The sequence below is a fragment of the Oncorhynchus nerka genome, linkage group LG9b (genome assembly GCF_034236695.1).
Source record: "Oncorhynchus nerka isolate Pitt River linkage group LG9b, Oner_Uvic_2.0, whole genome shotgun sequence".
NCBI lineage: Eukaryota > Metazoa > Chordata > Actinopteri > Salmoniformes > Salmonidae > Oncorhynchus > Oncorhynchus nerka.
In genome coordinates, this window is record NC_088424.1 from 41,773,435 (window position 1) to 41,845,523 (window position 72,089).

A 72,089-nucleotide genomic window follows, 5' to 3' on the forward strand; every position below is an offset into this window, starting at 1 on the left:
GTGTTTGTGAACAGAGCCCCAGGACCAGCTTGCTTAGGGACTCTTCTCCAGGTTCATCTCTCTGTAGGTGATGGCTTTGTTATGGAAGGTTTGTGAATCGCTTCCTTTTAGGTGGTTGTAGAATTTAACGGCTCTTTTCTGGATTTTGATAATTAGTGGGTATCGGCCTAATTCTGCTCTGCATGCATTATTTGGTGTTTTACGTTGTACACGGAGGATATTTTTGCAGAATTCTGCGTGCAGAGTCTCAATTTGGTGTTTGTCCCATTTTGTGAAGTCTTGGTTGGTGAGCGGACCCCAGACCTCACAACCATAAAGGGCAATGGGCTCTATGACTGATTCAAGTATTTTTAGCCAAATCCTAATTGGTATGTTGAAATTTATGTTTCTTTTGATGGCATAGAATGCCCTTCTTGCCTTGTCTCTCAGATCGTTCACAGCTTTGTGGAAGTTACCTGTGGCGCTGATGTTTAGGCCAAGGTATGTATAGTTTTTTTGTGTGCTCTAGGGCAACAGTGTCTAGATGGAATTTGTATTTGTGGTCCTGGTGACTGGACCTTTTTTTGGAACACCATTATTTTGGTCTTACTGAGATTTACTGTCAGGGCCCAGGTCTGACAGAATCTGTGCATAAGATCTAGGTGCTGCTGTAGGCCCTCCTTGGTTGGTGACAGAAGCACCAGATCATCAGCAAACAGCAGACATTTGACTTCGGATTCTAGCAGGGGGAGACCGGGTGCTGCAGACTGTTCTAGTGCCTGCGCCAATTCGTTGATATATATGTGGAAGAGGGTGGGGCTTAAGCTGCATCCCTGTCTAACCCCACGACCCTGTGTGAAGAAATGTGTGTGTTTTTTGCCAATTTTAACCGCACACTTGTTGTTTGTGTACATGGATTTTATAATGTCGTATGTTTTACCCCCAACACCACTTTCCATCAGTTTGTATAGCAGACCCTCATGCCAGATTGAGTCGAAGGCTTTTTTGAAATCAACAAAGCATGAGAAGACTTTGCCTTTGTTTTGGTTTGTTTGGTTGTCAATTAGGGTGTGCAGGGTGAATACATGGTCTGTTGTACAGTAATTTGGTCTTTCTCTCCCCCTGTCTCTCCCCCTGCCTCTCTCTGTCTCTCTCTCCCTCTGTCTCTCTCTCTCCCTCTGTCTCTCTCTCTCTCCCTCTGTATTTTCCTCTGCCTCTCTCTCTGCCTCTGCCTCTGCCTCTCTCTCTGCCTCTGCCTCTCCCTCTGCCTCTGCCACTCCCTCTGCCTCTGTCTCTCCTTCTACCTCTCTCTCTGGCCTCTGTCTCTCTCTGGCCTCTCTCTCTCCCTCTGTCTCTCTCTCCCTCTGTCTTTTCCTCTGCCTCTCTCTCTGCCTCTGCCTCTCCCTCTGCCTCTCCCTCTGCCTCTGTCTCTCCTTCGACCTCTCTCTCTGGCCTCTGTCTCTCTCTCCCTCTGGCCTCTGTTTCCCTCCCTCCCTCCCTCCATCTTTCCTCATGACCAGAAAGTATTGTTTGTGCACTTTTGACCTTGACCCATCGGGAAAAGCCAGTGTGCCATTTGGGACAAAGCCTCGGCCTCCCGCCACCTCCCACCAGCCCTAAAGACGCTAACCAGATCCCTCTAACCATCCGACCCGGCCAGTCCAAGACATTCCACTGGTGCCCTTCTACCAACATGCCTGGTAATTATCCCACTGTCTGGCTCTGTTAAACCCAGACACTGTAGACAACTGGCTCTGTTACACCCAGACACTGTAGACAACTGGCTCTGTTACACCCAGACACTGTAGACAACTGGCTCTGTTACACCCAGACACTGTAGACAACTGGCTCTGTTACACCCAGACACTGTAGACAACTGGCTCTGTTACACCCAGACACTGTAGACAACTGGCTCTGTTACACCCAGACACTGTAGACAACTGGCTTTGTTAAACCCAGACACTGTAGACAACTGGCTCTGTTACACCCAGACACTGTAGACAACTGGCTCTGTTAAACCCAGACACTGTAGAGAACTGGCTCTGTTCAACCCAGACACTGTAGACAACTGGCCTGTTTCACCCAGACAAAGCCTCGGCCTCCCGTTCAACCTAGACACTGTAGACAGATGGTCTGTTATACCCAGACACTGTAGACAGCTGGTCTGTTATACCCAGACACTGTAGATAGCTGGTCTGTTATACCCAGACACTGTAGACAGCTGGCTCTGTTACACCCAGACACTGTAGACAGCTGGTCTGTTATACCCAGACACTGTAGACAGCTGGCTCTGTTACACTCAGACACTGTAGACAGCTGGCTCTGTTACACTCAGACACTGTAGACAGCTGGTCTGTTACACCTAAATGTAACTCCCAAATGGCACCCTGTTCCCTGTTTTCTCTGGTCAAAAGCAGTGCAATATAGAGGGAATATGGTGCAATTTGGGATATAGCCTGAGATTACTCCTTACCTCTTCTCTGTGTGTTGTTGATGGTCTTGCCTTACCACATGAGTGTTTTATCACTGCCTGCTGTGAGGTTTCTCTCTCTCTCCTCTCTCTCCTCTCTCTCTCTCTCTCTCTCTCTCTCTCTCTCTCGCTCTCTCTCTCTCTTGCTCTCTCGCTCTCTCGCTCTCGCTCTCGCTCTCTCATTTCAATTGAAGGGCTTTATTGGCATGGGAAAAACATATGTTCAGATTGCCAAAGCAAGTGAAATAGATGATCAACAAACGTGAAATATGAAATAAACAATAAAAAATGAACAGTAAACATTACACTTACAAAAGTTCAAAAAGAATAAAGACATTTCACATGTCATGTTATGTCTAAATACAGTGTTGTAACGATGTGCAAATAATTAAAGTACAAAAGGGAAAATAAATAAACATAAATATATGTTGTATTTGCAATGTTTGTTCTTCACTGGTTGCCCTTTTCTTGTGGCAACAGGTCACAAATCTTGCTGCTGTGATGGCACACTGTGGAATTTCACCCAGTAGATATGGGAGTTTATCAAAATTGGATTTGTTTTCGAATTCTTTGTGGATCTGTGTAATCTGAGGGAAATATGTGTCTCTAATATGTTCATACATTGGGCAGGAGGTTAGGAAGTGCAGCTCAGTTTCCACCTAATTTTGTGGGTAGTGTGCACATAGCCTGTATTCTCTTGAGAGCCAGGTCTGCCTACGGCGGCCTTTCTCAATAGCAAGGCTGTGCTCACTGAGTCTGTACATAGTCAAAGCTTTCCTCAAGTTTGGGTCAGTCACAGTGGACAGGTATTCTGCCAGTGTGTACTCTCTGTTTAGGGTCAGTCACAGTGGACAGGTATTCTGCCAGTGTGTACTCTCTGTTTAGGGTCAGTCACAGTGGACAGGTATTCTGCCAGAGTGTACTCTCTGTTTAGGGTCAGTCACAGTGGACAGGTATTCTGCCAGAGTGTACTCTCTGTTTAGGGTCAGTCACAGTGGACAGGTATTCTGCCAGAGTGTACTCTCTGTTTAGGGACAGTCACAGTGGACAGGTATTCTGCCAGAGTGTACTCTCTGTTTAGGGACAGTCACAGTGGACAGGTATTCTGCCAGAGTGTACTCTCTGTTTAGGGTCAGTCACAGTGGACAGGTATTCTGCCACTGTGTACTCTCTGTTTAGGGACAGTCACAGTGGACAGGTATTCTGCCACTGTGTACTCTCTGTTTAGGGACAGTCACAGTGGACAGGTATTCTGCCACTGTGTACTCTCTGTTTAGGGTCAGTCACAGTGGACAGGTATTCTGCCAGAGTGTACTCTCTGTTTAGGGTCAGTCACAGTGGACAGGTATTCTGCCAGAGTGTACTCTCTGTTTAGGGACAGTCACAGTGGACAGGTATTCTGCCAGAGTACTCTCTGTTTAGGGTCAGTCACAGTGGACAGGTATTCTGCCAGAGTGTACTCTCTGTTTAGGGACAGTCACAGTGGACAGGTATTCTGCCAGTGTGTACTCTCTGTTTAGGGTCAGTCACAGTGGACAGGTATTCTGCCAGAGTGTACTCTCTGTTTAGGGACAGTCACAGTGGACAGGTATTCTGCCAGAGTACTCTCTGTTTAGGGTCAGTCACAGTGGACAGGTATTCTGCCAGAGTGTACTCTCTGTTTAGGGTCAGTCACAGTGGACAGGTATTCTGCCAGTGTGTACTCTCTGTTTAGGGTCAGTCACAGTGGACAGGTATTCTGCCAGAGTGTACTCTCTGTTTAGGGACAGTCACAGTGGACAGGTATTCTGCCAGAGTACTCTCTGTTTAGGGTCAGTCACAGTGGACAGGTATTCAGCCAGAGTGTACTCTCTGTTTAGGGTCAGTCACAGTGGACAGGTATTCTGCCAGTGTGTACTCTCTGTTTAGGGTCAGTCACAGTGGACAGGTATTCTGCCAGAGTGTACTCTCTGTTTAGGGACAGTCACAGTGGACAGGTATTCTGCCACTGTGTATTCTCTGTTTAGGGCCAAATAGCATTACAGTTTGTTCTGTTTTTTGGTCAATTCTTTCCAATGTGTCAAGTAATTATCTTTTTGTTTTCTCATGATTTGGTTGAGTCTAATTCTGTTGCTGTCTTGTGAGGTCTGTTTGTGTTTGTGAACAGAGCCTCAGGACCAGCTTGCTTAGGGGACTCTTCCCCAATTTCATCTCTCTGTAGGTGATGGCTTTGTTAAGGAAGGTTTGGGAATCTCTTCCTTTTAGGTGGTTGTAGAATTTAACGTCTCTTTTCTGGATTTTGATAATCAGCGGGTATCGGCCTAATTCTGCTCTGCATCCTTTTATTTGGTGTTTTACATTGTACACAGAGGATCATTTTGGAGAATTCTGCATGCAGAGTCTCAATTTGGTGTTTGTCCCATTTTGTGAATTCTTGCCCAGCTAGCAATGAGGAATCGGCCCAGAAGCGGCCCTCATCTGGGGGGCCGGAACTAATGGGCCTGGAATCGGGTGTCGGACTCTGGCCCGCAATCAAAATGAACGACTCCAGAATCGGCCGTTACCGTCTACCGGAATTCAGCCGACCTTGACGGCATCTTACCTGAAACCCCCAGAAGAGGCCTGATGCAAATTTAAATAAATTGATTCACAATTACCCGATTTAGTCATTTTAAATATTACTATTTACATTTTATACATAAAAATTATACCCATCCACGAAGAAAAAAAACGATGTTGGAGGAAACACCAGATAACTCACACCGGAATCGGCCCGAGCTCAATCCCCACATCCTTGACATAAGTAATACTGCGGAAGGCGGCCCAGACTCGGGCCACATGACATCGGCCGAGTCTGACTCTCAGCCGTGTGCCCCGACTCTCAGCCGGAATCGGCCCAGATCCACTGTGCTAGCTGGGTGGATGGTGAGCGGACCCCAGACCTCACAACCATAAAGGGCAATGGGTTCTATAACTAATTAATGTACGTATGTTTAGCCAGCTCCTAATTGGTATGTCGAATATTATGTTCCTTTTGATGGAATAGAAGGCCCTTCTTGCCTTGTCTCTCAGATCGTTCACAGCTTTGTGGAAGTTACCTGTGGTGCTGAAGTTTAGGGCAAGGTATGTATAGTTTTTTGTGTGCTCTAGGGCAACAGTGTCTAGATGCAATTTTTATTTGTGGTCCTGGCAACTAGACCTTTTTTGGAACACCATTATTTTTGTCTTACTGAGATTTACTGTCAGGGCCCTGGTCTGGCAGAGTCTGTGCATAAGATCTAGGTGCTGCTGTAGGCCCTCCTTGGTTGGTGACAGAAGCACCAGATCATCAGCAAAGAGTAGACATTTGACTTATAGTAGGGTGAGGCTGGGTGCTGCAGACTGTTCTAGTGCCCTAGACCTCACAGCCATAAAGGTCTCTCTCTCTCTCTCTCGCTCTCTCGCTCTCTTGGTCTCTCTGTCTCTCTCGCTCTCTCTCTCTGTCTCTCTCTCTCTCTTGGTCTCTCTCTCTCTGTCTCTCTCTCTCTCTCTGTCTCTCTCTCTCTGTCTCTCTCTCTGTCTCTCTCTCTTTATCTCTCTGTCTCTCTCTCTCTTTCTCTTACTCTCTCTCTCTCTGTCTCTCTCTCTTTATCTCTCTGTCTCTCTCTCTTGTCTCTCTCTCTCTTTCTCTTACTCTCTCTCTAATACAGTAGTTTGCCATGGCAATCTCCATTCTGCCACTGCAGAAAACTTTGGAAGTTTGCCACACGTTCCTTTCAGTGGACAGATGTATAAAATATTTCCTGTTTCCTCTGCTTTATGGCAAAGCCTTAATCATTTAGAACACACACTGAGCCAGATCTCTGCCAACAGGTTTAGTGAAGTGATCCGTCGGTATGTTGTTGAAACGGAACCCTGCTCCTTACATAGTACACTACTTTTGACAAGACCCATCTATCCTCTGGCCCACTAGTTGTTCTCCCTATGGGCTATGGCTGAAAGAAGTGCACTATATAGGGAATAGGGTGCCATTTGGGATGCAACCCTGGTCTAATGGGATGCAACCCTGATCTAATGGGAAGCCACATGCCATGTTCTGATAGGGAGAGGAGAGCGACCTAATGGTGGGTCAGCGGATAGCAGGAGTGTAATGTTAAACAATAGTCTCCGCATAGATTCAATCCACCCACCGTAGATGTCACCGCCGGCTAAACTAATTTATATTTACGTCATATGACAGGTTGATGGATTGTGCATCCTCCTGGAGTGGATGGCTCTCGTACTTATAAAGAAAACCTTTCTCTACGTCTTTCCCACTCTCTCTATCTGCATTTGCTCTCATGTCTGTGTGTCCCAGTGTCCTCATGTCAACCCATCTAGATCTAGGTCTCTCCCCACTCACTCTCTCTCTCTCTCTTTCCTATGTCCTGCTAAGTCTTGTGCGAATTCTCTCTCTCTCTCTCTCTCTCTCTCGCTCTCTGTTTTACAGGAATAAGCTAAGTGGGAGCTCTGCAGAGGGAGGCAGGAGGAGAATACAATGCTTTGTGTGGATGGAGAGAGAGAGAGAGAGGTTGGAGAGGAAGAAGGCTCCATTGAAAGACAGGCCAGTCTCCCCCTGTGCCCCTCTCTCCCTCCATTGTCAGCAAACAGGCAGGAATTCAGAGAGAGAGAGAGAGAGAGAGAGAGACAGAGAGAGAGAGAGAGAGAGAGAGAGAGAGAGAGAGAGAGAGAAAAAAAAAGAAAAGACTTGGGACCTTTGTTTTCCATTCCTCTCTCCACATCTCGGTGAAAGTGCAGGGAGAGGAAAAACCGGGGGATGATGGACAGGGTTACACTGACCTCGTTAGAGACAGGCCCCCCCCCACCTTCTAATCAAGGACTGATTTAGACCTGGGACACCAGGTGGGTGCAATTAACTATCAGGTAGAACAGAAAACCTTAAGTACCCGGGACCTCCAGACTCGAATTTGAATACCCCTGTCCTGTTCTATCACACACAGGAAATTACATCATTCTGGGACATTACATGATGTGGTAAAGAGTGACGGTGTACATTGTAGTACATCTGAGGTGTAGGTGGAGAGAGGGAGAGAGGGAGGAATGGGCCGGGCCGTGGAGAGAGAGAGGGGTGTGGTTGGCTATAAACCCTGGGACAGTAGGGTTCTGTTGTTATCCTCAGTCCTGGCACCCTGCATCACTCTGTCCTATCTCTCCATCCTTCTCCATCGCTACATAGTGGGACTCCTCCATCTGCAACATCCCTTTAGGAACCCAAAGAGTCAGGAACCATGCTGACCATTTTGGCGCTAGCATCGGTCATACTGCTTGGAATAGGTAAAAATTGTATTTGATTTGTCTTTATATATCCTTAATCTCAGCCCTAACTCTAATTATTTTCACAATTATAAGGCCACTGTAATGTGAAGTGTAACTGCGCTCAATTTCTTTGATTTATGGTTAAAAAAAAGAAGTTACTTCTAGTATGTTAATTCTATGACTAAACCTTCTAATTTGATTTGTGAATTGTGCTGCCAGACCTTTATCAACATCTGGGTTAAAGGTCAAAGAGCACATAGGGTCAGTTACACAATTTGAATAAATAACAGATATGATGAATGATCTCCTATGCTTTACACAGGCTTGGTATTTCATTATCAGCTTTATGTTGAATTAATCCCGTCGGTCGCTGACTCTGGGTGGCTCTGGGTGGCTCTGGGTGGCTCTGGGTGACTCTGGGTGGCTCTGGGTGACTCTGGGTGGCTCTGGGTGGCTCTGGGTGGCTCTGGGTGACTCTGGGTGGCTCTGGGTGACTCTGGGTGGCTCTGGGTGACTCTGGGTGACTCTGGGTGGCTCTGGGTGACTCTGGGTGGCTCTGGGTGACTCTGGGTGGCTCTGGTGACTCTGGGTGAGTGATATTGGTAGATATTAATTAAAGGGAAGGCAAGTAAAGGAAACCTGTCAGATGATTGGTTGGTCTTGTAATACATTGTTATGCGGATGTTATATTGTTGTGACGGAATTCCATAAGGCTCACAAAGTTAGAGTGAGGGTATCAATATTGGGACTCTATCTGAGACAGTGTGTTGACAGCATTTTTACACTTGAGCAGAGATCCTTTTTCTTCCCCCTGATTTTTACAGCTTTGTCAAAATCTTTATTAAAAACGTCAAGTCTTATTCCATTGACATGTTCTCTGCTGGCTGACATTAGTTATTCAAGGACGCTGGAGTTGTGATCTGCTGAGAGTTTCAGCCTGTGAACATTTTGAATGTGCATTTTTTATATATCCACTACCGTTCAAAAGTTTGGGGTCACTTAGACATGTCCTTGTTTTTGAAACAAATGCAAAAAAAATTGTCCATTAAAACAACATCAAATTGATCAGAAATACATTGTAGACATTGTGAATGTTGTTAATGACTATTGTAGCTGGAAACAGAAGATTTTTAATGGAATATCTACATGGGCGTACAGAGGCCCATTATCAGCAACCATCACTCCTGTGTTCCAATGGCACACTGTGTTAGTAATCCGAGTTTATCATTTAATATTTTTTTTTGATCATTAGAAAACACTTTTGCAATTATGTTAGCACAGCTAAAAACTGTTGTCCTGATTAAAGAAGCAATAAAACTGGTCTTCTTCAGACTAGTTGAATATCTGGGGCGGCAGGGTAGGCTAGTGGTTAGAGCGTAGAGGTTGCAAGTTCGAATCCCCGAGCTGACAAGGTACAAATCTGTCGTTCTGCCCCTGAACAGGCAGTTAACCCACTGTTCCTAGGCCGTCATTGAAAATAAGAATTTGTTCTTGCAACTGACTTGCCTAGTAAAATAAAGTAAAATAAAAAATCTGGAGCATCAGCATTTGTGGGTTCGATTACAGGCTCAAAATGGCCAGAAACAAATAACTTTCTTCTTGTTCTGAGATATTAAGATTATTCCGTGCCAAGAAACTGAAGATCTTGTACAACGCTGTGTACTACTCCCTTCACAGAACAGCGCAAACTGGCTCTAACCAGAATAGAAAGAGGAGTGGGAGGCCCCGGTGCACAAATAAGCAAGAGGACAAGTACATTACAGTGTCTAGTTTGAGAAACAGATGCCTCATAAGTCCTCAACTGGCAGCTTCATTAAATAGTACCCGCAAAACACCAGTCTCAACGTCAACAGTGAAGAGGCGACTCCGGGACGCTGGCCTTCTAGTTAGAGTTGCAAAAAAAAAGCCATATCTCAGACTGGTCAATAAAAAGAAAAGATTAAGATGGGCAAAAGAACACAGACACTGAACAGAAGAACTCTGCCTAGAAGGCCAGCATCCCGGAGTCGCCTCTTCACTGTTGATGTTGAGACTGGTGTTTTGCGGGTACTATTTAAGGAAGCTGCCAGTTGAGGACTTATGTCTGTTTCTCAAACTAGACACTGTAATGTACTCCCACTTCTCTTTTCTAATGATCAATTAGCCATTTAAAATGATAAACTTGGATTAGCTAACACAATGTGCCATTGGAACACAGGGGTGATGGTTGCTGATAATGGGCCTCTGTACACCCATGTAGATATTTCATTAAAAATCAACTGTTTCCAGCCACAATAGTCATTTACAACATTAACAATGTCTACACTGTATTTCTGATCAATTTAATGTTATTTTTAATGGACAGAAAATGTGCTTTTCTTTCAAAAACAAGAACATTTGTAAGTGACCCCAAACTTTTGAACGGTAGTGTATATTGTATAGTGTCTCACATGATTTGTGTGCGAGTCAGTATCTTGAATCAAAAGAAATTCCTAATACCCCAAAATACTAGGGATAATAATTGATGATAGCAATGTTTGTAAATGTCATTACATTGGTGGTGGTTAATGTACTGTGGCATGTATTGCATTTACTATATTATTTTTATATAGATTTTTATTGCAAATACAGAATTTACATTCATATTTCAAGGACACAACATAGAAAAATAACCTGGATATTTATATTCTGTGGATACTTTTTGTTATGCTGTGCTTTTTAGTTAGTATCAATCAACTCCAATCCTTGTTGCCTGCCATCATAACTCATGTTCATAACTCATGTTCATAACTCATGTTCATAACTCATGTTCATAACTCATGTTCATAACTCATGTTCATAACTCATGTTCATAGGGCATTGTGCCCTTGGATAAACATTGTGTCCTTGGATAAACATTGTGCCCTTGGATAAACATTGTGCCCTTGGATAAACATTGTGCCCTTGGATAAACATTGTGCCCTTGGATAAACATTGTGCCCTTGGATAAACATTGTGCCCTTGGATAAACATTGTGCCCTTGGATAAACATTGTGCCCTTGGATAAACATTGTGTCCTTGGATAAACATTGTGCCCTTGGATAAACATTGTGCCCTTGGATAAACATTGTGTCCTTGGATAAACATTGTGCCCTTGGATAAACATTGTGCCCTTGGATAAACATTGTGTCCTTGGATAAACATTGTGTCCTTGGATAAACATTGTGCCCTTGGATAAACATTGTGTCCTTGGATAAACATTGTGCCCTTGGATAAACATTGTGTCCTTGGATAAACATTGTGTCCTTGGATAAACATTGTGTCCTTGGATAAACATTGTGCCCTTGGATAAACATTGTGTCCTTGGATAAACATTGTGCCCTTGGATAAACATTGTGCCCTTGGATAAACATTGTGTCCTTGGATAAACATTGTGTCCTTGGATAAACATTGTGCCCTTGGATAAACATTGTGTCCTTGGATAAACATTGTGCCCTTGGATAAACATTGTGTCCTTGGATAAACATTGTGCCCTTGGATAAACATTGTGCCCTTGGATAAACATTGTGCCCTTGGATAAACATTGTGTCCTTGGATAAACATTGTGTCCTTGGATAAACATTGTGCCCTTGGATAAACATTGTGCCCTTGGATAAACATTGTGTCCTTGGATAAACATTGTGTCCTTGGATAAACATTGTGTCCTTGGATAAACATTGTGCCCTTGGATAAACATTGTGCCCTTGGATAAACATTGTGTCCTTGGATAAACATTGTGCCCTTGGATAAACATTGTGCCCTTGGATAAACATTGTGCCCTTGGATAAACATTGTGTCCTTGGATAAACATTGTGCCCTTGGATAAACATTGTGCCCTTGGATAAACATTGTGTCCTTGGATAAACATTGTGCCCTTGGATAAACATTGTGTCCTTGGATAAACATTGTGCCCTTGGATAAACATTGTGTCCTTGGATAAACATTGTGCCCTTGGATAAACATTGTGTCCTTGGATAAACATTGTGTCCTTGGATAAACATTGTGCCCTTGGATAAACAGTGGTTGTGTGTGTATGGATTTTGAAGTGTTTATAAATGGTTTTGAAACCGAAGAAAAATGTTGAAAATAACATGTCTATTCCACTAGGTCTACTTGTCTGTCTTTTCAAAGTCAATTAAATGGTCCATCCACACCACACTAGTTTTGAAGGTTGTGTTGGTTTATTGATGTGAATACAAGGGGTTTGGAACGATAGACTCGACAATAGTCTGGAAGAATAGTCTTGAAAAAAAACAAACACCTTGCAACTCAAAAACATTCTCTACTCCACTCAATCCCGTTGTCTTATTACCCAGGGACAAAGTTGTGGCATGTGCAGCTAAGATTTTTCTGATTTAATTAACCCTGCGTGCCCCAGTACTCTTTATCCTCTTGTCTGTTTTTACAGTATTGTCCTTTTAAATCCCCAGAAAAATAGTTTTGAACCGTGCAGCGCTGATATTTCATGTTTTATATATTTTTTTATTGAAAGCGCCATAAATGTGAACAATGGTGAAACATACACACATAGATGGAATGCTACAATGGTGAAACATACACACATAGATGGAATGCTACAATGGTGAAACATACACACATAGATGGAATGCTACAATGGTGAAACATACACACATAGATGGAATGCTACAATAGTGAAACATACACACATAGATGGAATGCTACAATGGTGAAACATACACACATAGATGGAATGCTACAATGGTGAAACATACACACATAGATGGAATGATACAATGGTGAAACATACACGCATAGATGGAATGCTACAATGGTGAAACATACACACATAGATGGAATGCTACAATGGTGAAACATACACACATAGATGGAATGCTACAATGGTGAAACATACATACATAGATGGAATGCTACAATGGTGAAACATATGCACATAGATGGAATGCTACAATGGTGAAACATACACACATAGATGGAATGCTACAATGGTGAAACATACATACATAGATGGAATGCTACAATGGTGAAACATACACACATAGATGGAATACTACAATGGTGAAACATACACACATAGATGGAATGCTACAATGGTGAAACATACACGCATAGATGGAATGCTACAATGGTGAAACATACACACATAGATGGAATGCTACAATGGTGAAACATACACGCATAGATGGAATGCTACAATGGTGAAACATACACACATAGATGGAATGCTACAATGGTGAAACATACATACATAGATGGAATGCTACAATGGTGAAACATATGCACATAGATGGAATGCTACAATGGTGAAACATACACACATAGATGGAATGCTACAATGGTGAAACATACATACATAGATGGAATGCTACAATGGTGAAACATACACGCATAGATGGAATGCTACAATGGTGAAACATACACACATAGATGGAATGCTACAATGGTGAAACATACACACATAGATGGAATGCTACAATGGTGAAACATACATACATAGATGGAATGCTACAATGGTGAAACATATGCACATAGATGGAATGCTACAATGGTGAAACATACACACATAGATGGAATGCTACAATGGTGAAACATACATACATAGATGGAATGCTACAATGGTGAAACATACACGCATAGATGGAATGCTACAATGGTGAAACATACACACATAGATGGAATGCTACAATGGTGAAACATACACGCATAGATGGAATGCTACAATGGTGAAACATACACACATAGATGGAATGCTACAATGGTGAAACATACATACATAGATGGAATGCTACAATGGTGAAACATATGCACATAGATGGAATGCTACAATGGTGAAACATACACACATAGATGGAATGCTACAATGGTGAAACATACATACATAGATGGAATGCTACAATGGTGAAACATACACACATAGATGGAATGCTACAATGGTGAAACATACACACACATAGATGGAATGCTACAATGGTGAAACATACATACATAGATGGAATGCTACAATGGTGAAACATATACACATAGATGGAATGCTACAATGGTGAAACATACACACATAGATGGAATGCTACAATGGTGAAACATATACACATAGATGGAATGCTACAATGGTGAAACATACATACATAGATGGAATGCTACAATGGTGAAACATACATACATAGATGGAATGCTACAATGGTGAAACATACACACATAGATGGAATGCTACAATGGTGAAACATACACACATAGATGGAATGCTACAATGGTGAAACATACACACATAGATGGAATGCTACAATGGTTAAACATACACACATAGATGGAATGCTACAATGGTGAAACATACACACATAGATGGAATGCTACAATGGTGAAACATACACGCATAGATGGAATGCTACAATGGTGAAACATACACACATAGATGGAATGGTGATGGGGTAAAAAAGGAAGTGTGACAAGAGGTTATTATGAACCACAAGTGTGTTCATCTTTCTCATTTAACCCCGTCTTTAACCCCTATAGTGCCCCAACAGTCGGAGGCCATCGTCATCTACACGGGCTGGGAGCGTCACGCCCTGGTGGGGTCAGACATCCGTCTGTCATGTTCATTCTTCTCCTGGCGCTGGACTTCCGATGACGTCACCTTCTCCTGGAGCTACCGTGCCGACGGAGCCAGGGACAGCATCTCTGTATATAACCACCTCTTCTCTATCACTCCATCCTCTATCACTCCATTATCCTCCTCTATCCTTCTCTATCACTCCATCCTCTATCACTCCATTATCCTCCTCTATCCTTCTCTATCACTCCATTATCCTCCTCTATCCTTCTCTATCACTCCATCCTCTATCACTCCATTATCCTCCTCTATCCTTCTCCATCACTCCATCCTCTATCACTCTATTATCCTCATCTATCCTTCTCTATCACTCCATCCTCTATCACTCCATTATCCTCCTCTATCCTTCTCTATCACTCCATCCTATATCACTCCATTATCCTCCTCTATCACTCCATTATCCTCCTCTATCCTTCTCTATCACTCCATCCTCTATCACTCCATTATCCTCCTCTATCCTTCTCCATCACTCCATCCTCTATCACTCTATTATCCTCATCTATCCTTCTCTATCACTCCATCCTCTATCACTCCATTATCCTCCTCTATCCTTCTCTATCACTCCATTATCCTCCTCTATCCGTCTCTATCACTCCATTATCCTCCTATATCCTTATCTATCACTCCATTATCCTCCTCTATCCTTCTATATCACTCCATTATCCTCCTCTATCCTTCTCTATCACTCCATCCTCTATCACCCGATTATCCTCCTCTATCCTCCTCTATCACTCCATCCTCTATCACTCCATTATCCTCCTCTATCCTTCTCTATCACTCCATCCTCTATCACTCCATTATCCTCCTCTATCCTTCTCTATCACTCCATCCTCTATCACTCCATTATCCTCCTCTATCCTTCTCTATCACTCCATCCTCTATCACTCCATTATCCTCCTCTATCCTCCTCTATCACTCCATTATCCTCCTCTATCCTTCTATATCACTCCATCCTCTATCACTCCATTATCCTCCTCTATCCTTCTCTATCACTCCATCCTCTATCACTCCATTATCCTCCTCTATCCTTCTCTATCACTCCATCCTCTATCACTCCATTATCCTCCTCTATCCTTCTCTATCACTCCATTATCCTCCTCTATCCTTCTCTATCACTCCACCCTCTATCACTCCATTATCCTCCTCTATCCTTCTCTATCACTCCACCCTCTATCACTCCATTATCCTCATCTATCCTTATCTATCACTCCATTATCCTCCTCTATCCTTCTCTATCACTCCATTATCCTCCTCTATCCTTCTCTATCACTCCATCCTCTACCACTCCATTATCCTCCTCTATCCTCCTCTATCACTCCATTATCCTCCTCTATCCTTCTCTATCGCTCCATTATCCTCATCTATCCTTCTCTATCACTCCATCCTCTATCACTCCATTATCCTCCTTTATCTTTCTCTATCACTCAGTCCTCATCTCCTTCTCATTGTACTCATCTCCTCATCTCACCCTGACTAGAGCCCTGGTCAAAAGTAGTACACTAAATAGGGAATAGGGTGCTATTTAGGATGCAGACTTTCACTCGGTTCTCATCTCCTCCTCATTCCCGTCCTCTCACCTGGTGCCAGCTCTTTCATTTCAGTCTCTCTCACCTAATCTGACTGTTTCCATCGTATTATGTCTCTCTACTCGTCGTGACTTGCCCTCCATGGCTCCCAATCTCCCCCTTCTATCCCCCCGTCTCTCTCTCTCTCCTACTCTCATTATCTATCTCCTTCTCTCCTCCGCTTTCATCTACCTCTTGCCTCCCTCTGAAATGATATCACTTCCTTCCTTCTTACTCCTCTCCAAAAACAGTTAATGAACTTTACTTTACAAGCCTCTTCTTTTGACACATTTCATCTCACACTACTATATGGGCTGGTCTAAAATGGCACCTTAGTATTCCCTAATTTTAACCTTTACCAATACAAAAGTAGTTCACTACATAGGGAATAGGGTGCCATTTTGGATTCAACCTTAGCCTAGATGTAAAACCACACAAGAAAGAAACTGAATGTCTTCCCTGTTCCAGGTCTTCCACTACGCTGGTGGATCTCCCTATGTGGACAACAAGGGACCGTTCAGAGACAGGCTGGAGTTTGTGGGGAACCCTGGTCGCCGGGACGGATCCATCCTACTCAAGAACCTGGACTACGGAGACAACGGCACCTTCACCTGTGATGCCAAGAACCCGCCTGACATAGTGGGACGCGCCTCCAGTGTCAGACTGCTGGTCTTTGAAAAAGGTGAGAGCATAGAATTACTAGCCTGAGGATCAGTCTGTTTGTCACACTCCTTGCTTTGGTATGACAAGTAGTGGCAAAGGAGCGGCATAATGGCACAAACAGATCTGGGACCGGGTTTTAGAATTACATAGATACAGTTCCTAGAATAGATACTGGCATCCTAGTAACATGCCTAATAAATCCATCTGCCATCTTGGTCAGGAAAACTTCAATTCTACAAACGGATCAAATTCTATCTAGGTTTATACAGACAGGTCTATTTCATCCACCACTGTAGTGAATTAAAGGGTCCGTCGTCACAATCAGAAGCAGCACTGTGCCACAATCATCCAGAATCATGATCAGAATTCTAAATCAGACTGCACACTTAATCAAGCCCTTATTTGTGCTAATATGTTGTTTAATGGCAGTGTTTTCTTGTCTCTTTCACATTTCTCTCCATCCCTCCCCCTCTCTTTTCATCCTCATTTCTCTCCATCCCTCCCCCTCTCTTTTCATCCTCATTTCTCTCCATCCCTCCCCCTCTCTTTTCATCCTCATTTCTCTCCATCCCTCCCCCTCTCTTTTCATCCTCATTTCTCTCCATCCCTCCCCCTCTCTTTTCATCCTCATTTCTCTCCATCCCTCCCCCTCTCTTTTCATCCTCATTTCTCTCCATCCCTCCCCCTCTCTTTTCATCCTCATTTCTCTCCATCCCTCCCCCTCTCTTTTCATCCTCATTTCTCTCCATCCCTCCCTCTCTTTTCATCCTCATTTCTCTCCATCCCTCCCCCTCTTTTCATCCTCATTTCTCTCCATCCCTCCCCCTCTCTTTTCATCCTCATTTCTCTCCATCCCTCCCCCTCTCTTTTCATCCTCATTTCTCTCCATCCCTCCCCCTCTCTTTTCATCCTCATTTCTCTCCATCCCTCCCCTCTCTTTTCATCCTCATTTCTCTCCATCCCTCCCCCTCTCTTTTCATCCTCATTTCTCTCCATCCCTCCCCCTCTCTTTTCATCCTCATTTCTCTCCATCCCTCCCCCTCTCTTTTCATCCTCATTTCGCTTGCTCTATTTTACAATTTCTTTCTTTCTTTTTTTTTTCTCCCTCTCTCTTTTTCTCCACCCCCTTCCCTTCACTCTCTCAGTTCCCATCCAGGCCGGAGTGATCACAGGGGCCATCATCGGTGCGGTGCTGGGTCTGTTGGTGCTCGTCGTGGTCATCTACTATCTCATGAGGTTCCTGGTGGCCCGCAGAGTCTTCAACCTCAGTGTCAGGTCAGTGTCCCTATGCCTGGGTCTGGGGCCCAACCTTGAGCTCGTTCTGTATGGCTTAGCTGTCACTAGGTGGTATTTTTCTGAATTGATTGAACAGATAGAGAGAGATAATGAAAGTGCAGAAAGTTAGGGACAGGTTGAATCAAAGCTAGCCATGTGTGTCAGATAGAGAGAGATAATGAAAGTGCAGAAAGTTAGGGACAGGTTGAATCAAAGCTAGCCATGTGTGTCAAATAGAGAGAGATAATGAAAGTGTAGAAAGTTAGGGACAGGTTGTGTCAAAGCTAGCCATGTGTGTCAGAGGCTGAGGCATTACCCATAAACCAGCCCTCTGCACAGGAAAGAAGTTGACCTGTATTGACACTTTACAGTCTATATATGTTGCTGTGTCTCATAACCTAGCTGGAGAAACAGTGCTGTGTTCTTACATTTTACATTTACATTTAAGTCATTTAGCAGACGCTCTTATCCAGAGCGACTTACAAATTTTGCAATAGCTATAAGACAGGCAGTACTATACTGGCACAGGAGCAGTACATCCCTTTGACCACCGGAGGCAGAGGTTCTACGTCCTAACTTGGTTCTCTTTGTTTCCTCCAGCAAACATGGAAAGAAAGGGAAGGGTAAAGAGGGATCACAGCAGAGACAGGCAAGTCCTCTCAGCGTCTTCTCACTCACAACGACTACACAACGTTAGCATCTCACTCACAACGACTACACAACGTTAGCATCTCACTCACAACGACTACACAACGTTAGCATCTCACTCACAGCGACTACACAACGTTAGCATCTCACTCACAACGACTACACAACGTTAGCATCTCACTCACAACGACTACACAACGTTAGCATCTCACTCACAACGACTACACAACGTTAGCATCTCACTCACAACGACTACACAACGTTAGCATCTCACTTACAACGACTACACAACGTTAGCATCTCACTCACAACGACTACACAACGTTAGCATCTCACTTACAACGACTACACAACGTTAGCATCTCACTCACAACGACTACACAACGTTAGCATCTCACTCACAACGACTACACAACGTTAGCATCTCACTCACAACGACTACACAACGTTAGCATCTCACTCACAACGAATACACAACGTTAGCATCTCACTCACAACGACTACACAACGTTAGCATCTCACTCACAACGACTACACAACGTTAGCATCTCACTCACAACGACTACACAACGTTAGCATCTCACTCACAACGACTACACAACGACAGTACCTCACTCACAACAACTACACAACGACAGTACCTCACTCACAACTACACAACGACAGTACCTCACTCACAACTACACAACGTTAGCATCTCACTCACAATGACTACACAACGTTAGCATCTCACTCACAACGACTACACAACGACAGTACCTCACTCACAACAACTACACAACGACAGTACCTCACTCACAACAACTACACAACGACAGTACCTCACTCACAACAACTACACATCGACAGTACCTCACTCACAACAACTACACAACGACAGTACCTCACTCACAACAACTACACAACGACAGTACCTCACTCACAACAACTACACATCGACAGTACCTCACTCACCATAACTACACATCGACAGTACCTCACTCACAACAACTACACAACGACAGTACCTCACTCACAACAACTACACATCGACAGTACCTCACTCACAACAACTACACAACGACAGTACCTCACTCACCATAACTACACATCGACAGTACCTCACTCACAACAACTACACAACGACAGTACCTCACTCACCATAACTACACATCGACAGTACCTCACTCACAGCAACAACAGCTCACAACTACAGCACAGTACAACACAAGTCATGTCAGAGTACAGCACCTATATAACAGCTCATACTATAACAACATGGTTACACACAGTACCAGAACAACACAGTACCAGAACCGCACAGTCCCAGAACCACACAGTCCCCCACCCCCACACCCCCCTTAATTTTAAACCTCCTCAAAGGCAAGACAAACACAATGGGTAAATAGCTTTAAGGCATAATGATAATAACACAAGAAGAGCAGCACTGTGAAATGGCTGAAGCAAGGTTCTGTTGTACAGTAATTCAATTCCCTGTGAATGGAACTGATTTGCTCTCAGTGGGAGAGAAAGGAGAATACGAGGGAGACCTGCTGATTCCACCTCCTTTGAGCCAAATGTAAATCACTGGCCCATTATTGGCTCACAGTTATCCCAAATTACACAGAGTCACACTGCGGATAAGTGCAGGGCTTGGGGATGGATAGCTCTTAGGCTGCGTCACCAAAATGGCACCCTGTTCCCTATACACTGCACTACTTTTGACCAGAATAGTGCACTATATAGGGAATAGGGTGCCATTTTGGGACATGACCTTAGTATTGGATTAATAAAACACTCATTATTTCTTGTGTGCTTTTGGGATTACCAGCAGTTCCTCCAGGGCGAATCAGGTTTTATTATTTTGTGGGAAAGATTTCTTGTTAAATAGATGATGATGTATGACATGCTGTTAAACTACAAACACCTAAAGACCTATTATTATTATCGATCAATTCAGCTCAATCTAAAAACTGAAATGAACTAAGACATCTTAACGGAGGTAGTCAAGGGAATAGGTTTGCAAAATTCGGGTAACTTGAAAAAAAAATATCCAGTCCAATATCACTATGGCTGCTCTCTTTTAAACCTACAGTATGTAAACAGGTTAAACCTACAGTATGTAAAGACGTTTACAGGTTAAACCTACAGTATGTTAACACGTTTACAGGTTAAACCTACAGTATGTAAACACATTTACAGGTTAAACCTACAGTATGTTAACACGTTTACAGGTTAAACCTACAGTATGTAAACAGGTTAAACCTACAGTATGTTAACAGGTTAAACCTACAGTATGTTAACACGTTTACAGGTTAAACCTACAGTATGTTAACACGTTTACAGGTTAAACCTACATTATGTTAACGCGTTTACAGGTTAAACCTACAGTATGTAAACAGGTTAAACCTACAGTATGTTAACGCGTTTACAGGTTAAACCTACAGTATGTAAACAGGTTAAACCTACAGTATGTTAACACGTTTACAGGTTAAACCTACAGTATGTTAACGCGTTTACAGGTTAAACCTACAGTATGTTAACGCGTTTACAGGTTAAACCTACAGTATGTTAACGCGTTTACAGGTTAAACCTACAGTATGTTAACGCGTTTACAGGTTAAACCTACAGTATGTAAACAGGTTAAATCTACAGTATGTTAACGCGTTTACAGGTTAAACCTACAGTATGTAAACAGGTTAAACCTACAGTATGTTAACACGTTTACAAACACGTTTACAGGTTAAACCTACAGTATGTTAACACGTTTACAGGTTAAACCTACAGTATGTTAACGCGTTTACAGGTTAAACCTGCAGTATGTTAACGCGTTTACAGGTTAAACGTACAGTATGTAAACAGGTTAAATCTACAGTATGTTAACGCGTTTACAGGTTAAACCTACAGTATGTAAACAGGTTAAACCTACAGTATGTTAACACGTTTACAGGTTAAACCTACAGTATGTTAACACGTTTACAGGTTAAACCTACAGTATGTTAACGCGTTTACAGGTTAAACCTACAGTATGTTAACACGTTTACAGGTTAAACCTACAGTATGTTAACGCGTTTACAGGTTAAACCTACAGTATGTTAACGCGTTTACAGGTTAAACCTACAGTATGTTAACGCGTTTACAGGTTAAACCTACAGTATGTTAACGCGTTTACAGGTTAAACCTACAGTATGTTAACACGTTTACAGGTTAAACCTACAGTATGTTAACACGTTTACAGGTTAAACCTACAGTATGTAAACACGTTTACAGGTTAAACCTACAGTATGTTAACACGTTTATAGGTTAAACCTACAGTATGTTAACACATTTACAGGTTAAACCTACAGTATGTTTACAGGTTAAACCTACAGTATGTAAACACGTTCTACAGTATGTAAACACGTTTACAGGTTAAACCTACAGTATGTAAACGCATTTACAGGTTAAACCTACAGTATGTTAACAGGTTAAACCTACAGTATGTAAACACGTTTACAGGTTAAACCTACAGTATGTAAACACGTTTATAGGTTAAACCTACAGTATGTAAACGCATTTACAGGTTAAACCTACAGTATGTTAACACGTTTACAGGTTAAACCTACAGTATGTAAACACGTTTACAGGTTAAACCTACAGTATGTTAACGCGTTTACAGGTTAAACCTACAGTATGTTAACATGTTTATAGGTTAAACCTACTGTCAGGACCCGGTTACGAACCCGGGTCTCCGGAGTGAGAAACAGTCACTTAACCAACTGAGCCACGAATAGTTGGCAGAACCCAGAAGATGAGGCAGACACAGCAGTACTTGAGACGATGTATTTAATGAAGTAAAAAATGAAGTTCTTCAGGAAAACATGTAACTCCACAACTTCAAAAGGAATTCCACAAGAACAAAGGTAATCCTCCAAGACAAAAAGGTAAATCCACAAGGTGGAAGGTATAGCACAAAAAGCCTAAAAAAATACTCAAAAACAAACAAACAAGAACAAAAAACAGAATTCCACAAGAGTCCACCGGGATCAACAAGAGTACTAGAGCTGGGTGCTAACATACAAACACAGAGCAAAGGACTGAGGAAAACAAAGGGTTTAAATACAATCAGGGGAAACGAGGCACAGGTGCAAATAATAATGGGGATCAAGGGAAAACAAAAGGTCAAAAGGCACAATGGGGGCATCTAGTGACCAAAAACCGGAACAACCCTGGCCAAATCCTGACACCTACAGTATGTTAACACGTTTACAGGTTAAACCTACAGTATGTTAACACGTTTACAGGTTAAACCTACAGTATGTTAACACGTTTACAGGTTAAACCTACAGTATGTTAACGCGTTTACAGGTTAAACCTACAGTATGTAAACACGTTTACAGGTTAAACCTACAGTATGTTAACGCGTTTACAGGTTAAACCTACAGTATGTTAACGCGTTTACAGGTTAAACCTACAGTATGTTAACGCGTTTACAGGTTAAACCTACAGTATGTAAACAGCTTAAATCTACAGTATGTTAACGCGTTTACAGGTTAAACCTACAGTATGTAAACAGGTTAAACCTACAGTATGTTAACACGTTTACAAACACGTTTACAGGTTAAACCTACAGTATGTTAACGCGTTTACAGGTTAAACCTACAGTATGTAAACACATTTACAGGTTAAACCTACAGTATGTTAACACGTTTACAGGTTAAACCTACAGTATGTTAACGCGTTTACAGCTTAAACCTACAGTATGTTAACGCGTTTACAGGTTAAACCTACAGTATGTTAACGCGTTTACAGGTTAAACCTACAGTATGTTAACGCGTTTACAGGTTAAACCTACAGTATGTTAACACGTTTACAGGTTAAACCTACAGTATGTTAACGCGTTTACAGGTTAAACCTACAGTATGTTAACACGTTTACAGGTTAAACCTACAGTATGTTAACACGTTTACAGGTTAAACCTACAGTATGTTTTCAGGTTAAACCTACAGTATGTAAACACATTTACAGGTTAAACCTACAGTATGTTTACAGGTTAAACCTACAGTATGTAAACATGTTCTACAGTATGTAAACACGTTTACAGGTTAAACCTACAGTATGTAAACGCATTTACAGGTTAAACCTACAGTATGTTTACAGGTTAAACCTACAGTATGTTAACACGTTTACAGGTTAAACCTACAGTATGTTAACGCGTTTACAGGTTAAACCTACAGTATGTTAACACATTTACAGGTTAAACCTACAGTATGTTAACACGTTTACAGGTTAAACCTACAGTATGTTTACAGGTTAAACCTACAGTATGTTAACGCGTTTACAGGTTAAACCTACAGTATGTTAACGCGTTTACAGGTTAAACCTACAGTATGTTAACGCGTTTACAGGTTAAACCTACAGTATGTTAACGCGTTTACAGGTTAAACCTACAGTATGTTAACGCGTTTACAGGTTAAACCTACAGTATGTAAACAGGTTAAACCTACAGTATGTTTACAGGTTAAACCTACAGTATGTTAACTCGTTTACAGGTTAAACCTACAGTATGTTTACAGGTTAAACCTACAGTATGTTTACAGGTTAAACCTACAGTATGTTAACACGTTTACAGGTTAAACCTACAGTATGTTAACGCGTTTACAGGTTAAACCTACAGTATGTTAACGCGTTTATAGGTTAAACCTACAGTATGTTAACGCGTTTACAGGTTAAACCTACAGTATGTAAACACGTTTATAGGTTAAACCTACAGTATGTTCATTCGTTTACAGGTTAAACCTACAGTATGTTAACACGTTTACAGGTTAAACCTACAGTATGTTAATGCGTTTACAGGGTAAACCTACAGTATGTTAACACGTTTACAGGTTAAACCTACAGTATGTTAACGCGTTTACAGGTTAAACCTACAGTATGTTAACACATTTACAGGTTAAACCTACAGTATATAAACAGGTTAAACCTACAGTATGTTAACGCGTTTATAGGTTAAACCTACAGTATGTAAACAGGTTAAACCTACAGTATGTTAACGCGTTTACAGGTTAAACCTACAGTATGTTAACGCGTTTACAGTTTAAACCTACAGTATGTTAACGCGTTTACAGGTTAAACCTACAGTATGTTAACACATTTACAGGTTAAACCTACAGTATATAAACAGGTTAAACCTACAGTATGTTAACGCGTTTATAGGTTAAACCTACAGTATGTAAACAGGTTAAACCTACAGTATGTTAACGCGTTTACAGGTTAAACCTACAGTATGTTAACGCGTTTACAGTTTAAACCTACAGTATGTTAACGCGTTTACAGGTTAAACCTACAGTATGTAAACAGGTTAAACCTACAGTATGTTTACAGGTTAAACCTACAGTATGTTAACGCGTTTACAGGTTAAACCTACAGTATGTTTACAGGTTAAACCTACAGTATGTTTACAGGTTAAACCTACAGTATGTTAAAACGTTTACAGGTTAAACCTACAGTATGTTAACGCGTTTACAGGTTAAACCTACAGTATGCTTACAGGTTAAACCTACAGTATGTTTACAGGTTAAACCTACAGTATGTTAACACGTTTACAGGTTAAACCTACAGTATGTTTACAGGTTAAACCTACAGTATGTTTACAGGTTAAACCTACAGTATGTTTACAGGTTAAACCTACAGTATGTTAACACGTTTATAGGTTAAACCTACAGTATGCTTACAGGTTAAACCTACAGTATGTTTACAGGTTAAACCTACAGTATGTTAACACGTTTACAGGTTAAACCTACAGTATGTTAACGCGTTTACAGGTTAAACCTACAGTATGCTTACAGGTTAAACCTACAGTATGTTTACAGGTTAAACCTACAGTATGTTAACACGTTTACAGGTTAAACCTACAGTATGTAAACACGTTAACAGGTTAAACCTACAGTATGTAAACAGGTTAACAGGTTAAACCTACAGTATGTTAACGCGTTTATAGGTTAAACCTACAGTATGTAAACAGGTTAAACCTACAGTATGTTTACAGGTTAAACCTACAGTATGTTTACAGGTTAAACCTACAGTATGTTTACAGGTTAAACCTACAGTATGTTTACAGGTTAAACCTACAGTATGTTAACACGTTTATAGGTTAAACCTACAGTATGTTAACGCGTTTACAGGTTAAACCTACAGTATGTTAACACGTTTATAGGTTAAACCTACAGTATGTTAACAGGTTAAACCTACAGTATGTTAACACGTTTATAGGTTAAACCTACAGTATGTTAACGCGTTTACAGGTTAAACCTACAGTATGTTAACACGTTTATAGGTTAAACCTACAGTATGTTAACAGGTTAAACCTACAGTATGTTAACACGTTTATAGGTTAAACCTACAGTATGTTAACACGTTTATAGGTTAAACCTACAGTATGTTAACACTTTTACAGGTTAAACCTACAGTATGTTAACACGTTTACAGGTTAAACCTACAGTATGTTAACGCGTTTATAGGTTAAACCTACAGTATGTAAACACGTTAACACGGTTTTATATGTAGGGTTTACTTACACTCTAAAACAGGCCTTAACTACGTCCCAAAAATCATCCTATCCTACTTTTTTACCAGAGCCCTTTGGGCCCCTAGACAAAATTAGTGCACTATACAGTATAGGGAATAGGGTGCCATTTGGGACACACATAAGGCTTTCATATATAGGGTATAGTTACAGTTGTAAAACGTCCCGTTTGATCAAAACGGCCTTATTTAGTGCTACGCTGACTCACCTCAATGTTTATCCGCCACTGTATCTTCATTATTTCTGTTTGCTGGGCTTGCACAATGATACCTGCGTCCAAAATGGCACCCTATTCCCTATATAGTGCACTACTTTTGACCAGGGCCCTTTGGGGTGTATTTTAGTTATTTTTATTTGACCTTTATTTTAGGAGGGAGTCAACGTTATAGGGTACCATTCAAAAGTAGTGCACTATTATATAGGCAATAGGGTGCCATTTGGGATGCAGATATCGTGTGGCTTCTTCATTCACCATTACTAAGGGAGGGAGGGAGGTTGGGAGGGAGGGAGGATGGGAGGGAGGGATGATGGGAGGGAGGGATGATGGGAGAGAGGGAGGATGGGAGGGAGGGATGATGGGAGGGAGGGATGATGGGAGGGAGGGAGGGATGATGGGAGGGAGGGATGATGGGAGGGAGGGAGGGAGGATGGGAGGGAGGGAGGGAGGATGGGAGGGAGGGATGATGGGAGGGAGGGAGGGAGGGAGGGAGGATGGGAGGGAGGGATGATGGGAGGGAGGGAGGTTGAACAGCTAGTAGCTGACTGCCCTGGAGGCTGAAGCAACAGCATCACACAATCAGGCTGTACTGGAATACAGTGCATGTAATATTAATCCCAGCTAACGCACCATCCCCAACCATTCTCTTCCTCCATCCCTACACTCCTTCCTCTCTCTCACTGACTCATTCACATTCTCTTCCTCCATCCCTACACTCCTTCCTCTCTCTCACTGACTCATTCACATTCTCTTCCCCATCCCTACACTCCTTCCTCTCTCTCACTGACTCATTCACATTCTCTTCCCCATCCCTACACTCTTTCCTCTCTCTCACTGACTCACTCACATTCTCTTCCCCATCCCTACACTACTTCCTCTCTCTCACTGACTCATTCACATTCTCTTCCTCCATCCCTACACTCCTTCCTCTCTCTCACTGACTCATTCACATTCTCTTTATCCAGGTGCTGTCTCCTCCTTTCTTTCAGTCACACCTCCCTCCTTCTCCTGTCTGTCTATCCTTCGTATTTTCTCTCCAGATGGCCGTGAGAAGCCCCTGTCTTTCTTTCTTTCTCTTGCTCTGTCTCTTTCTCCACAGGTGACCGGTTAGTCGTTAGCATTTGGATCAGTTTATGTTTAACTGATCCATCCTCTAATCAATCTCTACCTCTCTATCTGTCTCTACCTCTCTCTACCTCTCTATCTCTCTCTACCTCTCTACCTCTCTCTCTACCTCTCTATCTGTCTCTACCTCTCTCTACCTCTCTATCTGTCTCTACCTCTCTACCTCTCTACCTCTCTACCTGTCTCTACCTCTCTCTATCTGTCTCTATCTGTCTCTACCTCTCTATCTGTCTCTACCTCTCTCTACCTCTCTATATGTCTCTATCTGTCTCTACCTCTCTACCTCTCTACCTGTCTCTACCTCTCTACCTCTCTACCTCTCTCTCTACCTCTCTATCTGTCTCTACCTCTCTCTACCTCTCTATCTCTCTCTACCTCTCTACCTCTCTACCTGTCTCTACCTCTCTACCTCTCTACCTCACTACCTCTCTCTCTACCTCTCTACCTCACTACCTCTCTCTCTACCTCTCTACCTCTCTACCTCTCTATCTGTCTCTACCTCTCTCTACCTCTCTACCTGTCTCTACCTCTCTACCTGTCTCTACCTCTCTCTCTACCTCTCTATCTGTCTCTACCTCTCTCTCTACCTCTCTATCTGTCTCTACCTCTCTCTCCACCTCTCTGTCTCTACCTCTCTCTCTACCTGTCTCTACCTCTCTCTCTACCTCTTTACCTCTTTCTCTACCTCTCTACCTGTCTCTACCTCTCTCTCTACCTCTCTACCTCTCTACCTGTCCCTACCTTTCTACCTGTCCCTACCTTTCTACCTGTCTCTACCTTTCTACCTGTCTCTACCTCTCTACCTGTCTCTACCTCTCTCTTTACCTCTCTACCTGTCTCTACCTCTCTACCTGTCTCTACCTCTCTCTCTACCTCTCTACCTGTCTCTACCTCTCTCTCTACCTCTCTATCTGTCTCTACCTCTCTACCTCTCTCTCTACCTCTCTCTCTACCTCTCTACCTCTCTACCTCTCTACCTGTCTCTACCTCTCTATCTGTCTCCACCTCTCTCTACCTCTCTACCTCTCTACCTGTCTCTACCTCTCTACCTCTCTACCTCTCTCTACCTCTCTATCTGTCTCTACCTCTCTATCTGTCTCTACCTCTCTCTCTACCTCTCTACCTCTCTTTCTACCTCTCTATCTATCTCTACCTCTCTCTCTACCTGTCTATCTGTCTCTACCTCTCTCTCTACCTCTCTACCTGTCTCTACCTCTCTCTCTACCTCTCTACCTCTCTCTCTACCTGTCTCTACCTCTCTCTCTACCTCTCTACCTGTCTCTACCTCTCTCTCTACCTCTCTATCTGTCTCTACCTCTCTACCTCTCTTTCTACCTCTCTCTCTACCTCTCTCTCTACCTCTCTACCTCTCTACCTCTCTACCTGTCTCTACCTCTCTATCTGTCTCCACCTCTCTCTACCTCTCTACCTCTCTACCTGTCTCTACCTCTCTACCTCTCTACCTCTCTCTACCTCTCTATCTGTCTCTACCTCTCTATCTGTCTCTACCTCTCTCTCTACCTCTCTACCTCTCTTTCTACCTCTCTATCTATCTCTACCTCTCTCTCTACCTGTCTATCTGTCTCTACCTCTCTCTCTACCTCTCTACCTGTCTCTACCTCTCTCTCTACCTCTCTACCTCTCTCTCTACCTGTCTCTACCTCTCTCTCTACCTCTCTACCTGTCTCTACCTCTCTACCTGTCTCTATACCCATCTCTACCTCTCTCTCTACTTCTCCACCTGTCTCTACCTCTCTACATCTCTCTACCTGTCTCTACCTCTCTACCTACCTGTCTCTACCTGTCTCTCTACCTGTCTATACCTGTCTCCCTACCTGTCTCTCTACCTCTCTACCTGTCTCTCTACCTCTCTACCTGTCTCTATACCCATCTCTAACTGTCTCTCTACCTCTCTACCTGTCTCTATACCCATCTCTACATGTCTCTCTACATGTCTCTCTACCTGCCTCTCTACCTCTCTACCTGTCTCTATACCCATCTCTAACTGTCTCTCTACCACTCTACATGTCTATATACCCATCTCTACCCATCTCTCTACCTGTCTCTCTACCTGTCTCTACCTGTCTCTCTACCTGTCTCTACCTGTCTCTCTACCTGTCTCTACCTGTCCCTATACCCATCTCTACTTGTCTCTCTACCTCTCTACTTCTCTCTGCCTGTCTCTCTGTCTGTCAGTAAGCTGTGTTAGTATTCAGGCAGGGACTTAGCTCCTAAACCTCTCCCTAGTCACCTTCGGACTAATTTCTCTGTCGGTCAGTGAGCTGTGTTAGTATTCAGGCAGGGACTTAGCTCCTACACCCCCTCGCTAGTCACCTTCTGACTGATTTATCTGTCTGCATCCGAAATGGCACCTTGTTCCCTATGGGCACTGGTCAAAAGTAGTGCACTATATAGGTATGGGCACTGGTCAAAAGTAGTGCACTATATAGGTATGGGCACTGGTCAAAAGTAGTGCACTATATAGGTATGGACACTGGTCAAAAGTAGTGCACTATATAGGTATGGGCACTGGTAAAAAGTAGTGCACTATATAGGTATGGGCACTGGTAAAAAGTAGTGCAATATATAGGTATGGGCACTGGTAAAAAGTAGTGCAATATATAGGTATGGGCACTGGTCAAAAATAGTGCACTATATAGGTATGGGCACTGGTAAAAAGTAGTGCACTATATAGGTATGGGCACTGGTAAAAAGTAGTGCACTGTATAGGTATGGGCACTGGTAAAAAGTAGTGCACTATATAGGTATGGGCACTGGTAAAAAGTAGTGCACTGTATGCTGCCCTATAAATGCAAAACTTACTAACTACGAATTTGTTCAATTGTCTTTGATCTGTTGTAATGACACAAGAACAAGCCAGTTGATCAGAATATATCATGGAGTGTCAGAAATTGCTGTCTGTCTAGATTTACCCTTTGGTGTGCAGTAGCAGGGAATAGGGTACAGTGAATAGGGTATAAGGGAATAGGGTATAAGGGAATAGGGTACAGTGAATAGGCTATAGGGAATATGGTACCATTTAGGATGCAATATCTGTCCGTAGCCACTGACTAGAGCCATGTACCTACCCTGTACCCTGTCCATAGTCACTGTCACTAGAGCCATGTACCTACCCTGTACCCTGTCCGTAGTCACTGACTAGAGCCATGTACCTACCCTGTACCCTGCCATAGTCACTGTGACTAGAGCCATGTACCTACCCTGTACCCTGTCCATAGTCACTGTAACTAGAGCCATGTACCTACCCTGTACCCTGTCCATAGTCACTGTAACTAGAGCCATGTACCTACCCTGTACCCTGTCCATAGTCACTGTCACTAGAGCCATGTACCTACCCTGTACCCTGTCCGTAGTCACTGACTAGAGCCATGTACCTACCCTGTACCCTGCCATAGTCACTGTGACTAGAGCCATGTACCTACCCTGTACCCTGTCCATAGTCACTGTAACTAGAGCCATGTACCTACCCTGTACCCTGCCATAGTCACTGTGACTAGAGCCATGTACCTACCCTGTACCCTGTCCATAGTCACTGTCACTAGAGCCATGTACCTACCCTGTACCCTGTCCGTAGTCACTGACTAGAGCCATGTACCTACCCTGTACCCTGCCATAGTCACTGTGACTAGAGCCATGTACCTACCCTGTACCCTGTCCATAGTCACTGTAACTAGAGCCATGTACCTACCCTGTACCCTGTCCATAGTCACTGTCACTAGAGCCATGTACCTACCCTGTACCCTGTCCGTAGTCACTGACTAGAGCCATGTACCTAACCTGTACCCTGCCATAGTCACTGTGACTAGAGCCATGTACCTACCCTGTACCCTGTCCATAGTCACTGTAACTAGAGCCATGTACCTACCCTGTACCCTGCCATAGTCACTGTGACTAGAGCCATGTACCTACCCTGTACCCTGTCCATAGTCACTGTCACTAGAGCCATGTACCTACCCTGTACCCTGTCCGTAGTCACTGACTAGAGCCATGTACCTACCCTGTACCCTGCCATAGTCACTGTGACTAGAGCCATGTACCTACCCTGTACCCTGTCCATAGTCACTGTAACTAGAGCCATGTACCTACCCTGTACCCTGCCATAGTCACTGTGACTAGAGCCATGTACCTACCCTGTACCCTGTCCATAGTCACTGTTACTAGAGCCATGTACCTACCCTGTACCCTGTCCATAGTCACTGTAACTAGAGCCATGTACCTACCCTGTACCCTGTCCATAGTCACTGTCACTAGAGCCATGTACCTACCCTGTACCCTGTCCATAGTCACTGTAACTAGAGCCATGTACCTACCCTGTACCCTGTCCATAGTCACTGTAACTAGAGCCATGTACCTACCCTGTACCCTGACCATAGCCACTGTAACTAGAGCCATGTACCTACCCTGTACCCTGACCATAGCCACTGTAACTAGAGCCATGTACCTACCCTGTACCCTGCCATAGTCACTGTGACTAGAGCCATGTACCTACCCTGTACCCTGTCCATAGTCACTGTAACTAGAGCCATGTACCTACCCTGTACCCTGCCATAGTCACTGTGACTAGAGCCATGTACCTCCCTGTACCCTGTCCGTAGCCACTGACTAGAGCCATGTACCTACCCTGTACCCTGTCCGTAGCCACTGACTAGAGCCATGCACCTACCCTGTACCCTGTCCGTAGCCACTGACTAGAGCCATGTACCTACCCTGTACCCTGTCCGTAGCCACTGACTAGAGCCATGTACCTACCCTGTACCCTGTCCATAGCCACTGTAACTAGAGCCATGTACCTACCCTGTACCCTGTCCATAGTCACTGTAACTAGAGCCATGTACCTACCCTGTACCCTGACCATAGCCACTGTAACTAGAGCCATGTACCTACCCTGTACCCTGTCCATAGTCACTGTAACTAGAGCCTTGTACCTACCCTGTACCCCGTCCATAGTCACTGTAACTAGAGCCATGTACCTACCCTGTACCCTGCCATAGTCACTGTGACTAGAGCCATGTACCTACCCTGTACCCTGTCCATAGTCACTGTGACTAGAGCCATGTACCTACCCTGTACCCTGTCCATGGTCACTGTAACTAGAGCCATGTACCTACCCTGTACCCTGTCCATAGTCACTGTTACTAGAGCCATGTACCTACCCTGTACCCTGTCCATAGTCACTGTAACTAGAGCCATGTACCTACCCTGTACCCTGTCCATAGTCACTGTCACTAGAGCCATGTACCTACCCTGTACCCTGTCCATAGTCACTGTAACTAGAGCCATGTACCTACCCTGTACCCTGTCCATAGTCACTGTAACTAGAGCCATGTACCTACCCTGTACCCTGACCATAGCCACTGTAACTAGAGCCATGTACCTACACTGTACCCTGTCCATAGTCACTGTAACTAGAGCCATGTACCTACCCTGTACCCTGTCCATAGTCACTGTAACTAGAGCCATGTACCTACCCTGTACCCTGCCATAGTCACTGTGACTAGAGCCATGTACCTACCCTGTACCCTGTCCATAGTCACTGTAACTAGAGCCATGTACCTACCCTGTACCCTGTCCATAGTCACTGTAACTAGAGCCATGTACCTACCCTGTACCCTGTCCATAGTCACTGTGACTAGAGCCATGTACCTACCCTGTACCCTGTCCATAGTCACTGTGACTAGAGCCATGTACCTACCCTGTACCCTGTCCATAGTCACTGTAACTAGAGCCATGTACCTACCCTGTACCCTGTCCATAGTCACTGTAACTAGAGCCATGTACCTACCCTGTACCCTGTCCATAGTCACTGTAACTAGAGCCATGTACCTACCCTGTACCCTGTCCATAGTCACTGTAACTAGAGCCATGTACCTACCCTGTACCCTGTCCATAGTCACTGTAACTAGAGCCATGTACCTACCCTGTACCCTGTCCATAGTCACTGTCACTAGAGCCATGTACCTACCCTGTACCCTGTCCATAGTCACTGTAACTAGAGCCATGTACCTACCCTGTACCCTGTCCATAGTCACTGTGACTAGAGCCATGTACCTACCCTGTACCCTGTCCATAGTCACTGTGACTAGAGCCATGTACCTACCCTGTACCCTGTCCATAGTCACTGTAACTAGAGCCATGTACCTACCCTGTACCCTGTCCATAGTCACTGTAACTAGAGCCATGTACCTACCCTGTACCCTGTCCATAGTCACTGTGACTAGAGCCATGTACCTACCCTGTACCCTGTCCATAGTCACTGTAACTAGAGCCATGTACCTACCCTGTACCCTGCCATAGTCACTGTGACTAGAGCCATGTACCTCCCTGTACCCTGTCCGTAGCCACTGACTAGAGCCATGTACCTACCCTGTACCCTGTCCGTAGCCACTGACTAGAGCCATGCACCTACCCTGTACCCTGTCCGTAGCCACTGACTAGAGCCATGTACCTACCCTGTACCCTGTCCGTAGCCACTGACTAGAGCCATGTACCTACCCTGTACCCTGTCCATAGCCACTGTAACTAGAGCCATGTACCTACCCTGTACCCTGTCCATAGTCACTGTAACTAGAGCCATGTACCTACCCTGTACCCTGACCATAGCCACTGTAACTAGAGCCATGTACCTACCCTGTACCCTGTCCATAGTCACTGTAACTAGAGCCTTGTACCTACCCTGTACCCTGTCCATAGTCACTGTAACTAGAGCCATGTACCTACCCTGTACCCTGCCATAGTCACTGTGACTAGAGCCATGTACCTACCCTGTACCCTGTCCATGGTCACTGTAACTAGAGCCATGTACCTACCCTGTACCCTGTCCATAGTCACTGTTACTAGAGCCATGTACCTACCCTGTACCCTGTCCATAGTCACTGTAACTAGAGCCATGTACCTACCCTGTACCCTGTCCATAGTCACTGTCACTAGAGCCATGTACCTACCCTGTACCCTGTCCATAGTCACTGTAACTAGAGCCATGTACCTACCCTGTACCCTGTCCATAGTCACTGTAACTAGAGCCATGTACCTACCCTGTACCCTGACCATAGCCACTGTAACTAGAGCCATGTACCTACCCTGTACCCTGTCCATAGTCACTGTAACTAGAGCCATGTACCTACCCTGTACCCTGTCCATAGTCACTGTAACTAGAGCCATGTACCTACCCTGTACCCTGCCATAGTCACTGTGACTAGAGCCATGTACCTACCCTGTACCCTGTCCATAGTCACTGTAACTAGAGCCATGTACCTACCCAGTACCCTGTCCATAGTCACTGTAACTAGAGCCATGTACCTACCCTGTACCCTGTCCATAGTCACTGTGACTAGAGCCATGTACCTACCCTGTACCCTGTCCATAGTCACTGTGACTAGAGCCATGTACCTACCCTGTACCCTGTCCATAGTCACTGTAACTAGAGCCATGTACCTACCCTGTACCCTGTCCATAGTCACTGTAACTAGAGCCATGTACCTACCCTGTACCCTGTCCATAGTCACTGTAACTAGAGCCATGTACCTACCCTGTACCCTGTCCATAGTCACTGTAACTAGAGCCATGTACCTACCCTGTACCCTGTCCATAGTCACTGTAACTAGAGCCATGTACCTACCCTGTACCCTGTCCATAGTCACTGTCACTAGAGCCATGTACCTACCCTGTACCCTGTCCATAGTCACTGTAACTAGAGCCATGTACCTACCCTGTACCCTGTCCATAGTCACTGTGACTAGAGCCATGTACCTACCCTGTACCCTGTCCATAGTCACTGTGACTAGAGCCATGTACCTACCCTGTACCCTGTCCATAGTCACTGTAACTAGAGCCATGTACCTACCCTGTACCCTGTCCATAGTCACTGTAACTAGAGCCATGTACCTACCCTGTACCCTGTCCATAGTCACTGTGACTAGAGCCATGTACCTACCCTGTACCCTGTCCATAGTCACTGTAACTAGAGCCATGTACCTACCCTGTACCCTGACCATAGTCACTGTGACTAGAGCCATGTACCTACCCTGTACCCTGTCCATAGTCACTGTGACTAGAGCCATGTACCTACCCTGTACCCTGTCCATAGTCACTGTGACTAGAGCCATGTACCTACCCTGTACCCTGTCCATAGTCACTGTAACTAGAGCCATGTACCTACCCTGTACCCTGTCCATAGTCACTGTGACTAGAGCCATGTACCTACCCTGTACCCTGTCCATAGTCACTGTAACTAGAGCCATGTACCTACCCTGTACCCTGACCATAGTCACTGTGACTAGAGCCATGTACCTACCCTGTACCCTGTCCATAGTCACTGTGACTAGAGCCATGTACCTACCCTGTACCCTGTCCATAGTCACTGTGACTAGAGCCATGTACCTACCCTGTACCCTGTCCATAGTCACTGTAACTAGAGCCATGTACCTACCCTGTACCCTGTCCATAGTCACTGTGACTAGAGCCATGTACCTACCCTGTACCCTGTCCATAGTCACTGTAACTAGAGCCATGTACCTACCCTGTACCCTGTCCATAGTCACTGTGACTAGAGCCATGTACCTACCCTGTACCCTGTCCATAGTCACTGTAACTAGAGCCATGTACCTACCCTGTACCCTGTCCATAGTCACTGTGACTAGAGCCATGTACCTACCCTGTACCCTGTCCATAGTCACTGTGACTAGAGCCATGTACCTACCCTGTACCCTGTCCATAGTCACTGTCACTAGAGCCATGTACCTACCCTGTACCCTGTCCATAGTCACTGTCACTAGAGCCATGTACCTACCCTGTACCCTGTCCATAGTCACTGTAACTAGAGCCATGTACCTACCCTGTACCCTGTCCATAGTCACTGTGACTAGAGCCATGTACCTACCCTGTACCCTGTCCATAGTCACTGTGACTAGAGCCATGTACCTACCCTGTACCCTGTCCATAGCAGCCCAGTGTATATTTCTACTACAGTTTATTTTTTAGTCATTCAATTAGATTCCTCTGACCTTTTCCTTTTCACTAACTCAGAAGCCACTTTTCTCCGCTGTATTTTCCGTAAAGACCGTGGCTGAGTCCCCAATGGCAGCCCTATTCTATTTAGTGTGTATTCATTTTAAACCAGGGCCCATAGGGTTCTGGCCAGAAGCAGTGCAGTATATAGAGAATAGGGGGCCATTTGGGATATACCCTATGCCCTTACCCCTTGAGTTTCATCTTACTTACAATATACCCCTATAAATAGTAACCACCTGTGGGTGGCCTCTCTCTCTCCAGTGGCCTTACCTTCTCAGGCCTCTCTCTCTCCAGTGGCATTACCTTCCCAGCCCTCTCTCTCTCCAGTGGCCTTACCTTCCCAGCCTTCTCTCTCTCCAGTGGCCTTACCTTCCCAGCCCTCTCTCTCTCCAGTGGCCTTACCTTCCCAGGCCTCTCTCTCTCCAGTGGCCTTACCTTCCCAGCCCTCTCTCTTTCCAGTGGCCTTACCTTCCCAGCCCTCTCTCTCCAGTGGCCTTACCTTCCCAGCCCTCTCTCTCTCCAGTGGCCTTACCTTCCCAGCCCTCTCTCTCTCCAGTGGCCTTACCTTCCCAGCCCTCTCTCTCTCCAGTGGCCTTACCTTCCCAGCCATCTCTCTCTCCAGTGGCCTTACCTTCCCAGCCCACTCACATGTCTTTAGCTGCAGTAAGATGAGGGTTTTCAGAAATATCTTATTTGCTATCATTATCAAGGTCCATTCTATAGTGCTGATGAATGAGTGAGTGAACTGATACACATGTGAATTGTGTTGATTCATTGTTGATTCATTTTTAATTCAGTGACAAGCTGAATGTGAGATGTGTAGCATGTGAGATGTGTAGCATGTGAGATGTGTTGATTCAGTGACAAGCTGAATGTGAGATGGGTAGCAGGTGAGATGTGTTGATTCAGTGTCGATTCAGTGTCGATTCAGTGTTGATTCAGTGACAAGCTGAATGTGAGATGCATATCAGTCCTGTCTCTAACTCAAAGATGCTTGTTTTGTCACCCCTTGCAGCTCTGGAGACCTCCCCCCGTCACTTGCCTCCCCCTTACCTCCTAAATGTACCTCTCTCTATCTCTTTTCCTCCTAAATGTACCTCTCTCTGTCTCTTTTCCTCCTAAATGTACCTCTCTCTGTCTCTTTTCCTCCTAAATGTACCTCTCTCTGTCTCTTTTCCTCCTAAATGTACCTCTCTCTATCTCTTTTCCTCCTAAATGTACCTCTCTCTATCTCTTTTCCTCCTAAATGTACCTCTCTTCTCTTCTCTGATGTAAATACCTCCCTCCTACCTTCAATCCTAATCCATCTGTTTCCTAATTTTTAACACGGCCATCTATCCCCCATGTCCTCTGTGGTAAAACATCTCTCCTCTCTCCTCCCTCTCTCCTCTCCCCCTCTCTCTCCTCCCTCTCCCCCTCTCTCCTTTGTCACACTCCTCCTTTCCTGCTGAAGTGACTCCTCTCCTCCCCTCTTCCCTCCTCCTCTCCACAGGTCCCTGTTCTCTCCATCGGGGACCCGTCCAAGCTGAAGGCCGCCGCCTCAGAAAAGAAGAAGCAGGAGTCACGCAAGGATAAGAAATAGGATACGGAGAGCAGAGAGCTAGAGCCCCAAAACACAGCCCACACAGCCCAGCACAAAGCACTGAGACAGCCAGGGAGAGCAGGAACAGGGGGAGGGGACTCACCCAAGGGGGAGAGGCCTGACAGGGTGCTGATGACCATTGAGCTGGAGCTCTCCAAGGGGGGCAAAGGGGGGGGGAATGGGGGTGGGTCTGCCTCAGCCAAATCAGCCAGTTTCCTGTCCCAGCTCGCCAAAAAACTGACCCTGAAATAAGTGAATGAGACAGACAGGGGTTTTAAACGGAGGACGATACTGTCCGAAATCATACTGGAGAGAGAGGCAGAGGAGGGTCTTAGAGAGGCGGTCCTAATGAACTTAAAGGCTACGTCTCAAATAGTACCCTATTCCTTATATAGTACACTACTTTAGACCAGAGCCCTATAGGTAGCAGTGCACTATATAGGGAATAGGGTGCAGTTTGGGAGGCAGAGTAAGTCTGTCTAGTACAGTATATTCCTTCCCACGAGATCTAAGCCATTACAACTGAAACGATCATCATTAGGGTCTTAATGCCACGCTGAGGAGAACATGGACACAATACTGAGGAGAACATGGACACAATACTGAGGAGAACATGGACACAATACTGAGGAGAACATAGACACAATACTGAGGAGAACATAGACACAATACTGAGGAGAACATGGACACAATACTGAGGAGAACATGGACACAATACTGAGGAGAACATGGACACAATACTGAGGAGAACATAGACACAATACTGAGGAGAACATAGACACAATACTGAGGAGAACATGGACACAATACTGAGGAGAACATAGACACAATACTGAGGAGAACATAGACACAATACTGAGGAGAACATAGACACAATACTGAGGAGAACATGGACACAATACTGAGGAGAACATGGACACAATACTGAGGAGAACATAGACACAATACTGAGGAGAACATGGACACAATACTGAGGAGAACATGGACACAATACTGAGGAGAACATGGACACAATACTGAGGAGAACATAGACACAATACTGAGGAGAAGTCAATGAAAGCCCTCCGACTACTAACTGTTAGTGTCAGGTCAGGAAACAGGCCTTCTGGATCGCATCACCTGACTGCTGGTTGGATAACAACATCTGACTGCTGGTTGGATAACAACATCTGACTGCTGGTTGGATAACAACATCTGACTGCTGGTTGGATAACAACATCTGACTGCTGGTTGGATAACAACATCTGACTGCTGGTTGGATAACAACATCTGACTGCTGGTTGGATAACAACACCTGACTGCTGGTTGGATAACAACATCTGACTGCTGGTTGGATAACAACATCTGACTGCTGGTTGGATAACAACATCTGACTGCTGGTTGGATAACAACATCTGACTGCTGGTTGGATAACAACATCTGACTGCTGGTTGGATAACAACATCTGACTGCTGGTTGGATAACAACATCTGACTGCTGGTTGGATAACAACATCTGACTGCTGGTTGGATAACAACATCTGACTGCTGGTTGGATAACAACATCTGACTGCTGGTTGGATAACAACATCTGACTGCTGGTTGGATAACAACATCTGACTGCTGGTTGGATAACAACATCTGACTGCTGGTTGGATAACAACATCTGACTGCTGGTTGGATAACAACATCTGACTGCTGGTTGGATAGCAACATCTGACTGCTGGTTGGATAACAACACCTGACTGCTGGTTGGATAACAACATCTGACTGCTGGTTGGATAACAACACCTGACTGCTGGTTGGATAACAACATCTGACTGCTGGTTGGATAACAACATCTGACTGCTGGTTGGATAACAACATCTGACTGCTGGTTGGATAACAACATCTGACTGCTGGTTGGATAACAACATCTGACTGCTGGTTGGATAACAACATCTGACTGCTGGTTGGATAACAACATCTGACTGCTGGTTGGATAACAACATCTGACTGCTGGTTGGATAACAACATCTGACTGCTGGTTGGATAACAACATCTGACTGCTGGTTGGATAACATCTGAAAAGCTTTGTTTCCATCCTGTCATCTTAGATTTGATGCAAGGCAGTATTTCTCTACCACGTCTGTCTGACACTCATCACAAGGGTCCTGGATACAGGGACAACCCAATTTGTTATTTCCATCTGTGTCCCAAATGGCATCTTGTTCCCTACATAGTGCACTCTGGGCCTTGGTCAAAAGTAGTGCACTGTGTAAGGAATAGGGTGCCATTTGGGAGACAGTCTGCCTTCCCCTCAAACTGGCGTTCTCTCTTTCCCTTTCCTCCTTTCAGTGGAACACATTGCATTCAGACTCTTCTCATTGAAACAGTTCAAGTGGTTTTAAAAACTTTTAATGCTAACTCTTTCACATCCTCTCTTCCCTATTTATCTTCCTCCCTCTCTCCCCCTCTCTCTCCCCTCCCACTCGCTCTATCTCCCCCTGTCTCCTTCTCTCTCTCCCCTGTCTCCTTCTCTCTCCCCCTCTCTCTCCCCTCCCACTCGCTCTATCTCCCCCTGTCTCTTTCTCTCTCTCTCCTGTCTCTTTCTCTCTCTCCCCTGTCTCCTTCTCTCTCCCCCTCTCTCTCCCCTCCCACTCGCTCTATCTCCCCCTGTCTCTTTCTCTCTCTCCCCTCCCACTCGCTCTATCTCCCCCTGTCTCTTTCTCTCTCTCTCCTGTCTCTTTCTCTCTCTCCCCTGTCTCCTTCTCTCTCCCCCTCTCTCCCCCCCACTCGCTCTATCTCCCCCTGTCTCTTTCTCTCTCTCCCCTCCCACTCGCTCTATCTCCCCCTGTCTCTTTCTCTCTCTCTCCTGTCTCTTTCTCTCTCTCCCTGTCTCCTTCTCTCTCCCCCTCTCTCTCCCCTCCCACTCGCTCTATCTCCCCTGTCTCGTTCTCTCTCTCCCCTGTCTCTTTCTCTCTCTCCCCTGTCTCTTTCTCTCTCTCCCCTGTCTCCTTCTCTCTCCCCCTCTCTCTCCCCTCCCACTCGCTCTATCTCCCCCTGTCTCTTTCTTCTCTCTCCCCCTGTCTCTTTCTCTCTCTCCCCTGTCTCCTTCTCTCTCCCCCTCTCTCTCCTCCCACTCGCTCTATCTCCCCCTGTCTCTTTCTTCTCTCTCCCCCTGTCTCTTTCTCTCTCTCCCCTGTCTCTTTCTCTCTCTCCCTGTCTCCTTCTCTCTCCCCCCTCTCTCTCCCCTCCCACTCGCTCTATCTCCCCCTGTCTCTTTCTCTCACCCCCTCTCTCTCTCCCCCTCTATCTCATTTCCCTTATCTCTTTCTCTCCAATAGATTTTATGAATCTTATTTCTCAAGGTCTTGATTTCCTTCCACCTGACTGCTTCAGCTTCCATAGACCACACCCCTTTAGACCACACACATTTAGACCACACCCCTTCAGGCCACACTCCTTTCCCCATCTGCCCCACCTCCTGAGTGCACTTGTCCTATCTCATTAAGCCATATGAAAGACTAGTCCTATCAAACTCAGTGTCTCCTCTGTAGAATATACAACACATAACCCCTCCAGCTAGCATCAAGTAGAGCTGACCCAGTATAGAGATGCAGTGTAATATATGGACCCTGCTAATGTAGAGATACTTATGACTTCAGGGAGGGGTCAAATAGTTCCTGAAATTTCTATTAATGTTTCCTGCTGCTGGTTGCTTAGCTCAATGGCTCAATCAGATCAGATGAGAGTGGTGCGGAAAGAGAGTGTGAGTGCACCCTGCACTGACGAGTCAGACGAGTCAGAGAAATATGATTCCAAGCTCTTAGCTTGTGTCGATGGGTTCAACCCGTAGTTCATTTCACCGGGTGATTCAATCCCTTCACATTTGAGCTAATGGAGGTCATAGTTCTACACTGGGCTGTGCTCTGCTGTTTGGCTGTCAGTGCATGCTGAAGGTTAGGTTATTTCTGGCTCCATGAGGGCGTATACAGGATTACTGTAACAGCTGCAAAACAGGAAAATACTTGTTTGTTTATGACTGAGAGTATGTCCCAAATATCATGCTATTCTCTCTGTTGTTGTGACTGAGAGTATTTCCTGAATGGCACTCTATTCTCTCTGTTGTTGTGACTGAGAGTATTTCCTGAATGGCACTCTATTCTCTCTGTTGTTGTGACTGAGAGTATGTCCCAAATGGCACTCTATTCTCTCTGTTGTTGTGACTGAGAGTATGTCCCAAATATCATGCTATTCTCTCTGTTGTTGTGACTGAGAGTATGTCCCAAATATCATGCTATTCTCTCTGTTGTTGTGACTGAGAGTATGTCCTGAATGGTACTCTATTCTCTCTGTTGTTGTGACTGAGAGTATTTCCTGAATGGCATTCTATTCTCTCTGTTGTTGTGACTGAGAGTATTTCCTGAATGGCACTCTATTCTCTCTGTTGTTGTGACTGAGAGTATGTCCTGAATGGCATTCTATTCTCTCAGTTTTCGTGACTGAGTGCATGAAATGATGTCACATTGACAGCCAGTGGACATTCTCAGGCCATGACAACAGAGGGATACCAACAAGTGATTCATCCTTATACTCCTCCAGGTTATTTTAGTCCCGTTAATCCCTCCTGCATGTGTCTCCCCCACTCAGATCATTATTTTAGCACTTGCTGGCAACTGGATCTCTCTCTCTCTGTCTGTCTCTTTCTCTTTCTTTCTTTCTTTCTTTCTTTCTCTCTCTCTCTCTCTCTCTCTCTCTCTCTCTTTCTTTCTCTCTCACACACAGACACACACTCTCTCTCTCTCTCTTTCTTTCTTTCTTTCTTTCTCTCTCTCTCACACACAGACACACTCTCTCTCTCTCTTTCTTTCTTTCTCTCTCTCTCACACACAGACACACACTCTCTTTCTATCCTTTAGTGACACTAAACTATGTTCCCTCATAGATTACCCAATCCACTCTCCACTCTATACTTAAGCCTCTTCTATCTGTATAGATACAGACTGTATCAGACCTCTTCTATCTGTATAGATACAGACTGTATCAGACCTCTTCTATCTGTATAGATACAGACTGTATCAGACCTCTTCTATCTGTATAGATACAGACTGTATCAGACCTCTTCTATCTGTATAGATACAGACTGTATCAGACCTCTTCTATCTGTATAGATACAGACTGTATCAGACCTCTTCTATCTGTATAGATACAGACTGTATCAGACCTCTTCTATCTGTATAGATACAGACTGTATCAGACCTCTTCTATCTGTATAGATACAGACTGTATCAGACCTCTTCTATCTGTATAGATACAGACTGTATCAGACCTCTTCTATCTGTATAGATACAGACTGTATCAGACCTCTTCTATCTGTATAGATACAGACTGTATCAGACCTCTTCTATCTGTATAGATACAGACTGTATCAGACCTCTTCTATCTGTATAGATACAGACTGTATCAGACCTCTTCTATCTGTATAGATACAGACTGTATCAGACCTCTTCTATCTGTATAGATACAGACTGTATCAGACCTCTTCTATCTGTATAGATACAGACTGTATCAGACCTCTTCTATCTGTATAGATACAGACTGTATCAGACCTCTTCTATCTGTATAGATACAGACTGTATCAGACCTCTTCTATCTGTATAGATACAGACTGTATCAGACCTCTTCTATCTGTATAGATACAGACTGTATCAGACCTCTTCTATCTGTATAGATACAGACTGTATCAGACCTCTTCTATCTGTATAGATACAGACTGTATCAGACCTCTTCTATCTGTATAGATACAGACTGTATCAGACCTCTTCTATCTGTATAGATACAGACTGTATCAGACCTCTTCTATCTGTATAGATACAGACTGTATCAGACCTCTTCTATCTGTATAGATACAGACTGTATCAGACCTCTTCTATCTGTATAGATATAGAATATATCAGACAAAGGCAGACCCATCTCAAACAAACTCAGCAATTCTTTATTTTTCTTCTTCTTCTTCCTCCTCTTCTTCCTCCTCTTCTCTCTTTTTCAAACTCAGTGATGGACACCTCTCCTCTCCTCCACCCCCCTGATCACCACCACCCCTCTCACTCCCCCACCAATACCACCACACCCCTGCACGTTCATTCACCCACCATTTCTGCTGGTTGGAATGCCACGTCGCTGTCTTCTGCCCAACTATTGGCCAGGGATGGAAACAGAATCATCCTCGTTAGTTCTCATTGAAGACTTTAATTTAGCTATAGCTCTCTGCCGGTGGCAAAAGTGTGTGTTTTATGTGTCTATGTGTCTAGTCAGACTGTCATGTCAAACAAAAGATGAGGGGACAAACTGTGTACGTGTATGTCACCCTAAAGTAAATAGTTATACATTTACATTTTACTTTACATGTGCACGAAAACACATGGAGACCATGTTTTATTTGAGAGAGGCAGACGTGTGATAGATCTTCTTATGACATTTAATCACACTTCTGCTCTTGTATCTGGAGGGGGATTCTGTGTGGCTGTTCATTTCTTTTTGGTGCATGTTTTCCAGGTGCGGAAAATAAATCCTTTTCCATTTCAGGTGTTGGTAAACTGCATGGGGCTACAGGAGGCACTGACACAGTGAGGGGGAGATTATGGGGAGGACAAGGGAGGTTAACTTCAGATGTTGCCCGTGGTAATGAGATTGGAAAAAAAGAAGGTGGTTGCTGGGATGAAGATACTTTGGCGAGAGAGACTTATCTTGTGTGTTAAGTCAAACCAAAGTCCATATGTATCAGTAAAGATAAGGCCTCAGCTTTCTCTTTCAAGATCCTTACCCTGAGCTTCTGTTCTGAAGGATTGTTAGGTTATGCAAGGTGGTTAGTGTAGTTCTGAACGCTTGATAGGCTATGCATGGTAGTTAATGTAGTTATGAACGCTTGATAGGCTATGCATGGTGGTTAGTGTAGTTCTGAATGTTTGTTAGGGTATGCATGGTGGTTAGTGTAGTTCTGAATGTTTGTTAGGGTATGCATGGTGGTTAGTGTAGTTCTGAATGTTTGTTAGGATATGCATGGTGGTTAGTGTAGTTCTGAATGTTTGTTAGGGTATGCATGGTGGTTAGTGTAGTTCTGAATGTTTGTTAGGGTATGCATGGTGGTTAGTGTAGTTCTGAATGATTGTTAGGATATGCATGGTGGTTAGTGTAGTTCTGAATGATTGTTAGGGTATGCATGGTGGTTAGTGTAGTTCTGAATGTTTGTTAGGATATGCATGGTGGTTAGTGTAGTTCTGAATGTTTGTTAGGGTATGCATGGTGGTTAGTGTAGTTCTGAATGATTGTTAGGGTATGCATGGTGGTTAGTGTAGTTCTGAATGTTTGTTAGGGTATGCATGGTGGTTAGTGTAGTTCTGAATGATTGTTAGGGTATGCATGGTGGTTAGTGTAGTTCTGAATGTTTGTTAGGGTATGCATGGTGGTTAGTGTAGTTCTGAATGTTTGTTAGGGTATGCATGGTGGTTAGTGTAGTTCTGAATGTTTGTTAGGGTATGCATGGTGGTTAGTGTAGTTCTGAATGTTTGTTAGGGTATGCATGGTGGTTAGTGTAGTTCTGAATGCGTTCTGTTCTTTTAGCTGTGGTCATAAGGAGTGAGCTAGTGTGACGCACACCACGGTTCATTAAGGCAACAGGAACTAGATATCTCTGTTTACCTCAATGCTGTTTAACCAACTATCCACCATCAGATGTGAGTAGTTTGAATGTTTCTTTCATTCCTCTTTCAGTACGGCCACACAGACTCCTGATACAATACTACAAACTGCATTAAAATGTCTTCACACTGTTTTGTTGGATGAATAGTTTGTTGTGTACTGCATTAGTTTAGGTTGTTAGATAACATTCCTTTCTTAGAAATTTTAAGCGTCTTACATTTAAAAAAAAAAAAAAGATTATGCTTATAATTGAAGTGTAAATTCTACAGTCATGTAAAATGGGTTGTAACAGGAAGGTAAATAAAAATTAAAGCATCAAACGCATCTCGGTTGTATAAGAAGAATAAAATAAACTCAAATTAAAAATGTCTATTCTCCATGTCTGTTTGAGTCATTCTACACATGTTGTCATGAGGTGGAGCAAACTGTTTGCACACACATTTCTACCCTTGTACATGGAGGGGGATTCTGAGTGTTTATCATCTTTTTTTGTGCATGTTTTCCAGGTGCGGAAAATAAATCCTTTTCCATTTCAGGTGTTGGTAAACTGCATGGGGCTACAGGAGGCACTGACACAGTGAGGGGGAGATTATGGGGAGGACAAGGGAGGTTAACTTCAGATGTTGTCCGTGGTAATGTGATTGGAAAAAAGAAGGTGGTTGCTGGGATGAAGATACTTTGGCGAGAGAGACTTATCTTGTGTGTTAAGTCAAACCAAAGTCCATACAGTGGGGCAAAAAAGTATTTAGTCAGCCACCAATTGTGCAAGTTCTCCCACTTAAAAATATGAGAGAGGCCTGTAATTTTCATCATATGTACACTTCAACTATGACAGACCAAATGAGAAAAGAAAATCCAGAAAATCGCATTGTAGGATTTTTTATGAATTTATTTGCAAATTATGGTGGAAAATAAGTATTTGGCCACCTACAAACAAGCAAGATTTCTGGCTCTCACAGACCTGTAACTTCTTCTTTAAGAGGCTCCTCTGTCCTCCACTCGTTACCTGTATTAATAGCACCTGTTTGAACTTGTTATCAGTATAAAAGACACCTGTCCACAACCTCAAACAGTCACACTCCAAACTCCACTATGGCCAAGACCAAAGAGGTGTCAAAGGACACCAGAAACAAAATTGTAGACCTGCATCAGGCTTGGAAGACTGAATCTGCAATAGATAAGCAGCTTGGTTTGAAGAAATCAACTGTGGGAGCAATTATTAGGAAATGGAAGACATACAAGACCACTGATAATCTCCCTCGATCTGGGGCTCCACGCAAGATCTCACCCCGTGGGGTCAAAATGATCAGTGTGGCTTCGTAAGAAGCATTTCTAGGTCCTGGAGTGGCCTAGGCAGTCTCCAGATCTCAACCCCATAGAAAATCTTTGGAGGGAGTTGAAAGTCTGTGTTGCCCAGCAACAGGCCCAAACATCACTGCTCTAGAGGAGATCTGCATGGAGGAATGGGCCAAAATACCAGCAACAGTGTGTGAAAACCATGTGAAGACTTACAGAAAACGTTTGACCTCTGTCATTGCCAACAAAGGGTATAAAACAAAGTATTGAGATAAACTTTTGTTATTGACCAAATACTTATTTTCCACCATAATTTGCAAATAAATTCATTAAAAATCCTACAATGTGATTTTCTGGATTTTTTTTCTTTTCATTTTGTCTGTCATGGTTGAAGTGTACCTATGATGAAAATTACAGGCCTCTTTCATCTTTTTAAGTGGGAGAACGTGCACAATTGGTGGCTGACTAAATACTTTTTTGCCCCACTGTATGTATCAGTAAAGATAGGGCCTCAGCTTTCTCTTTCAAGATCCTTACATTGAGCTTCTGTTCTGAATGCTTGATAGGCTATGCAAGGTGGTTAGTGTAGTTCTGAATGCTTGTTAGGCTATCCAAGGGCGTAAAATGTTTTGTTTTTGTCACGTGGACCGGATAGGTGCAGTAAAATCTGTTGTTTTACAGGGTCAGCCATAGTAGTACGGAGGCCCTGAAGCAAATTAGGGTTAAGTGTCTTGCTCAAGAGCACCAACAGGTTTTTTACCTTGTCGGCTCGGGTATTCGAACCAGTGACCTTTCGGTTACTGGTCTAACACTCTAACTGCTAGGCTAATTTTCTGCAGCGCTACACATCTTGCCATAGGATGGAGAGAAATATTAGCAGTTTTTTTTATATGATATCTGAGTGAGAGGGATTAACAAAATAAATGGCCGGTCAGTAATTCGGCCATGATTACTACAGACTAATTTACCAATCTAAAAAATGGTAGCTGACAAGGGCTAATTGAGTTACTGTCAGTGACTGACATCACAAGAGACAAACTGCTGATCTACTTCCTATCTTATTTGGCAATGGTTTTGAATAATGGGAGAAGGCCTAGTATAAGTACTTTTCTAATCTTTTTGCAATCCACTTTTTTGGTGGCAAGTAGCACGATATAATTGCTATGGAAGTCATAGTAGATTACATTATAAATATACCGTGTAGTACTGTTTCTCTGTAACTCTCCGCGTGGTGTTGGATTTACCGAGATGAATCACTTGGGTTTGGTTGTGACTTTGGTTCTTTGGCAAATGTGGGTAAGATTGTATACAGTGGTCCTTAGCCCTGGTCCGTGCCCAGTTTAAAACAGGGTTGTTATTTAATGGTACACATGAGGTTGATATAGTATTTTGGTTTGTTTGTTGTTGTTTGTATTGCTGTTGTTAGTGTTTGTAGTGGTGAGAGAGGGGCTAGCCTAACAGTGCTCTATTGAGGGTGGTTCCTCACACAGGGGGCAGGGCAGGGAAACAACAGGTGCAGGTTCCAGCACATAGCCCCCTCTGTGTACCCAGGGACCGGGGGAGGGGTGCTGGGAAGGTTCAGGTTACCCTGACAGGGGGCAAGGGTAGGGGGGAAGGAGTGGGTGTCAGTCCCAGTCCCAAAAAAAGCCACCCGTGTCTTTTCCATGTGTTAAAGATCAGGACTGTCTGTCTGTCAGGACGAAATGTCTGTCCTTCACATTTCAACCTAGAGTTGAAACGCTGCAAGCATGGGGAAAGGGGTAAGTTCTCTTAATTAACTTACTTATTCATGCATATACAGAGGGGTATTCTGCTATCCTTTAAACCAGAGCTGGACTCAATTCTATTTACATTTACAAAGGTAATTGAAAGCATTCCAAAACATTGATGAATATTTGAATTTCAGTTTAAGTTCCTGAATTTCCTGAAATGAAAAGGAATTGACCCCAACTCTGCTTTATGTACACATGCAGTATATATATGCACACACACACACACACACACACACATATATATATATGCACACACACACACACACACACACACACACACACACACACACACACACACACACACACACACACACACACACACACACACACACACACACACACACACACACACACACACACACACACACATATATATATATATGCACACACACACACACATATATAAATGCACAAACACACACACACACACACACACACACACATATATATAAATGCACACACACACAAACACACACATGCAGTATATATATGCACACACAAACACACACATGCAGTCCATCACATGACTATATAGTTGTGTTAAGGTTGGGTCAACCTATTGTCTAACACCAGCCAGTCATGTCTAGGGTTGTAAAATGCCAGTAGAGGATTCCGTATTTCCTGCTGATGCCAGAAATCTTCCAAACTCAAAAACCTGGGGAAGTTAGCTAGTCATTTCACATATATGAAGTAAGAGGCATGATGGAAAACCTAAGGCAGTTTTTTCTAATAGCGTCTGCAATGATGCTGGTTATGCCACAGTGTTGAGGCACATTGTAAGCACACTGGATAGTAGGATTATAGATAACTGGAATCATCATTATATTATAAATATTTCTATTGACACGTATTACAGATTTTCAATTGTATAACTTCTTCAATTCTAGCTGACATTTGTTGTTAGCAGGTGTCTGTTATACAGTATCATAGAGAAGAGCAAATTGGGGAAATTGCTGTGGGAGACATTTCCTGCACTCCAACAGCTCGCTACTCTCTAAAAGCCTTTTTGATTTGCTTTTTCAATGTGTGTCTCTCTCACACATGTTCATCCTCTCTGTCGCTCTTTCACTCATTCACACGTGCTGCTGGGAAACGAAAGAGTGACATCAGCAGATGATATCCACGATGCTGCATTCTTCATCAGTGACTGTTACAATCTGAGCAACACACACACACACACACACACAAACTCACACACACTCTCACACACACACACACACACACACACACACACACACACACACACACACACACACACACACACACACACACACACACACACACTCACACTCACACTCACACTCACACACACACAGACGGTCAGCATGTGGGAGGTTTGAGTTAAGTGCTTGAGTTTAATGTGATAATCATTCCTCAGAGTGGTGCTGAATATGGAGACGGAAAGAAGAAGAAGAAGAAGGAGCAGGAACTGGATGAGCTCAAGAAGGAGGTGTCCATGGTGAGAGTAACAGTCTGAGTCTCAAATGGCACCCTGTTACCTACAGGGCCTTCAGAAAGTAATGGCACCCTGTTACCTACAGGGCCTTCAGAAAGTAATGGCACCCTGTTACCTACAGGGCCTTCAGAAAGTAATGGCACCCTGTTACCTACAGGGCCTTCAGAATGTAATGGCACCCTGTTACCTACAGGGCCTTCAGAAAGTAATGGCACCCTGTTACCTACAGGGCCTTCAGAATGTAATGGCACCCTGTTACCTACAGGGCCTTCAGAAAGTAATGGCACCCAGAGCCTTTTGGAGAAAGTATTCCCACCCCTTGACTTATTCCACATTTTGTTGTGTTACAGCCTGCATTCAAAATGGATTCCATTGAGATTTTGTTTTGTCACTGGCCTACACACAATACCCCATAATGCCAAAGTGGAATTATATTTTCAGAAATTTGTACAATTGAATTAAAAATGGAAAAGCTGAAATGTCTTGAGTAAATAAGTATTCAACCCCTTTGTTATGGCAAGCCTAAATACATTCAGGAGTACACATTTGCTTAAAAAGTAATATAAGTTGCTTGGACTCACTCTGTTTGCAATAATAGTGTTTAACATGATTATTAAATGACTACATAATATCTGTACCTCACACATAACAGTTATCTGTAAGGTCCCTCAGTCAAGCAGTGAATTTCAAACACAAATTCAACCACAATGACCAGGGAGGTTTTCCAACACCTCATAAAGAAGGGCACCTATTGGTAGATTAGTAAAAAGATAAAGAAGCAGACATTGAATATCCCTCTGAGCTTGGTGAAGTTATTAATTACACATAGGATGGTGTATCAATATACCCAGTCACTACAACAATACAGGCATCCTTCCTAACTCAGTTGCCAGAGAGGAAGGAAACCCCTCAGAGATTTCACCATGAGGCCAATGGTGACTTTAAAACAGTTACAGAGTTTATTGGCTGAGATAGGAGAAAACTGAGGATGGATCAACAACATTCTAGTTACTCCTCAATACTAACCTAAATGACAGAGTGAAAAGAAAGAAGCCTGTACAGAATAAAAAATATTCCAAAACTTGCATCCTGTTTGCAATACGGCACTAAAGTAAAACTGGAAATAACTTTATGAACTGAATACAAAGCATTATGTTTGGGGAAAACACAACACATCACTGAGTACCACTCTTTATGTTGTCAAGCATGGTGTTGGCTGCACCATGTTATGGGTATGCTTGTCAGCGGCAAGGACTAGGGAGTTTTTTTGTTGTTGTTGAATTTTACCCCCCTTTCTCCCCAATTTCATGGTATCCAATTGTTAGTAGTTACTATCTTGTCTCATCGCTACAACTCCCGTACGGGCTCGGGAGAGACGAAGGTTGAAAGCCATGTGTCCTCCGAAACACAACCCAACCAAGCCGCACTACTTCTTAACACAGCGTGCATCCAACCCGGAAGCCAGCCGCACCAATGTGTCGGAGGGAACACTGTGCACCTGGCGACCTGGAGTCGCTGGTGCGCGATGAGACAGGATATCCCTAACGGCCAAACCCTCCCTAACCCGGACGACGCTAGGCCAATTTTGCGTCGCCCCATTTTTCGAAATAAAAATAAACAGAATATAGCTAAGCATAGACTAAATCCTAGAAGAAAACCTGGTTCAGTCTGCTTTCCACCAGACACTGGGAGACAAATTCATCTTTCAGCAGGACAATAACCTAAAACACATGGCCAAATATATACTGTAGTTGCTTACCAAGACGACATTGAATGTTCCTGAGTGGCCTAGTTACAGTTTTGACTTAAATCGGCTTGAAAATCTATGACAAGATCTATGTAATCGCTGCCAAAGGTGATTCTAACATGTATTGACTCAGGGGTGTGAATACTTATGTTTTCACTTTGTCATTATGGGGCATTGTGTGTATGTAGATGGGTGAACAAAAAATCTATTTTATCAATTTTGTCACAATTGCTGAAATTGTAGACCTTACAGTGAAATGATTACTTACAAGCACGTAACCAACAATGGCGTTTTAAGAAAAATACCTAAAAGAATAAGAAATAAAAGGAACAAATAATTAAAGAGCAGCAGTCTGAGTAGCCATTTGACTAGACGTTCAGGAGTCTTATGGCTTGGGGGTAGAAGCTGTTTAGAAGCCACTTGGACCTAGACTTGGCGCTCCGGTACAGCTTGCTGTGCAGTAGCAGAGAGAACAGTCTATGACTAGTGTGGTTCTAGTCTTTGACAATTTTTAGGGCCTTCCTCTGACACCGCCTGGTGTAGAGGTCCTGGATGGCAGGACTTCAGGCTGTAACACAACAAAATGTGGAATAAGTCAAGGGGTATGAATACTTTCTGAAGACAATCTATGTACTGCACTACTGTTGACCAGAGCAGTAGTGCACCAAATTAGTCTGGGTACCTGCCTGCTAGTGCCATCAAGCCACTCCTTGTCATGTCAAACATATTTGGAATGATAGCACAAATAGATAAGGGACCAGACTAGCACCTAACTGATAAGGGACCAGACTAGAACCTAACTGATAAGGGACCAGACTAGCACCTAACTGATAAGGGACCAGACTAGAACCTAACTGATAAGGGACCAGACTAGCACCTAACTGATAAGGGACCAGACTAGCACCTAACTGATAAGGGACCAGACTAGAACCTAACTGATAAGGGACCAGACTAGCACAAACAGATAAGGGACCAGACTAGCACCTAACTGATAAGGGACCAGACTAGCACCTAACTGATAAGGGACCAGACTAGAACCTAACTGATAAGGGACCAGACTAGCACAAACAGATAAGGGACCAGACTAGCACCTAACTGATAAGGGACCAGACTAGAACCTAACTGATAAGGGACCAGACTAGCACAAACAGATAAGGGACCAGACTAGCACCTAACTGATAAGGGACCAGACTAGCACAAACAGATAAGGGACCAGACTAGCACCTAACAGATAAGGGACCAGACTAGCACCAAACAGATAAGGGACCAGACCAGCACCAAACTGATAAGGGACCAGACTAGCACCTAACAGATAATGGACCAGACCAGCACCAAACTGATAAGGGACCAGACTAGCACCTAACTGATAAGGGACCAGACTAGCACCAAACTGATAAGGGACCAGACCAGCACCTAACTGATAAGGGACCAGACTAGCACCTAACAGATAAGGGACCAGACCAGCACCAAACTGATAATGGACCAGACTAGCACCTAACAGATAAGGGACCAGACCAGCGCCAAACTGATAAGGGACCAGACCAGCACCAAACTGATAAGGGACCAGACCAGCACCTAACTGATAAGGGACCAGACCAGCACCTAACTGATAAGGGTCCAGACCAGCACCAAACTGATAAGGGACCAGACTAGCACCAATCAGATAAGGGACCAGACTAGCACCTAACAGATAAGGGACCAGACTAGCACCTAACAGATAAGGGACCAGACTAGCACCTAACAGATAAGGGACCAGACTAGCACCTAACTGATAAGGGACCAGACTAGAACCTAACTGATAAGGGACCAGACTAGCACCTAACTGATAAGGGACCAGACTAGCACCTAACTGATAAGGGACCAGACTAGAACCTAACTGATAAGGGACCAGACTAGCACCTAACTGATAAGGGACCAGACTAGCACCTAACTGATAAGGGACCAGACTAGAACCTAACTGATAAGGGACCAGACTAGCACAAACAGATAAGGGACCAGACTAGCACCTAACTGATAAGGGACCAGACTAGCACCTAACTGATAAGGGACCAGACTAGAACCTAACTGATAAGGGACCAGACTAGCACAAACAGATAAGGGACCAGACTAGCACCTAACTGATAAGGGACCAGACTAGAACCTAACTGATAAGGGACCAGACTAGCACAAACAGATAAGGGACCAGACTAGCACCTAACTGATAAGGGACCAGACTAGCACAAACAGATAAGGGACCAGACTAGCACCTAACAGATAAGGGACCAGACTAGCACCAAACAGATAAGGGACCAGACCAGCACCAAACTGATAAGGGACCAGACTAGCACCTAACAGATAATGGACCAGACCAGCACCAAACTGATAAGGGACCAGACTAGCACCTAACTGATAAGGGACCAGACTAGCACCAAACTGATAAGGGACCAGACCAGCACCTAACTGATAAGGGACCAGACTAGCACCTAACAGATAAGGGACCAGACCAGCACCAAACTGATAATGGACCAGACTAGCACCTAACAGATAAGGGACCAGACCAGCGCCAAACTGATAAGGGACCAGACCAGCACCAAACTGATAAGGGACCAGACCAGCACCTAACTGATAAGGGACCAGACCAGCACCTAACTGATAAGGGTCCAGACCAGCACCAAACTGATAAGGGACCAGACTAGCACCAATCAGATAAGGGACCAGACTAGCACCTAACAGATAAGGGACCAGACTAGCACCTAACAGATAAGGGACCAGACTAGCACCTAACAGATAAGGGACCAGACTAGCACCTAACTGATAAGGGACCAGACTAGCACCAAACTGATAAGGGACCAGACCAGCACCTAACTGATAAGGGACCAGACTAGCACCTAACAGATAAGGGACCAGACCAGCACCAAACTGATAATGGACCAGACTAGCACCTAACAGATAAGGGACCAGACCAGCGCCAAACTGATAAGGGACCAGACCAGCACCAAACTGATAAGGGACCAGACCAGCACCTAACTGATAAGGGTCCAGACCAGCACCAAACTGATAAGGGACCAGACTAGCACCAATCAGATAAGGGACCAGACTAGCACCTAACAGATAAGGGACCAGACTAGCACCTAACAGATAAGGGACCAGACTAGCACCTAACAGATAAGGGACCAGACTAGCACCTAACTGATAAGGGACCAGACTAGCACCAAACTGATAAGGGACCAGACCAGCACCTAACTGATAAGGGACCAGACTAGCACCTAACAGATAAGGGACCAGACCAGCACCAAACTGATAATGGACCAGACTAGCACCTAACAGATAAGGGACCAGACCAGCGCCAAACTGATAAGGGACCAGACCAGCACCAAACTGATAAGGGACCAGACCAGCACCTAACTGATAAGGGACCAGACCAGCACCTAACTGATAAGGGTCCAGACCAGCACCAAACTGATAAGGGACCAGACTAGCACCAATCAGATAAGGGACCAGACTAGCACCTAACAGATAAGGGACCAGACTAGCACCTAACAGATAAGGGACCAGACTAGCACCTAACAGATAAGGGACCAGACTAGTACCTAACAGATAAGGGACCAGACTAGCACCTAACAGATAAGGGACCAGACTAGCACCTAACTGATAAGGGAGCAGACTAGCACCTAACAGATAAGGGACCAGACTAGCACCTAACAAGGAACCAGAACAGCACCAATCAGATAAGGGACCAGACTAGCACCTAACAGATAAGGAACCAGAACAGCACCTAACAGATAAGGGACCAGACTAGCACCTAACAGATAAGGAACCAGAACAGCACCAATCAGATAAGGGACCAGACTAGCACCTAACAGATAAGGGACCAGACTAGCACCTAACAGATAAGGGACCAGACTAGCACCTAACTGATAAGGGACCAGACTAGCACCTAACAGATAAGGGACCAGACTAGCACCTAACTGATAAGGGACCAGACTAGCACCTAACAGATAAGGAACCAGACTAGCACCTAACTGATAAGGGACCAGACTAGCACCAAACAGGGAATAGGGGTGCCATCTCGCTGTCACGTGTGTCAAAACGTGATTGCTAAGTTTAACTTTGAATAGTGACCTGGCTGTGACAGTACATTTGAGGAAGTCAGATTATTCTGCTGTTCTTTCACAGGATGATCACAAGATATCATTGGACGATCTGGGAAGACGCTACGGAGTCGACCTGGCCCGGGTAACAAGCATACACGTACACACGCACGCACGCACGCACGCACACACACACACACATACACGCACACACACACACACATACGCACGCACATGCACGCACGCACACACACACACACACACACACACACACACACACACACACACACACACACACACACACACACACACACACACACACACACAGAGAGCTGCTTTCTCTTCCTTCTGCTCTGCTATTTAATAACACTAGTCTCCCAGGCCTGATCTAATCTCCACATAGCTATTGCCTCTGTCCTCGCTACACACACACACAACTGTTACTTTGGTCCATGGTGGTCCAAATTGAGTCCACAGGGTTCTCATCCCTGTCCCACATGTGAACGCAGCCAAGGGATCTTTATTAGTTGTGTTCAGTGGTATTATAGTGAATATCAGTGAAGTAACAGAGGACTGTATATCACATCTTTAATCCTACTGACCTTATCTCACACAGAACCACAATGTTGTTCAGAGGCCATATTGGAAATGGACGCCAGAGACAAAATCAATGATGGCACTATAGTCAAAAATACTTCTTTATACATGTCATAGTTGTGATGTGAAATGTGGTGCTTCTATCACAAAGGGCAACTACAAATTAAAAAGCTGATTCTGCTGCTGTGAACTGTACCGTCTCCGTAGTGATTCTGTTGCTGTGAACTGTACCGTCTCCGTAGTGATTCTGTTGCTGTGAACTGTACCGTTGCCGTAGTGATTCTGTTGCTGTGAACTGTACCGTCTCCGTAGTGATTCTGTTGCTGTGAACTGTACCGTCGCCGTAGTGATTCTGTTGCTGTGAACTGTACCGTCTCCGTAGTGATTCTGTTGCTGTGAACTGTACCGTCTCTGTAGTGATTCTGCTGTTGTGAATTGTACCGTCGCCGTAGTGATTCTGTTGCTGTGAACTGTACCGTCTCCGTAGTGATTCTGCTGCTGTGAACTGTACCGTCTCCGTAGTGATTCTGCTGTTGTGAATTGTACCGTCGCCGTAGTGATTCTGCTGCTGTGAACTGTACCGTCTCCGTAGTGATTCTGTTGCTGTGAACTGTACCGTCTCCGTAGTGATTCTGCTGTTGTGAATTGTACCGTCTCCGTCTCCGTAGTGATTCTGTTGCTGTGAACTGTACCGTCTCCGTAGTGATTCTGTTGCTGTGAACTGTACCGTCTCCGTAGTGATTCTGTTGCTGTGAACTGTACCGTCTCCGTAGTGATTCTGCTGTTGTGAATTGTACCGTCTCCGTCTCCGTAGTGATTCTGTTGCTGTGAACTGTACCGTCTCCGTAGTGATTCTGTTGCTGTGTATTGTATCGTCTCCATAGTGATTCTGTTGCTGTGAACTGAATTGTACCGTCTCCATAGTGATGGTGTGTCTATTGACGGACGGTACTTGTGTTCCAGGGTCTGACCTATGCCAAGGCTCTGGAGGTGCTGGCCAGGGAGGGGCCTAACGTGTTGACTCCTCCTCCCACCACCCCAGAGTGGGTGAAGTTCTGCCGTCAGCTGTTCGGGGGTTTCTCCTTGCTCCTCTGGATCGGTGCCATCCTCTGCTTCCTGGCCTACAGTATCCAGGTGGCCACAGAGGACGAGCCAGCCAATGACAATGTAAGAACCACCACAAGGCTCGACAACATAACATCTGTTCACTACACCACAACACTCCAGTCCTTTGCACAGCCATGGTCCTTTGATCCCATTTGGTGGCTATCAATCACTCCAGATTCCCTACAGTACAGCAGTCTATACACTACAACCCTTCTTTGCACAGCCATGGTCCTTGATCCCATTTGGTGGCTATCAATCACTCCAGATTCCCTACAGTACAGCAGTCTATACACTACAACCATTCTTTGCACAGCCATGGTCCTTTGATCCCATTTGGTGGCTATCAATCACTCCAGATTCCCTACAGTACAGCAGTCTATACACTACAACCCTTCTTTGCACAGCCATGGTCCTTTGATCCCATTTGGTGGCTATCAATCACTCCAGATTCCCTACAGTACAGCAGTCTATACACTACAACCATTCTTTGCATCTAGCATGGTCTATCAGCCAGACTATGGTACGTTATATGTTCATGTTTCTCAGTTACTAGCCTGAATCCCAGATCTGTGTGTGCTCTGGCCTTTTGTAATGGGACTGAGTGACAAGGAGATGGTATGATATTGCACAAACAGACTGGCACTCAGGCTATATAGTCACAGACGGGCACTCAGGCTATACAGTCACAGACTGGCACTCAGGCTATATAGTCACAGACTGGCACTCAGGCTATATAGTCACAGACAGGCACTCAGGCTATATAGTCACAGACGGGCACTCAGGCTATATAGTCACAGACAGGCACTCAGGCTATATAGTCACAGACGGGCACTCAGGCTATATAGTCACAGACTGTCCCTCGGGCTATATAGTCACAGTACAGTTATTAGCGAACACTGTCTATTGTAATCCGTGCACACCTGACTGCAAACGTATTACATGCTACATACTACAAACAATCGTCATCATGTCACGCCCTGACCATAGAAAGATGTTTATTCTCTTTGTTGGTTGGGGTGTGATAGTGACTAGCATGGGTCATCTAGGTTTTTTGTATGTCTCTGTTGGCCTGATATGGTTCCCAATCAGAGACAGCTGTTTATCGTTGTCTCTGATTGGGGATCATATTTAGGTAGCCATTTCCTCATTTGTGTTTGTGGGATCTTATCTACATTGAGTTGCCTGAGTGTACACCAGTAGCGTCACGTTTCGTTTGTGCGTTTTTGTTTTGTTTTGGTGAGTTTCAGTTTATTCAAATATGTGGAACTCTATTCACGCTGCGCCTTGGTCTCATCATTGGTCTCACCTTGGTCTCATCATTTGTCTCACCTTGGTTTCATCATTGGTCTCATCATTGGTCTCACCTTGGTCTCATCATTGGTCTCATCATTGGTCTCACCTTGGTCTCATCATTGGTCTCACCTTGGTTTCATCATTGTTCTCACCTTGGTCTCATCATTGGTCTCATCATTGGTCTCACCTTGGTCTCATCATTGGTCTCATCATTGGTCTCACCTTGGTCTCATCATTGGTCTCACCTTGGTTTCATCATTGTTCTCACCTTGGTCTCATCATTGGTCTCATCATTGGTCTCACCTTGGTCTCATCATTGGTCTCATTGGTCTCACCTTGGTCTCATCATTGGTCTCACCTTGGTCTCATCATTGGTCTCACCTTGGTCTCATCATTGGTTTCATCATTGGTCTCACCTTGGTCTCATCATTGGTCTCACCTTGGTTTCATCATTGGTCTCACCTTGGTCTCATCATTGGTCTCATCATTGGTCTCACCTTGGTCTCATCATTGGTCTCACCTTGGTTTCATCATTGGTCTCATCATTGGTCTCACATTGGTCTCATCATTGGTCTCACCTTGGTCTCATCATTGGTCTCACCTTGGTTTCATCATTGGTCTCATCATTGGTCTCACCTTGGTTTAATCATTGGTCTCACCTTGGTCTCATCATTGGTCTCATCATTGGTCTCATCATTGGTCTCACCTTGGTCTCATCATTGGTCTCATCATTGGTCTCACCTTGGTCTCATCATTGGTCTCACCTTGGTTTCATCATTGGTCTCATCATTGGTCTCACCTTGGTTTCATCATTGGTCTCACCTTGGTCTCTTCATTGGTCTCACCTTGGTCTCATCATTGGTCTCATCATTGGTATCATTATTGGTCTCATCATTGGTATCATTATTGGTCTCATCATTACGACGAACATCATCAACATCAACTTCACTTCACAGACTAATATGTTGTTATTATGTCATATACTGTGTAGTGCAAAGACAGTAACCTATACATTAAAAAAAAATGTTGCACACATGACTGTAAATCGCTTTGAATTAGGGTTGTAAACTATATTACTAGAATCTTTTGACGTTTACCAGTAAACTACCAGAATTTTGGTAACTTTCACGTTTTTATTTGTTATTTTATCAGATGACATCTAGTGGTATTTTGGGGTACTTCAGATTATTACAAATTATTACAGGTGTCTGTAATTAACTCTGTCCCTCTGTGTGGCCGTTTCACATGTCAAATATAACAAATATAACATATAATCCTTTGTCTGCTTCTGTTCTCTGTCTCTCTACTTCCCCCTCTCTGTCTCTACATCCCTTCTCGCTCTGTCTCTACATCCCTTCTCTCTCTGTCTCTACATCCCTTCTCTCTCTGTCTCTACATCCCTTCTCTCTCTGTCTCTACATCCCTTCTCTCTCTGTCTCTACATCCCTTCTCTCTCTGTCTCTTACATCCCTTCTCTCTCTGTCTCTACATCCCTTCTCTCTTTGTCTCTACATCCCTTCTCTCTCTGTCTCTCTACTTCCCCCTCTCTGTCTCTACATCCCTTCTCTCTCTGTCTCTACATCCCTTCTCTCTCTATCTCTACATCCCTTCTCTCTCTGTCTCTACATCCCTTCTCTCTCTGTACCTCACCCCTCTCTACCTCCCCCTTTCTCTCTCTCTTTACCTCCCATCTCTCTTTCTCTACCCCCTCCCTCCAACTCGCCCCCCCCCCCCCCTCTCAATTAAATTCAATTTCAATTCAATTTAAGGGCTTTATTGGCCTGGGAAACACACATGTTAACATTGCCAAAGCAAGTGAAGTAGAATATATACAAAAGTGAAATAAACAATAAAAATTAACAGTAAACATTACACTCACAAAAGTTCAAAAATAATAAATACAGTGTTGTAACGATGTGCAAATAGTTGAAGTACAAAAGGGAAAATAAATAAACATAAATATATGTTGTACTTACAATGGTGTTTGTTCCACCTGACTGTGCTGCTGCTCCAGTTTCAACTGTTCTGCCTTATTATTATTCGACCATGCTGGTCATTTATGAACATTTGAACATCTTGGCCATGTTCTGTTATAATCTCCACCCGGCACAGCCAGAAGAGGACTGGCCACCCCCACATAGCCTGGTTCCTCTCTAGGTTTCTTCCTAGGTTTTGGCCTTTCTAGGGAGTTTTTCCTAGCCACCGTGCTTCTACACCTGCATTGCTTGCTGTTTGGGGTTTTAGGCTGGGTTTCTGTACAGCACTTTGAGATATCAGCTGATGTACGAAGGGCTCTATAAATAAATTTGATTTGATTTGATTTGATTTGTTCTTCACTGGTTGACCTATTCTTGTGGCAACAGGTCACAAATCTTGCTGCTGTGATGGCACACTGGTATTTCACCCAATAGATATGGGAGTTTATCAAAATTGGGTTTGTTTTCAAATTCTTTGTGGGTCTGTGTAATCTGAGGGAAATATGTCTCTCTAATATGGTCATACATTTGGCAGGAGGTTAGGAAGTGCAGCTCAGTTTCCACCTAATTTTGTGGGCAGTGTGCATATAGCCTGTCTTCTCTTGAGAGCCAGGTCTGCCTACGGTGACCTTTCTCAATAGCAAGGCTATGCTAACTGAATCTGTACATAGTCAAATATTTCCTTAAGTTGGTCAGGTATTATTCACTGTGTATTCTCGGTTTAGGGCCAAATAACATTACAGTTTGCTCTGTTTTTAAGTAAATTATTTCCAATGTGCCAAGTAATTGTCTTTTTGCTTTCTCATGATTTGGTTGGGTCTAATTGTGTTGCTGTCCTGGGGCTCTGTGGTGTCTGATTGTGTTTGTGAACAGCATTAGGTCCAGCTTGCTTAGGGGACTCTTCTACAGGTTCATCTCTCTGTAGGTGATGGCTTTGTTTGGGAATTGCTTCCTTTTAGATGGTTGAAGAATTTAACGTCTCTTTTCTGGATTTTGATAATTAGTGGGTATCGGCCTAATTATGCTCTTTATGCATTATTTGTTGTTTTACGTTGTACACTGAGGATATTTTTGCAGAATTCTGCATGCAGAGTTTCAATTTGGTGTTTGTCATATTTTGTGAATTCTTGGTTGGTGAGCGGACCCCAGACCTCACAGCCATAAAGGGCAATGGGTTCTATAACTGATTCAAGTATTTTTAGCCAGATCCTAATTGGTATGTAGAATTTTTTGTTCCTTTTGTTGGCATAGAAGGCCCTTTTTGCCTTGTCTCTCAGCTCGTTCACAGCTTTGTGGAAGTTATCTGTGGTGCTGATGTTTAGGCCGAGGCATGCATAGTTTTTAGTGTGCTCTAGGGCAATGGTGTCTAGATGGAATTTATATTTGTGGTCCTGGCCACGGGACCTTTTTTGGAACACCATTATTTTATCCTTACTGAGATTTACTGTCCGGGTCCAGGTCTGACAGAATCTGTGCAGAAGATCTAGGTGCTGCTGCAGGCCCTCCATGGTTGGGGACAGAAGCACCAGATCATTAGCAAACAGTCGACATTTGAATTCAGATTTTAGTAGGGTGAGGCCAGTTGCTGCAGACTTTTCTAGTGCCTTTGCCAATTCGTTGATATATATATATATGTTGAAGAGGGAGGAGCTTAAGCTGCATCTCTGTCTCACTCCCTGGGCCTGTGGAAAGAAATGTGTATGTTTTTTTCAATTTTAACCGCACACTTGCTGTTTGTGTACATGGATTTTATAATGTTGTATGTTGTTTCCCCGACACCACTTTCCATCAATTTGTACAGCAGACCCTCATGCCATATTGAGTCAAAAGCTTTTTTGAAATCAACAAAGCATGAGAAGACTTTGCCTTTGTTTTGATTTGTTTGTTTGTCAATTAGGGTGTGCAGGGTGAATATGTGGTCTGTCGTATGGTAATTTGCTATAAAGCCAGTTTGACATTTGCTCAGTACATTGTTTTCCCTGAGTAAATGTACCAGTCTGCTGTTAATGATAATACAGAGGAATTTCCCAAGGTTGATGTTGACGCATATCCCACAGTATATATTGCGGTCAAATTTATCTCTACTTTTGTGGTTTGGATTTTGTGGTCTGTATATTTTGTCATTTCATTGAGGAAACCATCAACACTTACAAGCCTTTTAAAGTTGGAGGTTTTGTATTTTGTCCTGTAGTTCATTCAATTTAATTGGAGAATTCAGTGGGTTCTGGTGGTCTACAATAGTTGATTCTAAGATTTGCATTTGATCATGTATATGTTTTTGCTGTTTGTTCTTTGTTATAGGGACAAAAAGATTGGAGGAGTGGTTTACCCACACATCTCCATTTTGGATAGATAATTCTTCGTGCTGTTGTTTATTTAGTGTTTTCCAATTTTCCCAAAAGTGGTTTGAGTCTATGGATTCTTCAATTACATTGAGCTGATTTCTGACATGCTGTTCCTTCTTTTTCCATAGTGTATTTCTGTATTGTTTTAGTGATTCACCATAGTGAAGGTGTAGACTCAGGTTTACTGGTTCTCTATATTTTTGCTTGGACAGGTTTCTCAATTTCTTTCTTCGGTTTTTGCATTCTTCATCAAACCATTTGTCATTGTTGTTCATTTTCTTCGGATTTCTGTTTGAAATGTTTAGATTTTACAGGGAAGTTAAGAGGTCAAATATACTGTTTAGATTTTCTACTGCCAAGTTTACACCTTCACTATTACAGTGAAATGTTTTGTCCAGGAAGTTGTCTTTAAGGGATTGAATGTGTTGTTGCCTAATTGTTTTTTGGTAGATTTCCACACTACTTTCCTTCCATCTATAGCATTTCTTAATGTTATTCAGATCCTTTGGCTTTGATGCCTCATGATTGAGTATTGCTCAAGTAGACTGTGATTTTTCTGTGATCTGATAGGGGTGTCAGTGGGCTGACTGTGAATTCTCTGAGAGACCCTGGGTTGAGGTTAATGATAAAGTAGTCTACAGTAGTACTGCCAAGTGATGAGTTATAAGTGTACCTACCATAGGAGTCCCCTCGAAGCCTACCATTAACTATGTAAATACCCAGCATGCGACAGAGCTGCAGGAGTTGTGACCCAGTTTTTGTTGGTTATGTTGTCGTAGTTGTGCCTAGGTGGGCATATGGGGGTGGTAATGCTTTACCTCCAGGTAGGTGTTTGTCCCCCCGTGTGCTGAGGGTGTCAGGTTCTTGTCCAGTCCTGGCATTTAGGTCGCCACAGACTAGTACATGTCCCTGGGCCTAGAAATGATTGATTTCCCCCTCCATGGTGGAGAAGCTGTCTTCATTAAAGTATAGGGATTCTAGTGGGGGGGAATAATTGTAGGTAGCACACAGGATGACATTTTTCTCTGTTAAGATAATTTCCTTTTGAATTTCTAACCAAATGTAAAATGTTCCTGTTTTGATTAATGTAATAGAGTGAGTTAGGTCTGCTTTATACCAAATGAGCATACCCCCTGTGTCCCTTCCCTGTTTCACACCTGGTAGTTTGATTAATCGGACCACCAGCTCTCTGTAACCTAGAGGGCAACCAGTGGGTCCATCTCCTCTATACCATGTTTCTTGTAGCATGACAATGTCTGTGTTTCTGATTTATTTGTTGAAGTCCAGGTTCCTGCTCTTTAGGTCAAAGGCAGATGACCTCAGGTCTGGGATGTTCCAGGATGATATAGTGTAGGCTTTGTGTTCCATAAAGTGTCCAATGTTGTTAGTCGTGTGGTTTGTTCTCAGACCAGTAATGTGTGAGCAGAGTCTGCTGAGCATCTGGTACATGCCATTGGCTTGGGCTAGTGTAAGTGTGGGGGATGGGCCTGTTTGCCCGCTCATGGCCTGGGCTTATATGTGACTTCCATGTTGAGGCTCACTTTGCGGGGGTGTGAGGCATGGGGTGGGCAGGAGGGGCATAGGTCTGATCTGAGAGGGCCTAAATGGGGCGTGGGCATGGTTGACTTGGGGAGGTGTTCATTGGTTGGAGTGGGGGTGTGGATGTGGCTGGTGGTGCTGTGGTCTGGATGTAGGTCCTCTCGGCGGGGGGTCTGGGCGGGGTGTCTATTGATCTGTTACTCCTGTGTGAGGTGTTGGGGCTGCGGTTGAGGGTGATGTCCTTTAGGGTCCGGGCGAAGGTGGGCACTGCTGCCTTGTATAGGTGGACCTGGTTGTAAGGGCTGTTCAAGTCCAGTGGTGGGCCAGGAAAACATTTGGTTTTGAGGCACAGTCATGGGAAATACTTGTGTTTACCCGCTGTATGGTAGCAGGGTGGAGATAACCACTTGTGCATTGGGGAAGGTAGGAGAAGATTTTCAATCACTCCCTTGAGTGCTGTGGCCACGCTTTCCTGCTGTGCTCTCAGGTCGTTTGTGCCTGTGTGTATTATTATGTGGCTGGGTGACCGTGGTTGGTCCTCAGACAGAAGGTTTAGGGCACGCTGTGTGTTTGGACACCAGAGTTTAGACACACTGTGTTTGGGAAAAAGTGTATTTTCTTGTATACATTTCCTGTTTGAGTCCTTAAGGAGTACACTCTGGCTTGTGTATGTCCACCGTGGGTGTGGGGGGGTTGTCAGGAGGGCTATCAGGGTGGCTGACGGACGGACGGGTGCTCAGAGGGGTTGGGATCCCCTGGGATTGGGGTTCTTCATTTGTCTGTCCTGCTGTGATGTCGAGGCCATGGTCAGGGTCTGGGGTGAACTGTTCCACTGTGGTGTCAAGACTTTGGTTGGGGGCTGAGGTGGGCTGTTCTGCTGGCTTCTCTATGGGTGTGGCCAACTCTCTAAATAGTTGTTCTCTGTAACACCCCGGCCACCCTCTCCTCCAGCACTCTGATCCTGTCCTCTAGTGCTCTGTTCTTTTCCTGTTCCTGCTCTTTCTCCTGTTGATGTTGTCTCACCATAATCCAGAGAGCAGATATGTCTCTAGCTCCAGCTGTCATCAGGGCAAAGGGTGGCTACTTTGAAGAATCTAAAATAAAAAATACATTTTGATTGGTTTAACACTTTTTTTGTTACTTCATTATTCCATATGTTTTGTGTGTCATAGATTTGATGTCATCACTATTGTTCTAAAATAAAGAAAAACCCTTTAATGAGTAGCTGTGTCCAAACTTTTGATTGGTACGGTACTATAGGCAAAGCTTTTCTTAATTTTGGGTCAGTCACAGTGGTCAGGTATTCTGCCACTGTGTATTCTCTGTTTAGGGCCAAATAGCATTCTAGTTTGCTCTTTTTTTTGTTAATTCTTTCCAATGTGTCAAGTAATTATCTTTTTATTTTCAAATGATTTGGTTTGGTCTAATTGTCTCTTTCTCGAATTGTCTTTCTCTCTCCCCCTCTCTCTTTCAATTAAATAAAATTCAAAGGCCTTTATTAGCATGGGAAACATGCTACATTGTCAAAGCAAGTGAAATGTTTCTCTCTCTCTCTCTCTCTCTCTCTCTCTCACTGTGTCTCTCTCTCTCTCGCCCTCTGTCTCTCTCTCTCTCTCTCTGTCTCTCTCTCTAATAATAGTTGTACCTGGGTGTGGTCTTGTCAGCTGTGGTCATCATAACTGGCTGTTTCTCCTACTACCAAGAGGCCAAGAGCTCACGCATCATGGACTCCTTCAAGAACATGGTTCCTCAGGTGAGCTGAGACTGCACAGTGTACGTGTGATTCCCAAATGGCACCCTATTCCCTTTATAGTGCACTACTTTTGACCAGGGCCCAGGGTGCTGTTTAGAGGTAATGCACTATATAGGGTGTAGGGTGCAATTTGGGACGCCGACAGTTCGTAAAGGCTGTAACAGGCTAAAATCACTTGTATAGTCTTAGTTTTAGACTCATTTTCTATAATATAATAACAATGTATGCCATTTAGCAGACATTTTTATCCAAAGCGACTTACAGTTGCTCGTGCATACAATTCATGTATGGGTGGTCCTGGGAATTGAATCCGCTATGCTGCCGTTGTAAGTACCAAGCTCTAATAACTGATCTACAGAGGACTGTTTCCTTTCCTTTGAGGGGCTCCAGTGGGCCTTACACTGACTTGATAAGCATAATAAGCTTACTCAACATAACACAGCTAATAACTTGAGCCAACTTTGGATTTGCCAATGAATGTTTGCCAAAAAACGTTTAATTCTCTTGGTTCATCCTCCCCTTTATCTTTTTCTTTCATCCCTCCTCTCGCTCATTATTCACCCCATCCCTCCATCACTCCATCCCTCCATCACTCCATCACCACATCACTCCATCACTCCATCCCTCCATCCCTCCATCCCTCCTCTCACTCATCCATCACCCCATCCCTCCATCACCCCATCTCTCCATCCCTCCATCACCCCATCTTTCCATCCCTCCATCACCCCATCCCTCCATCCCTCCATCCTTCCATCCCTCCATCACTCCATCCCTCATCACTCCATCCCTCCATCACCCCATCCCTCCATCCCTCCATCACCCCATCTCTCCATCACTCCATCACTCCATCACCCCATCCCTCCATCCCTCCATCACTCCATCCTTCCATCCCTCCATCACTCCATCCCTCCATCACTCCATCACCCCATCCCTCCATCACTCCATCCCTCCATCACTCCATCCCTCATCCCTCCATCACTCCATCACCCCATCCCTCCATCACTCCATCTCTCCATCACCCCATCCCTCCATCCCTCCATCACTCCATCACCCCATCCCTCCATCACTCCATCTCTCCATCACCCCATCCCTCCATCACTCCATCACTCCATCCCTCCATCACTCCATCCCTCCATCCCTCCATCTCTCCATCACCTCATCCCTCCATCACTCCATCCCTCCATCACCCCATCCCTCCATCCCTCCATCACTCCATCCCTCCATCACTCCATCCCTCATCCCTCCATCCCTCCATCCCTCCATCACCCCATCCCTCCATCCCTCCATCACTCCATCCCTCCATCACTCCATCCCTCATCCCTCCATCACTCCATCTCTCCATCCCTCCATCTCTCCATCACCCCATCCCTCCATCCCTCCATCTCTCCATCACCCCATCCCTCCATCACCCCATCCCTCCATCACTCCATCCCTCCATCCCTCCATCACTCCATCCCTCCATCACCCCATCCCTCCATCACCCCATCCCTCCATCTCTCCATCACCACATTCCTCCATCACTCCATCTCTCCATCACCCCTTCCCTCCATCACTCCATCCCTCCATCACCCCATCCCTCCATCCCTCCATCACTCCATCCCTCCATCACCCCATCCCTCCATCACCCCATCCCTCCATCTCTCCATCCCTCCATCACTCCATCCCTCCATCCCTCCATCACTCCATCCCTCCATCACCCCATCCCTCCATCACCCCATCCCTCCATCACCCCATCTCTCCATCACCCCATCCCTCCATCACCCCATCCCTCCATCACCCCATCCCTCCATCTCTCCATCCCTCCATCACTCCATCCCTCCATCCCTCCATCCCTCCATCCCTCCATCACCCCATCCCTCCATCACCCCATCCCTCCATCACCCCATCTCTCCATCACCCCATCCCTCCATCACTCCATCTCTCCATCACCCCATCCCTCCATCACCCCATCCCTCCATCACCCCATCCCTCCATCTCTCCATCACCCCATCCCTCCATCACCCCATCCCTCCATCTCTCCATCTCTCCATCACTCCATCCCTCCATCACTCCATCCCTCCATCACCCCATCCCTCCATCACCCCATCCCTCCATCACCCCATCTCTCCATCACCCCATCCCTCCATCACTCCATCCCTCCATCACCCCATCTCTCCATCACCCCATCCCTCCATCACTCCATCTCTCCATCACCCCATCCCTCCATCCCTCCATCACCCCATCACCCCATCCCTCCATCACCCCATCCCTCCATCACCCCATCCCTCCATCCCTCCATCACTCCATCCCTCCATCACTCCATCCCTCCATCACCCCATCACCCCATCCCTCCATCACCCCATCCCTCCATCACCCCATCCCTCCATCCCTCCATCACTCCATCACTCCATCACTCCATCCCTCCATCCCTCCATCACCCCATCCCTCCATCACCCCATCCCTCCATCACCCCATCCCTCCATCACTCCATCCCTCCATCACTCCATCCCTCCATCCCTGGCAGCAAGCCCTAGTGATCAGGGAAGGAGAGAAGATGACGATCAATGCAGAGCTAGTGGTGAGGGGAGACCTGGTGGAGATCAAAGGAGGAGACAGGATCCCTGCCGACCTCCGAGTCGTCTCAGCCGCGGGCTGCAAGGTAAGGGGAGGAGAGGAGAGGGGAGGAGAGGGGAGGAGAGGAGAGGATAGGATAGGAGAGGAGGAGGTGGGAGGGAGACCAAGAAGGCTGGATCATGTAGTTGCTCTCTTTCTCTCTCTCTCGATAACTTTTTTCTGTCTGTGTGTGAAGGTGGATAACTCCTCTCTGACTGGAGAATCAGAGCCTCAGACACGCACACCGGAGTTCACCCATGAGAACCCCCTGGAGACTCGAAACATCGCCTTCTTCTCAACCAACTGTGTGGAGGGTCAGTAGGACAAATCCTTTCCTGTATTTTATTCATTTATTTGTATTTAACCATTATTTATATAGGAAGTCCCATTGAAGTCAGTTGTTTTACAAGGGAGACCTGACCCCCCACCACTCCCTCCCTCAGGTACAGCCCATGGCGTAGTAGTAGGGACTGGAGACCACACAGTGATGGGTCGTATTGCCACCCTGGCCTCTGGGCTGGAGACGGGCCAGACTCCCATCAACATGGAGATCGAACACTTCATTCAACTGATCACGGCCGTGGCTGTATTCCTGGGGGTCAGCTTTTTCATCCTGGCCATCATCCTGGGGTACACCTGGCTGGAGGCCGTCATCTTCCTCATTGGCATCATCGTCGCCAACGTCCCCGAGGGCCTGCTGGCCACAGTTACTGTGAGTTAACCCTTGTATGTCCGAGACAGAAACGCCCATAGTGCAGGAGCCCATCTCCTGTACACCCCTGGACAGGATGCTAGTCTGTCAAAGCGACCGTCACTGTGAGTCCGACTGTTATATGGGCCAAATTATAATTTTTTAATAAGGAGTGGGGAAGTTCTTCTCCTTACGTATGTATTATTTATTGGATAGGACAGAGAGGTGGAGAGAGATATCACCATCTACGCTACGGAGCTCCTTTCGCGTCACGTTGCAAAACAATTCAGCTGCACAAAAGTACATAGAACTACGTAGAGAACTACGCAAACAAAGCTCCGTCGGATCTGTTGAGGATCCATTGCATAGACTGTGTGGAGCCCTTAAGAGCAGTGGGCCAGATTCAAACCCAAACTCTCTCTCTCTCTCTCCATCCATCCATCCATCTCTCTCCATCATCCATCTCTCCATCCATCTTTCTCTCTCCTTTCATCTCTCTCTCTATCCATCCATATCTCTCTCCATCCATCTGTCTCTCCATCCATCCATCCATCTCTCTCTCTCCATCATCCATCTCTCCATCCATCTTTCTCTCTCCTTTCATCTCTCTCTCTCTCTATCCATCCATCTCTCTCTCCATCCATCCATCCATCCATCCATCCATCCATCCATCCATCCATCCATCCATCCATCCATCCATCCATCCATCCATCCATCCATCCATCCATCCATCCATCCATCCATCCATCCATCCATCCATCCATCTCTCTCTCTCTCTCTCTCTCTCTCTCTCTCTCCATCCATCCATCCTTCCATCCATATCTCTCTCTCTCTCTCCCTCTCTCTCTCTCTCTCTCTCTCTCTCTCTCTCTCTCTCTCTCTCTCTCTCTCTCTATTCATCCATACATCCTTCCATCTAACCCCCCCCACCCTCAGGTATGTCTCACCCTCACTGCCAAGCGTATGGCCAAGAAGAACTGCCTGGTCAAGAATCTGGAGGCTGTGGAGACCCTGGGTTCTACATCCACCATCTGTTCCGACAAGACAGGCACCCTGACCCAGAACCGCATGACCGTGGCCCACATGTGGTTCGACAACATGATCCATGAGGCCGACACTACGGAGGACCAGTCTGGTGAGACCACCCACAGACATCATCTGTCTTTTCTACACTCAACCAGACACATTGAATTAGTGGACTACTCTGCTCTGAAAAATGAGCTGAATTATAATATGAATGCTGATACTGATAGAGCTAAGTCACAATGACACAGTGCATCAATCCTCTGTCTAGGGTTGCAAAGAGCCCAGTTGGAAGATTCCCAGAATCAGGATGAAAAACACAGGAAATCTGGGAATCCTTCAACCGGGAATTTCTTGAAAACCTGTGAATGTGGGGAAAGTAACCAGAATTTTGCAACCCTAGTTCAGTCACATTGATACAGTACACCCTCCCTCTGTAAAGTCTAATGCTTCTCATGTGTTCTCTTTCTCAGGTGCTACCTTTGACAAGAGCTCGGCTACATGGCACGCTCTGTCCCGCGTGGCTGGACTCTGTAACCGCGCTGAGTTCAAAGCCGGGCAGGAAAACCTCCCCATTCTGAAGGTAGGGAACGTTCACATAGAGTTGGCTAGATGGCACGTAAAACATGCTTTGTAGCAACGGCACGCTCTATCCAACTCCATGAAGGGCCACTTTACACTAAACATAATTTAGACACACCCACTGCCTGCATTCCAAAATGGCGCCTATTTAGTGCACTTAATAGGAAATAGTGTAGCTCAGTTGGTAGAGCATTTGTGCTTGCAATGCCAGGGTTGTGGGTTCGATTCCCACAGGGGACCAGTACAATGTATATGTATAAACTCACTACTGTAAGTTGCTATGGTTAAAAGCATCTGCTTAAAATAAAAATAAAAACATTTTGGGGAAGCAGACATTGAATCTAATAAAATCCCTTCATTTACTGCTACAATAAATACACAGTGAAAGTACTGACAACGTTTTCCGAGCCAGCAACCCATTCTGACCATGTGAACAGACGGTCTCCTCCTGACTGTTTGATGCTGTGTGTTTCTTAGAGGGACACTGCGGGCGATGCGTCGGAATCTGCTCTGTTGAAATGTATTCAGCTCTCCTGTGGGTGTGTCCGCTCCATGAGAGAAAGAAATGCCAAGGTGGGAGAGATACCCTTCAACTCAACCAACAAGTACCAGGTATATAATTACCCCCTACAACCATTTAC

The 72,089-nt window shown here is 44.6% G+C and overlaps 2 protein-coding genes across 4 annotated transcripts in view; both read left to right on the top strand.

Annotated features, from left to right (window-relative positions):
* The first annotated feature begins 7,573 nt into the window (after positions 1-7,573).
* LOC115115326 (myelin protein P0-like) lies at positions 7,574-45,979 on the top strand. Of its 3 annotated transcripts, none has more exons than XM_065013729.1 (6): positions 7,574-7,741; positions 14,210-14,376; positions 16,340-16,553; positions 17,680-17,809; positions 18,410-18,458; positions 43,967-45,979. In XM_065013729.1, the coding sequence occupies exons 1-6, from the start codon at positions 7,696-7,698 to the stop codon at positions 43,967-43,969; spliced, it is 609 nt and encodes a 202-aa protein (XP_064869801.1). In that variant the 5' UTR covers positions 7,574-7,695; the 3' UTR covers positions 43,970-45,979. The 3 variants fall into 3 exon arrangements, with proteins under 3 accessions (XP_064869801.1, XP_064869799.1, XP_064869800.1); XM_065013727.1 differs by lacking the exon at positions 43,967-45,979 and adding an exon at positions 37,862-39,284; XM_065013728.1 differs by lacking the exon at positions 43,967-45,979 and adding an exon at positions 37,385-37,947.
* Positions 45,980-48,554: 2,575 nt separating this feature from the next.
* The window catches only part of atp1a2a (ATPase Na+/K+ transporting subunit alpha 2a), a 36,342-nt gene continuing 12,807 nt past the window's right edge, over positions 48,555-72,089 (top strand). The window contains exons 1-11 of the mRNA XM_065013716.1: positions 48,555-48,665; positions 50,056-50,136; positions 56,036-56,095; positions 57,511-57,714; positions 66,447-66,560; positions 69,064-69,198; positions 69,349-69,466; positions 69,596-69,864; positions 70,780-70,978; positions 71,340-71,449; positions 71,926-72,060. Of these exons, the coding sequence (XP_064869788.1) occupies positions 48,654-48,665; positions 50,056-50,136; positions 56,036-56,095; positions 57,511-57,714; positions 66,447-66,560; positions 69,064-69,198; positions 69,349-69,466; positions 69,596-69,864; positions 70,780-70,978; positions 71,340-71,449; positions 71,926-72,060 (1,437 nt within the window). The 5' untranslated portion in view covers positions 48,555-48,653. The remainder of the gene's footprint in view (positions 48,666-50,055; positions 50,137-56,035; positions 56,096-57,510; positions 57,715-66,446; positions 66,561-69,063; positions 69,199-69,348; positions 69,467-69,595; positions 69,865-70,779; positions 70,979-71,339; positions 71,450-71,925; positions 72,061-72,089) is intronic.

Coding starts and splice junctions, on each gene's coding strand:
- LOC115115326 (XM_065013727.1), top strand. CDS start 7,696: ATGCTGACCATTTTGGCGCTAGCATCGGTCATACTGCTTGGAATAG. Junction 14,377..16,339: donor GAGCCAGGGACAGCATCTCT/GTATATAACCAC, acceptor TCCCTGTTCCAG/GTCTTCCACTACGCTGGTGG. Junction 18,459..37,861: donor AGGGATCACAGCAGAGACAG/GCAAGTCCTCTC, acceptor TCCTCTCCACAG/GTCCCTGTTCTCTCCATCGG.